The 52,613-nt window shown below is 43.1% G+C and overlaps 1 long non-coding RNA gene across 1 annotated transcript; it reads left to right on the top strand.

Moving 5' to 3' along the window:
* The first annotated feature begins 24,968 nt into the window (after nt 1-24,968).
* LOC130832083 (uncharacterized) lies at nt 24,969-38,960 on the top strand. Its single transcript, XR_009048185.1, has 2 exons — nt 24,969-25,860; nt 37,098-38,960. It is a non-coding gene; the product is annotated as an uncharacterized LOC130832083 (long non-coding RNA).
* The last annotated feature ends 13,653 nt before the right edge of the window (nt 38,961-52,613 follow it).

Here is a 52,613-nt window from a genome sequence, read left to right as displayed (position 1 = left end):
TCTTCCAATACAGATCACAGCATCATCTGAAATAAGGAAGAGGGGACAGACCAGGTGTGGGGGAGATAATCAAAGGGGATTTCATAATTATTGGTAATTTTTATTTTTGTAAAGAAAATTATATTCATGAACCGCTCCAATGGTTCAAAATTATTTTTATAAAGAATATAACACAAAGTCCTTGCTGAATGGCAGGGAGACAGAATCATGATCAGATTCGTTTACTGCATTGTAGTCATCTTATGATTAAGACTTCACTTGTGTTTTATTTTTTGCACTTTAACAAGAGGTTTCCAGAAATTAACCCCATCTACCCTTGAGCAAAGAGCCTATAATGGATATTTATAATTCTTTTTGGCAACCTAGCTATCAAAACTATCCTGAAAGCACCCCAGTTTTCTTATGGGTAGATGTGCCTCTTTGCTCTTGACTAAAAGAACCGTAACGATACACAGGACTTTGATTTCTGTGCTCTAGGAACTTCCTGGTAGGCAATCAAGCTCTATGGTTAAAGAAATGAAGTAGAATGAGCCATTTCATGCTCCAAGGCCTGAAAGGAAAATCTGCAGAACCCCACAGGTAGTGGCTTTGCACCATGGAAGTTTGGGGAGCCTTAAATACTCCACCCTCTGAGCTCCATCCACCCTAACACTCTCAAACACACACACATATCTGAGTTTGTCAGGCAAGCACAACCTTCAGACAAGCCCCCTCCACCAACCCTTGCATCTAACCATACTCCAAAGTCCCTGGGGTACAGAAATTCTAAAGAAATCTTGAGCTCAGGTCTCTGAAGGCGGCCTAGGCGTGGTTCCCCTGCCACCCCAAGGCAGGTAGCCATGCTCACCGCCAGACGTTGACCCTCTTCCATAAGAAGCTATTTTTATAAGAGCTTGTGAATTCTTGACACACACAAAAAATGCTTATAAAGCAAACTCAAGAAGGTCAAGGGGGGAGTCATTTTCTGACCCCTCTCCCTTGGATTTCAACACCACTCTGAATTCCTGGGAACTATCAGCTTTGGGAACTGGGGAGGGGTGGTATGCAAATGCATGTCTAACCTCCAGTTATAGGAAGCGTCATGACCAAAGGCCTAGCTGCTCTTTTCTGAAATTCCTCTCCACATTTGCACTGGGGCCACACTTCTTCAGACTCTGACTGATATATAAGCGATGAGAGATAGCTAAGTTCCCACACAAGCAAAGACAGAGTTACAAGTCATGAAAAGGTGGTGCCACTGTAAGTGTGACCTCATGACTGTGGTGGTGCCTGGCAACATTTGGGTTGTACCTGTCATTCCCAGACTAGCCTTCGTTAAAGAAAAAATTGATATATTCCCCTCTGTACCCTCGAAATATTTTGTACGGTACCTTACATAGAGTAGGCGCACAATTACATGGAAAGGAATGCCTGGGAATACATTTGAGGAAAAACATTCTGGAATGGATGAAGGCTACCAAAGTCAAAAGTAGGTTTTTTTTTTTGTTTAATTTTTTAATAAATTTATTTATTTATTTATTTTTGGCTGCGTTGCGTCTTCATTGCTGCACACGGGCTTTCTCTAGCTGCTGCAAGCAGGGGCTACTCTTTGTTGCAGTGTGTGGGCTTCTCATTGCGGTGGCTTCTCTTGTTGTGGAGCACAGGCTCTAAGCGTGCAGGCTTCAGTAGTTGCGGCACATGGCTCAGTAGTTGTGGCTCTCAGGCTTAGTTGCTTTGTGGTATGTGGTATCTTCCCAGACCAGGGATCTTCCACTGCACTGGCAAGTGGATTCTTAACCATTGCGCCACCAAGGAAGTCCCAAAAAGCAGGTTTTAAATGGAAAACCAGCATGTTCAATGCATTTTTTTCTTTTTTTCTTTTTTTTTTTTTTGCTTTCTCTTTATCAAACTTGTTTTATCATACCCTCTTCAACTTACACGCATATTTCTTATAGAAAGTGAACCTGCAACAAGACAGTCGGATGACCCTTCCACGTAAGTAAGCACTTCACTGGGTGAGTGGGGCTCTGGGGTAAGCTGTGTTCTCATTCTCCTGATGCACCGCTTGTGTGACTAGCCCTGGAGCTATGGCCCAGCTACACCCTTCAATCACCTTTTCCGTGTGGGCAGAATTCTCCCCAGGTGAGGTGAGACAGGTGAATTCCCCTTTCACCTGTCTAGGACTGACCCAACTCCTGCTCCTTCCTTTTCCTCAGGTCTTCCTTGCCTTCCTTTTTCACAAAGAAACAGAGCTAAAGGAACTGTATTCTCTCTGGTTCAATACCATACCCCTGCTTACATTTGGATCCAAAGGACAAAGAGTATAATAGGAAAATGAGACTGGACTCAGATTTGGAGAAGAAATGAATCCGTTCCACTAGAGGGTCAAAGCTATGGGTAAAATATTTGCTTTATAGTTTCTTTAGGTAAATCTTTTTCCAACTAAAGGAAAATTACTGAAAAGCAGTCTATCATTATTGCCTCTGACTGGAGTCAGTTTTGCTTATTAGTTAATTATTTTGATAACAATGACCCCCCACTTATCTGGAATCCAAACTGTGGTGCCTTCTGTCACCCTGATGAGAGTCCTGAAAACCAACGAGGAGGCCCTGGGTGGCACAGGTGAGAATAGCTTATGAAGTCCCTACACGTGGGAGTAACATTGAACTGCAGGTAGTTTCCTCATTTGGATGAGCAGAGTTGACTGGCTCCTCTAGCATCATATAGCCTGGGAGCCTACGGGGCTATATGCTCAATCATCCTGAGGGCATCATTGGATCACAACACTCAGCATAGCTAGGTTCATACCAATGACACAAGGTAATGAGAAAGCAGTGAATTCGAGTTCATATCTAACTTGTAGGGGGACCAACCATCTCAGTGTGCCTATGACTAGGAGCTTTCCAAGGTCGTGGGACTTTCAGTGTAAAACAGGGAAAGTCCTGGGAAAATCAGGAAGACTCATCACCCTACACTTTAGACAGCTCCTAGTACAGAAAGAGTCAACATTTTCTAAACCGCTTTGGCACTCAAAGGGGATAGATTTCATTCAGTTGCTTATAAAATTCACTTATATGTGGAGTAACTCAATTCCTGCCATGTCAGATAAAATACTTATTGCAATATCCAATGTTTTCCAGACCACAGAAACATCTTTTTCTTTGAATTTGGAGCATTTGTGAGAAATGTGGGCGAAACAGCATATGTCAGTTTCTGAATTACATACAGTACAGCATCTTCTCCCTGGGTTCAGCAAAATTTAAAATAAATCATACCAGCAGGGAGCAACAACACAAAAGCAATTAATTCTTTTCTAGTTTGATACCATGTTACTATCTGAATCAGGAGCCCAACTGAGATGTCTGAAGTATATCTCACTCTTTGTTTTAAAATGATGAGTGACATGGAAGTCACACATTTCTGCAGCCTAGTAGAATGCTTGCTTTAGCCGCAGAATGTAATGATACTGTCAAATTCTCCATCTTAGAAAGGTAAATCTTCAAAGTTCTCATCACAAGAACAAGAAGTTGTAATTTTGTGTGGTAACAGCTGGTAACTAGACTTGTTGTAGGGATCACTTTGCAATGTATATAAATGTCAAATCATTATGTTGTATGCCTGAAACTAATATAATGTTGTATGTCAAATATACTTCAATTTAAAAAATTAAAATAAAATATTGAATTAAAAAATATTCTGTATCTTAGAGAAAATTGGTTTTTTTATAAATTTATTTTTTTTAATTTATTTATTTTATTGGCCGTGTTGGGTCTTTTTTGCTGTGCACGGGCTTTCTTTTTAGTTGCGGTGAGTGGGGGCTACTCTTAGTTGTGGTGCACAGGCTCCTCATTGCCGTGGCTTCTCTTGTTGCGGAGCACGGGCTCTAGGCACGTGGGCCTCAGTAGTTGCAGTACATGGGCTCAATAGTTGTGACTCACGGGCTCTAAAGCGCAGGCTCAGTAGTTGTGGTGCACGGGCTTAGCTGCTCCGCGGCATGTGGGGTCTTCCTGGAGCAGGGATCGAATCCGTGTCCCCTGCGTTGACAGGCGGATTCTCAACCACTGTGCCACCTAGGAAGACCAAAAATTGTTTTTAAAATGGAAGAAACGTTTTCCCCTTCTCTGGCAAATATTGCACAGCTGATAAAATAGCAGAGATTCCAATACCTGATATGAGGGACAACATGAGCGATGAAAATGAGGGGACTCCAAAAATCTAGAAGTAAGATTGCCTTCAGAATTAAACAATGAAAATGACAAGTAATGGATCAAATTGCTCGGTAAGACTTAAAGCTATTACTCTATCTAAGGAAAACCATTCAGATGCCTATTTGTGAAGATGGATAGTGTGCCAGTGTTTTTAAAAATGGTAACAAAAAAATAGTAATAAGTTCTTTGTCAATGATCTCATTGGAAGGAGGTGTATGTCTCTCCTCTTGAAACGGGGTAGACTTGTGGCTCACTTATAACCAATAGAAATCATTGGAGATGACGCTGCCTGACTCCGGAGGTTAAGTCAGAAAACAATGCAATTTTGCCATGTGGGCTGTCACATTTACTCTTGGAGCTCTGAGCCAATCTCTGAAAATTCCGACTATGTGGGACCACTATGCCAGGAGGAAGCCTCCGGTAAATCTTACTACAATCATATGGGCTATTGTACCCATTTTCATTTGTCAAGCAGCTCTTCTGAAGTCACAGCTGACTAATGTGGAGTCATGTCTAGAAATCAAATCCCTGGATCACAGACCCACATGTGCTTTCCTGGCTGTAACTGGTATACACATTCTGCTGCATGGACAGAATAGGTACAAAGGCCATAAGGGATGCTCAGGGCTGGCAGCGAGAAGTGAGAGGCACTTAGAAAGAAACCTCTCCCTCTGCCCCCATGAGCTGAAATATTACCATTTTCTATGTGTGCCTAGAAGTGAAAAAATGGGGAAAGCTCCCCATCTGTGAGATGGAAGTTCTTATACTCCCACTCTAGGGGGAGGTCGTGAGGATGAGAAGAGAGAACCAGGCATCTTGGAGTCGGATAATGCAGTCATCCTTGGTGTTACCACCAGAAGACTCCAGGGGGCGCTGCTGCTGGGGAAAGTCTGAACTGATATGGGGTCCTGAGGTCTTATCCAAATGCTCATTTCTTTCTTCCTTCTTGTTAAAAGGAAGCAAGAAAGAGTCTGCCAAGTGTGATGCAGCTTTGATTATTCTCTCTGAGGCCTTCATGTATTTTTCACAGGAAGCTGGAAGTGGGAGGATTGAGGAGAGGTGAGGGAAGAAGTATGAAAGCAGGATCTCTCCCTAACACTGTCCTGCACAATGTTTTTGTAAGTGAGCTGTGTCCATCTCAGAAACTTGATGGCGCTGGACATGCCTTATTTATAGACAACAACTGCTGCAGAACTTCAAAGGGGGCACACAGCCAAGCCAGAGACGTGGAGGGAACACTCAGAGGAAAGGACGGGACACAACAGCTTCTGGGAGCCAGCTCTGAACCCCGCCAGAAATGCCCGATTGTCCACCAGTGCAGTAAATGGCCAAAGCCCTTTGTGTCCATCCCAGAACTGCAGCTTTCAGCCAAGGCAGGTGATCCAAGTGGGCTTTATTTGATTTTCTGGCACAATCTGACAAACTCTGATATTTATCTGATTAATCCATGGCCTTTAGAGACCGTGATTTCCAGAAAATGAACACCTAATTCTCACTTTAAATTCTTAAAAACAAAACAATAAAAGAAGAAGAAGGAGAAGAAGGAGAGGAGGAGAGGCCAGTATGTACGGTGGAAAAGAATAATGGCCCTTCTAAAGTTATCCACATCCTAATCCCCAGAACCTGTGAATATGTGACCTTACATGGTAAAAGGGACTTTGTAGGTGTGGTTAAGTGATGGGTCCTGAGATGGGAAGACTATCCTGGGTTATCCAGGTGGGCACAGTGTAATCACAAAAGTCCTTATAGGAGGGAAGCAGGAGGCTCAGAGTCAGTAGTAGGAGATGTGATGAAGGAAGCCAGAGTTTGATGTGATAGGAGAAAGGGGCCATGAGCCGAGGAATGCAGGGGTCCTCAAGAAGCTGAAAAAAAAAAGTCAAGGAAACAGATTTTTCCCACAGAACCTGCAGAAGGAACCAACCCTGCTAACACCTTGACTTTAGCCCTGTGAGACTGATTTTGACTTCTGATCCCCAGACCATAAGATAAGAAATCCATGTCGTTTAAGCCACTGGGTTTGTGGTACTGTGTTATAGCAGCCATAGGAAATTAACACAGCCAGGAAGGTTGTCACTTGGTGCCATTAAAGTGTAACTGTCCTTCTTGGAAGATACTGGTGCAATTACCCATGAAACATAGTGGGTTACTTAGCCCCTAAATTACCCCTTGAATGCTTCACCCTCTCTCTCTTCCTGCCTCCTCCAAAAGGACCAAAAAACTCAAGAAGCAGGTTCTTAATTGAAGTTCAAATAAAATGGGCATGAAAGAAAAAGGCTGGAAAAAATTTTTTTTTAGTTTAGGAGCAGCGGAAGCATGAATTTTTATTATGTACATGTAGATAAAAAAGACTGAAAGAACATACATGTTGGAATGGTAACGGTGAACCATTGAGGTAAAATTGTAGGTTATTTTTATTTTCTTCATTTTGCTCACCTTTATTTTCTCATTCTAAAACAAACACCAATTATTGTTCATAAAGTTTTTTAAGTGATATCAGGTATGATAACAGTAGTACCTTTTTGTGGCTAAATTTTTTTTTTTTTTTAATTAAACTGCCAAGTTTAGGACAATTGCACACAATATTTAGTATCTGACTGGACCCACTAGGGGGCAATATTGAGCCCTTGAAGATGAACAGACACAGACTGCGGTAAGCAAATAAATAACTAATTCAGAAAAGACAGTCATCCAAAACACAAACTTTCAGGCACCTCAGCACCCATTCTGGCCCAGAATATCTGCCCATAAATCAACTTCACAGAGTGACATTAGAGCCATTTCTTTCATTTGAAGGAGACTTTAAAAGTATATTCTGTGCAACTTAATAATTTAGAAAGACAATTCGTGAGAAAAGTTCTGTGGTCAATTAGGGTGGAAAATGCTATGTGCTATACCCTTCTTTAAAGACTCACAAAGAATATTGGTTTATTAAAGCCTCTGAGAGGTCCTGCAGAAATTAATCTTATTTAGGTTCATTGAAATATTTCCCAAATACTTACTTCAACATAGATCCACCATTTTCATTGGAACGAAGGTTTCTGAACATTCTTTGGAAAATTCTGCTGTAATTATGTGGTTTGTAATAAGAAATATATATTTGGTCTTTGTCTTGTGTCTGGCATGGAGCTCCTAAAACCCTTGGAATTTCCTAAGTGACAAGAAGAGTAAAGGTGACTTTTGATATTCATCACAAACCTCTTTCAACTACACCTGAGTTTATGTTAGTAAGATGACTTTTGAAAAGTATCTAAGGGTGGGGGCTAGTTGCCAGGGACCAGCCCTGTGATTAGGGGGTTGGAATTTTTTCAGCACCAGCCTTGCAACATTTAGGGAGAAGAGTGGGGCTGGAGATTGAGTTCAGTCACCAGTGGCCAATAATTTAATCAATCGTGCCCATGTAATGTAATGAAGTCTCTACAAAAACCCAGAAGAACTGGGTCCAGAGAGCTGCCGGGTTGGTGGACATATGGAGATGTGGGGAAAGTGGCGTACCCAGAGACGACATGGAAGCCTCGTGCCTCTTCCTGCATACCTTACTGTGTGTGTCTCTTCCATTTGGCTGTTCCTGAATTATAGTCTTTAAAAATAAACCAGTTGCCTGGTAAGTAAAATGTTTTCCTGAGTTCTGTGAGCTGCTATAGCAAATTAATCAAACCTGAGGTGAAGTTCATGGGAACCTCCAATTTATAGGCAGTTGGTTCAGAACTACAGGTTACCTTGTCATTGGCATCTGACCTGGGGCCAGTCTTCTGGGACTGAGACCTAAACCTGTGGTATCTGACACTACCTCCAGGTAGATAGCATCAGAATTGAGTTAACTAGTAGGACATTCAGCAGGTGTCGCAGAATTGCTTAATGTGTGGAAAACCCACACATCTGATGTCAAAACTGAACAAATATCATATGATATCACTTATATGTGGAATCTGAAAAAAAATGACACAAATGAACTTATTTACAAAATAGAAATAGACTCTCAGACGTAGAAAGCAAACTTATGGTTACCAAAGGGGAAAGGAGGGGAGAGACAAATTAGGAGTCTGGGATTAAGAAATGCAACTACAATGTATAAAAAAAATAGATAAACAACAAGGGCTTATAGCACCCAGAACTATATTCAGTATTTTGTAATAACCTATAATGGAAAAGAATGTGAAAAAGAATAGAGATATATATGTATGTATAACTGAATCACTTTGCTGTACACCTGAAACTAACACAACATTGTAAGTCAACTATACGTCAACAAAATAAATACATAAATAATTTTTTTTTAAATTTTAAAAAAGTGAAGTAGTGTTGTAGTGACGTGTTGAGAGCAGAGGTGACACTCAGGAGAGTGTTTTTTGGTCACACCTGATTTAGACAGTTGGATGCAAAAAGCCCCCGATATGTTACCCGAGGGAAACAACATATTCCACACATGCCAGATAGGGCCTCAGAAACTGATTTTTCTGTCGTTAGGTAAAGTTCAACCATTTCCAGAAGGACTAGCTACCTGGTCCATGCTGTTTCCCCGTTTGACTGTTACTGTATCTTCTATTCGCCAAAGAACTTACGACGTGGACTAGAAGCAGAGAGACTTAATCTTAAAATGTCTCTAAGCCCTGCCATTGGTCTGGCATGTAGGACCAATGGCATGTAGGGCCAATGGCATGTAGGACCAATGGAAGGGCTTAGAGGTATCCTGGGAAGCAGGAAGTGGCGTCATTGTTTCCTGCACATAGGACTCGTCTCATGGAACCCTGAGCTGGGGAGACCCCGCATGTTTAAGGACATGTCAGCATGTTTATGCAGATGAAATATGGATAAAATAAGTTCCAAGTACTGGCTTAAATAACTCCAAGCCACATGAAAACAGCACGCGAGGGGATGGGTGGAAATGGAGAGGAGCCACCTCACCGGGTTGTTTGGCCCTAATGATGGTGGGCTGCACGCAGGGGGAGGCGGAGGTGGGGAGGGAGGGAGGGAGAGCGGTGGGCATGGGATATACACACCATTCTCCAGGGTCTGTTGTTTGTGCTTCATTATTTAACGCTGGAGGCCTGCCTCCTTGAACCCCTGTCCATACCCTTGGTCGCCAAATCAGTGTACCCTCCCTCAACAGGTATAGGATCTAGAAGTCACCTGACTTGGGGGGGGGATGAGGGTAACAAAGGGGTGGGACCAAGGTCAGGGGCCGCTCAGAGCCTCCTGGGCAGTGATTTAAGGTCATTGAAGTAAATTACGAACTAGACCAGGTTTGCTTTCTGACCTCCCACCTCCAGGCAGCCACCTTCCCCCTCTTCCTCCATCTCTCGTGCGCACACTTGCTCTAGAAAAGCCTGCCACCCAGGGCTGTTCTCCCAGAGTCTTTCAAAAGGTATGCAGATTTGGGCCTTAAGTGGAGAACACCTTCTAGTGAAAATCAGGTGAGAGAATAATTGTGAATACACTTTGTAAACTGTAAAGTGCCTCCACATGCGAAGGATGGGTGTTGTTTGAATGTTTTAGTAAGATGTATTTGTACATAACTTGTGTGATTTAGAAAAATATCTGAGGTGGCTTGTGCTGGGAATGAAGGTACTGAAGATATGTTTCAGAGTCAAATGACATCAGGAGAGAAAATAAGTAAAACAACAGGATTATGTGTCCCATGAATTTTAATAAATTATTGAAGATAAATCAATTTCACAATGCTATATTTCAAACTGGATTGGAAACTGAATTAAAATGAAAAAAATATCAAAGGAAAAGCAAAGCAAGATTAAATAAAACATAAGAGGATATACGTATACATACAGCTGATTCACTTTGTTGTACAGCAGAAACGAACACACAATGTAAAGCAATTATACTCCAAGTAAAGATGTATGAAAAAAATCATATGTTCTTAAGACATTTTATTGCACATGTATTTAAATTCCTATAAGGGGTTTAGCCATTAAAAAAAAAAAGGGAATCTTCAAAGTGTGAGTTAGTTTGACCACTCCCTTCCATGAAAAGTCGAAGAGAAGAAAAAAAAAAGTTGAAGGGAAAGCTGGAGGCATCTGGCCACCCTCCACCCCCACCCCTCCAGAAGCCGCCCCTTTCACCCCAGTGCCTTGTGACTCATCACCTCTCTTTGGAGCTTTCTTATCCCCTATGCATACTTGACAGCCATCCACACGGCTTCTCAAGGGCAACACGAGATTCCTGAAATGTGATCCCAGCTTGCTGTCCTGGGACAGTTGTTCACAGTGGAAAAAATCTCCCTGTGGTATTCAGCCCAGTTGGCAGCCTCTGCTGAGGAAGGAGGAAAATTTGCAAGGGATTTGGTGGCAAGTGGCCCTCCTGCCCCACCTGCTCCCTCTCCTCCCCCCAGGGAGGCAGCTGCCTGTCCTCAGAGCACGCCATCTCCTGCCCAAGAATGAAAAGATCTGACTGTTCCCCCAGGTGCTTCGCAGTCACAAGCTGCCTGGAGAAGCCACATAGACGACCCCAGCACAAGCAAGATATTCATTCACGGCAAACAGCTGCCAACAAAGAAACCGGAGAGTGAAACACACTAAGTTGCTGAACCCAATCAAATTTGAATTTAAAACAAAATGTAACAGGATAAGCAATAGAACCAGTTTTGGTTTTTGTATGTGTTTTTTAAGTGTAGAGGAGGAAAAGAATTTGTATTTTTCACTTATACTCTTCTACGCTGAACTTTTTGACATAAATATGTAATTTTAAAAAACATTTTAGGACTTCCCTGGTTCCCTAGTGGTTAGGACTGCCAGGCTTTCACTGCAGTGGCCCAGGTTCAATCCCTGGTCAGGGAAGATCTTGTAAGCTACTGGATGAAATAATTAAATACAAATTTTAAATTTATTTAAATTTTTTAAATGTAAAATAATTTTTTTTAATTCTTAAAAAATTGTTTAAATATTTTAAATAGGAAAGGGGGAAAAAACAAGCCTAAAATGAATGCATGGCTTCCTACAACTACCATTTCAGATATAAAGATATCAAAATGCTCACGAAACTACCCCAAGATCTTCATTCAATTTAAAGCCCTTCCATTAGTCCTGAGCTCCTCATTTCTTGAACCGTCTGTCTCCCTCCCCCCATGTAACACTGAATGTTGGTGGTCTGAGCACTGGTCCAAAAGCTTCAGGAAAAAAAAACTGTCCCCGTGAACAGTTGGGTTAGGTGACTGTCACCATCCCCTCACCAGTTTGGTTGTTGGCGAAGACTCAGAGCTGATGCAGAAGGGAAACTTGAAAACAGAACTAAGTCTAAAGAGAGAGGTGCAGTCTTGTCCAGAGTAACCCTGATGGGAGGGTCACAGCTAGGACCAACAGAAAGTTCTGGTTCTAGTTGGAGATTGTGAGTACTCTGACACCATATAGGAGTAACCTCGCAAACCAGCCTTCCCAGAGAAAAACAGCTGTGGGTGAAAAATGTCACCTGCCACTTCAGTAAACAAAGGATGTTGAGGCCATCAAGCCATCAGCCACTGCAGCTGCTCCCCCATGGTGCACCCTGAGGGGATTCAGGATGGAGAAAAGCAGGATACTGGCCCTAGAGTGTTAAGGTGCTTACCAAAGGAATGGTTTCAATGAGCCCAGACTCTTGCATCTTCCCATAAACAATAAAGCCCTAAATTCATTAACTTGAGATGTCTGGTTTTCTTTAATTAACAACACTCTTTTGATGTTCTGACTACCTGGGTTTTGTTGCAAAAACCCCTGTATGTTCAGGCTCCTCCCTTCCCTTTTCAGAGCAGTCCCTGAGAGCTGTTTGAGAGGCTGCCTCCCAAGCTGCAGTCCTCAAAAAAGCTCACAGAATAGAACACAATTCTCACCTTTTAGGTTGTGCATTTTTTTCGGTTGATACAACCATGCTGGAACCATTAAAATGTCTCATGAATTTTGATCTCACAGATGCAACCTGATGCCGGTTTTTGTTTATCATCCATTTCCATGGCTTCATGTACTATCTATATGCCGATGACTCGAATCTTCTGAGCTCCCGACCTGAGTATCCAACTGCCAACACGGTATTTCCACTCCGTTCTCTCTCAGATGCTCGAAACTCAGCAAGTCCAGAGACGTTAAGCCCTTGATCTTCTGCCTGAAATCTCTTCCTCCTCCAGTGTTTTCTGTCTCTTGGAATAGAACAACCAGCCATTCACTCACACAGGGAAACCTTAGATTCATTGCTGAAGCAGCTTAGCTTCCCATTTCTTTTTTTGTCCGTGGTTGTTCCGCAGCTAGTTGTGGTTTCAGTGTTTTCACGAGAGGAGGTGAGCGCAAGTCCTTCTACTCTGTCATCTTGTCTCCAACCATAGCTTCCCACAAGATCCCACAAGCCCAGCAGCATAGCCAAAAATAAATAAGTAAATATTTTTAAAAATTAAAAATAAATTAAAATACTCTCCAGTAACAGGTAGTAATCTAACATGCTTGTTAAAATTCAAATTTAATCATAAGCCACTCCTTCTCACATACATAAAAACACACAACTTGTATGTGGTGTATGACCGTCTCTTGGAGACAGGCATGGGACCTCATTTGATTACCAAGGTCTTTATTTGAAATTTGCAAGGGAAGAAAATGAAGTGGCGACAAACTCACAGAATTGCTTTCTCTCTTCTGTGAGAAAGAACATGTACAATGCCGTAAAGACCAATATGAGAAGAAGCCCTAGAAGACCTAGAGAAGGGGATGCCTTGTTATCCACCTCACAAGTGGGAAGCCCTCCAGTGCTCTCTTGGGAATGGGAACCACACACAAGGGTGGTGGAGCTTGCCTGCCCTACCCTGACTAAGGAAATTCAAAGGAAAATACAGCTGATGTATTTCTGTCTCCAAAAAAGAACCTGGAATCCCACAGCTCTGATCTGGATGGAGAAACCAAAGGGAAATGGATCCTAACTGTAGCTGCTCCCCCGCCCCTCAGACAGCCACTGGGGCTGCTTTTACAAACAATTTATGGCTTATGCAGCTGCTTTGACAACAGGTTTGAGGCTTCTTTTGTTTCAGCCATCAGCTCAGCCCTGTGCAGCCCTCCTGTATCTGTGGGGGCTCAGGAGATGTGCTCCCAGCCATCCCTGTTATAAGGGTGGCAGACATTCTGCATGTGGGGAGGGGTGAGAGGAATGGCTTTCTCCCTCTCTGCTCTGGCCATCCAAACAGCACAGAGTATCCACTCTGGCTTTCTGCAGGTATGGTCAGAAATAAACTAAGAAGAAGTTGTATGTTAATAGTTGCAACACTAAAACTGAGCTAGAAAGAAAACTATAAACAAGATGAAAAGACAACCCTCAGAAGGGGAGAAAATATTTGCAAACAAATCAACAAGGGATTAATCTCCAAAATATAGAAACAGTTCATGTAGCTCAATATCAAAAAAACAAAGAACCCAAAGAATCAAAAATGGGCAGAAGACCTAAATAGGCATTTCTCCAAAGAAGACATACAGATGGACAAGAGGCACATGAAAAGCTGCTCAACATCACTAATTATTAGAGAAATGCAACTCAAAACTACAATGATATATCACCTCACACCGATTACAATGGGCATCATCAGAAAATCTTCAAACAATAAATGCTGGAGAGGGTATAGAAAAGGGAACGCTCTTGCTCTGTTGGTGGGAATGTAAATTGATACAGCCACCATGGAGAACAGTATGGAGGTTCCTTAAAAAACTAAAAATAGAGTTACCATATGACCCAGCAATCCCACTACTGGGCATATACCCAGAGAAAACCATAATTCAAAAAGACATGTGCACTCCAATGTTCATTGCAACACTATTTACAATAGCCAGGACACGGAAGCAACTTAAATGTCCATCAACAGGTTAATGGATAAAGAAGATGTGGTGCATATATGCAATGGAATATTACTCAGCCATAAAAAGGAACGAAATTGGGTCATTTGTAGAGACACGGATGGACCTAGAGTCTGCCATACAAAGTGAAGTAAGTCAGAAACAGAAAAACAAACATCATATATTAACGCATATATGTAGAATCTAGAAAAATTGTACAGATCAACTGGTTTGCAAGGCAGAAATAGGGACACAGATGTAGAGAACAAACATACAGATACCAAGGGGGGAAAGTGGGGGGGAATGAATAGGGAGATTGGGATTGATATATATATGTTAATATGTATATAATAGATGACTAATAAGAAAAAAATACCAAATTGCATACTTTTAAAAAAATTAAATAAAATGAAAAAAAAAAACTGAGCTAAAAAGATACCCTGACGTACTGCAAGCTTTTCTTAGAGAATTTCATTATATATCATTCTTAATTCTTTTCCTGGGGTCCAGTTAGAGCTCTCCTAGAGTTAATATAGCCTTGATTACATCGGACTAATTTAGCATCAAAGTGCTCCCAGCCTGCTATTTTTAGATTCCTTTGGAAGAATTCATAGATTGCCATAGGCCTCCTAGCTGTCTATTACTCCTTTCTTTAGTTGTCCACTGGCCTAGGTAGAAAAGTCCTAATGTCCAGGAAAAACTTTAAGCTCCAGAAAGATAGGGATCTCATCTCTAGTTTACCACTGTATCCTGGCTTCTAGCAACAGTGCCTAGCAGCAGTCAGGGTGCGATAGATACTTGCTGAAGCAGCAAGTGAATGACAAAGGAGAAGAAACTGCATTTCCTCTTTGCTTTCCTGCCCCTCAATCCTGTGCCATCATGAGATACACCATGACACATCCACCTGGCCATTGCTGGCCCAAGTATTTATCTCTTATGGAATGAAGCGTTATCATTTCTTCTATCCTATAAAATATCCTGTAAATAGCACATATGTTCCCTAAGAATTTTTAGAAATGCAATGCAGGGTGGAAGCACACCGAGGAGACAGTCAGACTTTATATGCAGATCACTTATTTGCCCTGTAGCCAATATGATAGACTATAAAATTGTGGGTTTCGTCTCCTTTCATTCATCTGAAAACTATACAAGGTACCTTCCCTTTGGAGAGGGTATATGTAGGGATTAGGGCAGCTACCCTAAGACAGGAAGCAGAAATGCTAACAGTTGGGAAAAGGGATAGAATCAACTTTTCGTTGATTTTTAGTGTGAGAAGCCTAAGAGGAAGGGCAAGAGAGACATGGCCTAGAGGGGGCAGGAACAGGGCCCCAGGAAAGCCAAGACAGAGAGAAGCACCCACGTGTCCAGAGGCCGTGCTGGCCTTAGCAGTTTGTCCATCCCATCGTGTGAGCAGAGCCATTCACATAACAAACACTGGTCTGATCCCTTAGGATACATCCACGGACAAACGTTGAATTTATATGTTAGCCAGCATCCTTTCTCTGCGCAGAAACCTCACCCATCCACTCTCCAGATACTGCCTCTGTGGGAACACGACCCTGCGGGTGAAATTCCTCCCGTAACTGTCCACCTGTGAGTTCAACCCTTGCTATGCCCCAGACATTTATAAACCCTAAGGGGACCACCTCTACCTCTCAGCCGCATAGGGAAGGGAGGGTGCCCGAGGGGTCTGCTAGGGCGCCCCACGCTGAGGATGAAGGGGTGCAGACACTCCCATCACATGTTCTTTCGTTATTATCAAACAATTCTAGATAAAATACCCTTTATTTCAGAAGAATCCACCATTGCCTCCACTCCTCCAGATCACAGGCCGAATGTCAAATATTTACTTAGCTCTTCTCTCTCGCTGCCCACATAAACCATGTTCAATAAAAATTCCAAACCATTCTTCCAGTGTCGTTAGAGCAGGTTAATGATTGCCTCATCACCAAAGGGCTGACAGGACAGCCTTTCTCAGAAACCGCTCTCACTGACACGGGCTGGTCTATGAACCCAACTCATGGCCATTCTTAGGGCTGTTTTGTGTTCAAAGGACACAAGACCCTATTTGGACACGCTGCCATTTGGGGCCCGTTAATATTCTCAGTGCCCCCTCCTTGCCCTAAAATTCTAGGCTCTTCCTCGGAAGTTTATCTTTCCTGACCTAAATGCCAATAATACTCTTCCCTGAGAAGCTGAATGCCTTTTCACCCAGCATTCCTGGAGATAATGTGTCTAGTGTTCTCCACCCAGGAGAGATTTAGGAGGGGTTTTCAGTGTGAAGGCCTTTGTGCTTTGAAGGAACTTCTTTCTGTTCAACAGGTTTTTGTTTTAAACATTAACTAGGCAACCTGCCAGCCTTGGGCCCTGAGGACTGGGCCAAGCTGAGAACAGGTGGGATTGCTGGTTTCTGTCCATGGAGAGAAACCATCATTTTCTGTGCTTATCATGCTCCCACCCCCACGGTGAGGACCACCTCATTCCTCCTTCAAATCCCGGGAGGCCTGGAGCTCTGTCTCAATGAGGCCATCAAAGGGCTTAGAGGGAACATTCCAGTGTTTGGAAAAAAACAAAAAGAAAAAGGCTTGATTTACCCCAAATCATTGCAAAAATAATAGATTCCAGCCCTAGCCTCGTATGGAATGAAGGAGGGCATGGGGGGAGGTAATTTAAGAGGTAGCTCATAGGGAAGAAGGAATGGGTTTCACCAGTTGCTGCTCAAAAGAACTAAGGTCTTTATATACAACCTAAGTTGTCCCTAGACCCCCTCATACATTGGGATGTGGTGACAAATGGGGTCTTAACTCAAATGTCGTGGTGCTAGCCCTTACCCCCCTGCTGGCAAAACTTTCACTTCCTGCAACTCTCCCGCCATTACATCAAAACTTCCGAGACTCCTTAGGGAGGGTTTCATTTATCACAGGTAAGTGTGCAGCCTTCCTAAGGTCTCTGCTAGTACTACTGACGTTTCCTGGGGTGCCAGAGGCCGGAACGTGCGTGCCATTCTGCTTTGTGTACAGTAGAATTAAATGTGCCCTCTGACTGCACCATTCTCCAAATTTAATTTTTATCCATCTTACATGCGTTCATTATTAATAAAATACTAACATACATAGATAGAAATGTGGCTTATTTATACCCATGTGACGTCTCCCAGATGAAATTAGGGATATGTGAATCTCTCGCTCCATTACTTAATGAAGAAGTCTAATTCAAAACAGGGAAATCCAGTCTGATGTTTTGAATAAAGCAGAGTTTCCATCCTGATTGAAAAAGGTAAAAGGCAGTTACCTAGACTCTCCCTCCAGTTTAGATGTCTGTTTGCATACTTCTGTGCCCTTAGACACAAGAATAAAGACAGATAAATGACATTGAATAAGTTTACAATGGCTGATTGGTTTGACTATAAGGACTGGCTTTGCCAATCAAGTTACAAGGGCAGACACCTCCCAAATTGAATGAACTAAACCTATAGCTCCAAATTTTTGATGAATATATGTTCAAAGCATGTGGTAAGATTTGTCAGTGTTTTTCAAAAACATATTAACAAGGGTGCATCAAAGTTAACAATATTTAGATTTTTCTAACACTTTGATTAGATTACAGTAAACAGGGTGCCCCCACATGAAAGAGTGACCACTACAATTAACAGTCATTCAGTGAGCCATGGTAACACTTTCTTGGTATTCTTCCCAGAAATTACAAACATAATATGTCAGGGCCTGTGAAGGATCTGGAATTTTACTCTACTAAAAAGCCAATAAACTAGTTTATTAAAGGTTCCATGGATGCTGGCAAAAGACATGAAACTCATGGGTCAGAGACTGTGACCTTCATTGGTCTTGGCACAGCAAGAAGCATGAGCGTGGTGTTGGTTTGCATTGGTTTCCTACGTGCTCCAGCTCCCCTGGGGGCAGTGCAAGTAGATGGATGGACTTAGATGGATGCTGTATACACTGTGGGTGTGCATCACCCTTAGCTTGGCGGTTTGACACTTTTATAGCAAGTAAAAGCAAGCTCGCTCTTTGTCTGCGTAGAGAGATTACCTCAACTCAAGGTTGCTCACTGCCCTGAGAAACGGTCTGGATAAAAAGCATGGACCTAGAGTCTGTGATACAGAGTGAAGTAAATCAGAAAGAGAAAACCAAAAACCATATGTTAACACATATATATGGAATCTAGAAAAATGGTACTGATGAACCTAGCGGCAGGGTGGGAATAGAGATGCGGACGTAGAGAACAGACTTGAGGACACCGGGGGTGGGGAGGAGTGGGGGGATGAAGCTGGAATGTACTGAGAGAGTAGCATTGACATATACACACTACCAAATGTAAAATAGATGGCTAGTGGGAAGCTACTACAGAGCACAGAGAGATCAGCTTGATGCTTTGTGACGACCTAAAGGGGTGGAATAGGGAGATTGGGAGGGAGGCTCAAGAGGGACGGGATATGGGGACATATGTATACATGTGGCTGATTCACTTTGTTGTACAGCAGAAACTGACACAATACATAAAACAATTATACTCCAATAAAGATAAAAATAAATAAATAAATAAATAAATAAATAAATAATTTCAGCCCAAAAAAAACACAAAAAAGCAGGCAGAGCCTCACATTCTTGGCACGCTCAGCAAGAATGTGCAGACACTCATGGCCTCTCCCAACAACACACTCTCATAACCAAGTAACAAGTTCTCCTGCAAGTCATGAAGTTCCCATTTTGCAGCTTTCGGCAAAACTAAAAAAGAACTTCAACAAGCTGTGACTGATGGATCTTTAATAATAATTTTGATAACAGGATACTATACAATTTCTCACATAAAACTCAGATGTGGATCAAAGAATTTTGAGAAATCACCACCATAAAATTCCTTCCATTCCCATCTTCTTATTTATGTGAACAAATGCTCTGTGTTCATATCTATAAATGGAAAAGAAAAAAAGAGTTGATGCTAAACCTCCACCCTAACAATTGGTAATATCCACCCATAAATGTATGAGCCAAAGGAAAAATTTTAAAAGTCTTATCAATTTCATGAGAGATATATTTCCAATAAATATTAATTTATACATTTAGTAATTATTATTTGCAATATATTTATGGTATTTTGAGTCACTCTGTACTAGCAATAATTGTAATGGTAATTCAATCTAAAAGAAAAATTCTCAGCTCCGTAAGTCACAGGAAATTAATTTTTATTTTAATTTTTAATTAGAAATTTCTTAAATTTACTTTCAATCTTTGTACATTCATTTGCTGTAGCAAAATCTGATAAGGTAATAAATAAAATACTTGCAAACAATGCACTCATTAGGACAACATTTTAAAACAGAGTAATACAAGTTTCAGGGAAAAAAAAGGAACATTACAAAATTCCAGCTGTTTAGAAAGGCTTGCTTTCATATTCCTTTAAAGAAAGATGACTAATGTCAAATTGATACGGTTTCGGTTTCACTGGATACATTCAAAAGAATGATATAATATTTGAGCTTAAACTGTCAATATTTATAATATACCAGAAATTATCTTTCAAATAATTACAAACTCTATTAAACCCTAAATATAACTTTTTCAATCTGTTAGAGAATATGTCCCTTTCAAAATTAAGTGGAATACAGACAAAAAAGACATAGGTTACTTTTTTTTAAATAATAATCTGAATGCAGAAAGCCATGATAAAATACAAAAGACAGAGAAGACAAAACCCTGCCATTGAAGAGTTTAGCATCTATTGGGGGTACATGTAGTTTTGTGAGGATTAAATGAAAAAACACATGTGAAAGCATGGAGCTGACCCAGGCCAGGGGCCTGGTAAAACTTCATTTCTCTTTCATTTAACTAATAGTTTTTTCTTTTTCCTGCATTGAAATTAAGGAAATTTCAATGAATTACATAACAGGGGGGAAAAAAAAATCACATGACTGGTAATCAATGTTCATTTAATATCTCTTCAGAAAGAGTTAAATCACATTTCTAATTTCTTTTAAATTCTAAGCCTCAAGTGTAAATTTGAAAAAAGAACAAAGAACAAGAAAGGAGGGAGGGCGGGATAAAGAGAGAAAGAAGAAGGAGAAGGAGGAGGAGGAGGAAGTAAAAAGGAGGAGGAGGAGATGGTGAAGGTGAAGAAGAAGAAGGAGAAAGAGAAAAAGGGGGGAAATGGGAAGAAGGAGGAGGGGGAGGAGAGGGGAGGGAGGAGGGGAAGAAGAGGAAGGGAAGGGAAGAAAAAAGATAATTAAAGGAAAGGAAAAGAAAGAAAAGAGAAGGAAAGGGGAGGAAAAGGGAGGGGAGGGGGAAAGAAAAGAGGAAAGAAAGGAAAGGAAAGGAAAAGAGAGGAGAGGAGAGGAAAGGAACAGAAAGAGGGAGGGAGCCTGGGAGGAAGAAAGGAAGGAAGGAAAGCTTTTAAACACTGCATGGACTGTCTTCCCAAACCAAGCAACTGGGATAACTTCTGTGTTGATTTAAGCACACAATTAACCAAATGAATTTTTCATTGTTCCCACCCGTGTGCTAAATAGCTTCAACTGTTCTGCGTTTGACCTGCTCTGGCTGATCCGGTAAGGAATCTGCGCTCTTGGAATACCCACCGCGGGGCTCCCCCGCCGCAGAGCCGGCCTGAGCAGCAGCTGGGAAAGCTTCTGGGGAGCAGCTGGTGTCCAAGGCCTCACACCGCTGCCATCACCCAGGATGAAGTGTCATTTTCTGCAATCACGGTATTTCGGGGACACATTTCAGTAAAATAACAATGCACACTTACGTCGTATTATTCCGTTGACAGATAATTCTCACAATCATGATCTCATTGGGTCTGGCTTGGCCTTCAGCACAAGCCTGGCTGACTCTGTAACATTAGCAATCTGGGCCTGGGTTCTGACCCCAGCTCTGAAGACTATCCCACGAATGCCATTGAGGGGGTAAAGATCACTTTAAGCTCTCAGGACTCCATTTCCGTACTATGAAATGAGAAGACTGGACTAGATGATCTCCCCTTGAAATGAACATTTATGGGCAAATGCCTCAGAGCAAACATCCCCCAGTCAACTCCATGAAATTCAAACCAGTCCGCCACCTTTTAGCCCACTGCTCACTGTTCACCTACTCAAATGTGACTAAAACAAACAAAGATCCACCGCGGGATATCCCATAGCAAATAATCTACCTCATTTAATCCACCCAACACACCCAATAGGGGAGGTAGTTCACTGAGTACTGCTACTCGTGTGCAGATGAGGAAACTGAGGTGAGAATCAGTGATTCCTGGCAATCACGAAGAAGGCAGCAAAGTCCTGCCTTCCAGTCCTGAAGACACCAAGCCACGCTGGAAACGAGACAGTTAGCAGAACTTTATTCCTCACACTACCTTCAGGTGTGTCCAGCTCCACAATGCTGGCAGCTGTCAACCGTTTGGTTGAAATCAGGATAACCAACTAGGGCACATGATATTTGATCTCTGGTTCACGCAAGCCAGCCCACGGAGCCACAAGTGCCTCTAAGTCAGATTTGACAGTTTGCACGCATTTTCAAATAACAAATTCCTCAAGGGCAGAAATGGTGTCTAAATTGAAGGCTTCACCTCCAAGTGGCTCTGCCCTGTGTGTGCCCTGCACATCCTTGTTGATTTGTTTCTCCCGTATCGGGGTGGGTCTCTGCTTGACAACTGGGGGCCACATTTAGCCAAGCAGCTGCCCATAGGCGTCTAAAGCCTCCGATTCATAGTTCTGGCAGCATCTCAAAGGATTTATTCTTATCATCTCATGATTTCATTATTATTATTATCGCCCTTATGAAATGCAGGAGCTGAGCCCGCTACAAAGCGTGAAGCCCACGCTGAACATGCAGCAGTCTGTTTTCTGCACGCCCCCCCACCACTGAGGGATTTTCTCCCAGTTTCTGCTCGCTGTTGGAGGGCTCTAAGAGGTGGCCTGCAGCCGTGAAGAAGTCAGCCTGAAGAGTCCCTCCACCACCTCTGCTGTGTCCCAGGGTCGCCTCGGTGGGAAAAAGGCCCTTCAAGGGGCTCTTTACCAACAGGAGCCAATTTACAATAGGATACGAAGAGCACAGAGCTGATCAGAGGATGCCAGTTTTGTGAATGAGGGCAAATCTCTGGGATTCCCCGTATTTCCTTTTTTTTTTTTAGTTGAATCATAGTTAACTTACGATGTTGTTTTACTTTCAAGCATACAACAAAGTGATTCAGATAAATATATATACATACACACACACATATTGGGTTGGCCAAAAAAGTTCATTCGAGTTTTTCCATACCATCTTACCCCGAAAGAACTTTTTGGCCAACTCAGTGTGTGTGTGTGTGTGTGTGTGTGTGTGTGTGTGTGTGTGTGTGTGTGTGTGTGTAGTCTTTTTCAGATTCTTTTCCAATATAGGTTATCACAAGATGTTGAGTATATTTCCCTGTGCTATAGGATTCCTCATATATTAAATGAAATAACCAACTGAGATTATTCTGAAGATTTATCTTGAGGATAATTTTGCTCAGACCAGCTCTGGTTTTATCCTTTTCCTGGATTCTGAAGATTTCCACAGGGAAGAGCACTCACCAGGAAAGATCTCAGAAAAAGAGCCTCCTCATCCTCACTCCCATCAGTTTGCCTTGTTAAAAACCAACCTGGGGGCTTCCTAGGTGGCACAGTGATTAAGAATCCACCTGCCAATACAGGGGACACGGGTTGGGTCCCTGCTCCGGGAAGATCCCACATGCCACGAAGCAACTAAGCCCGTGTGCCACAACTACTGAGCCTGCACTTTAGAGCTCTTGAGCCACAACTACTGAGCCCGTGTGCCACAACTACTGAAGCCCACATGCCTAGAGCCTGTGCTCTGCAGCAAGAGAAGCCACGGCAATGAGGAGCCTGCACACCAAAACAAAGAGTAGAGAAGGCCCGTGTGCAGTAATGAAGACCCAACACAGCCAATGAATAAATAAACAAATAAATAAATAAATATATTAAAAAAAAAAAAAAACAACCTGGTTTATATAACTGAATCGCCGGGCTGTACACCAGAAATTAACATAACATTGTAAATCAACTATACTTCAATAATTAGTAAGTAAATAAATAAATTTTTAAAACCAAGCTGGTTTAAACAAGACTTTAGGGAAGACAAAAGCAGCTCTTTACCACAGAAATCAGAATTCCTCATCTAAAATGTGCTAAGTTTTAAAAAATAAAAATAAATTTATCAGGAGCCCTAAGATTAGCCCTCAGACAGGCCCCTCTTTGCTCTGCAGCTCTGATGGCTCATCTTCCATATTCAAATCTCTATACCTCTCTGACTTACCTACTCCAAATAGCCTTAAGGCTCACAAGAAAATGTGGCTTGAAAATGTGAAGTATAACCCTTTATCCAGATGGGTCATTAAATTAACATCACTTCCCTCTGCTGAGCCTAGATACATCTCAGAAGAGCTGAAAGATTGATACAATGTTAAAAAGATGCTTACCCCTCATCCCTAGTGTGGCTGGAGGGTTTATATTTTGTTGTAGAGTTTTAGCAAACCTCTATATCCAGCTTGACTTACAAACATTTTTAGGAGCCCATGGTATGCTTTACACGGTGCTGGAGACAAGAGAAGAAGTCAAGATGAGTATCAACTTGACCTCGAGGAGTTTACAGCCTTGTAAGTTCAAGAACTTGCACACATACAAATAAAAAATTGTGAAACAAATTTTCAAACAGTCTAATGACACATTAAAGTGTATGTAGGCGTGTAGTTATGCCTATAACAAATGCATGATCCAGCTGAGTTGGGATCTGAGCCTTCAGCAAGGGGAAAGATTGGTGTTAACTAGAGTTTGGGGCAGGCCCATGAAGGAGACAGAACTGGAGACAGACTGAAAATGAGTGATACGAGCAGTTTCCTACATTTATAACAGCAGATCGTCAATATCAAATGCCAAAATTAAATAAGAAACAGAATTTTAATATTTTGGATTTGGAGAGAAGTTATTTCTCTCTGTATTCAATAGCAACAGATTTCAGAAAGTGATTTTTCCAGGTGATCGTTCTAAAGAATCCATATATATTTAAGTTGTAGAAATCATAACACTATAGCATTTATTATTTTTTTTTTGTTACCTATAAAGGTGTGGGCTAAAGGTACTCTTTTTTTAAAAATTGAGTCTTCTTATATTTGCTCTGTGTCCAAGGATGCCCCCAGGCTGACCCCTTACAAAGCCCTGGATCTGACCACTGGTTAAGTAGGACTTTCTGAGTGCACTCTATGCATTCCCACTTCCATGCCTTTGCTCAAGCCTTCGCCCATCTGGGAAAGCCCTTCCCTCACCTCTCCAGGTATGTCAGCCCTCCCTACCTTCAGGACACACGTGAAACCCAACATCCTGCAGGAAGCATTCACAACCTGGTCCCTCACGCATCAATCCCTGTTTCTGAATGCCAAAAGCCCTTATTTTCTGTCCTATCAGTTTGCAGTTATCATATTCTTTTGTGTGTATGTATATTTTTCCAGATTCAGGTCCTATCCCCCAAAGAACCTTGGGTCTCTCAAGTCAGGGAACATAGATGCTTGTTTGTAATTCCAGCTCCTTCTGTTGAATATGTTACACCGCGATTTGGAAAGCACTACTACTGAATATACGTGAATGAGCATCTCAAGTCCTCAGCCAGCCGCATTTTCCCTAAGTCCACTACTAACACCCTCCCATTTGAAAAGTGGCCAAAATCAGTTAGAGGCAAGCTAAAAGGACTGTATCTGAGGTGGTATATATGGACATCACTTAAAAGAAACCTAGCGTCGAGAGATGGGGATTCACTCACTTGAAAAAATTTCTACTCTTGCACTTTAAAATAATAGGTGCATCATTTCAGTGTATTCCATAAACGGAAGCATGACTATAGATTGGTCTATCTGAGAAAGGATTTAGCAAAGGGCATTTCTCCTTGCGAGGGGACAGCTGAAGAGGTGTCATTTAACAGCTTTCAGAGGCCCGTCACTGCGGTGATTGAGGTGGACAGAAGGCATGGACATGACCAAAGCCCTTAAAAGACACAAACAGGTGGGAGAGCGTGCTAGGGGTGGGCGGAGGGCTGGAGGGTACAAAAGGAGGAGGCTGGCCTTCCGAGAGCAGAGACAGAGAAGGCCAGGGCGAGCCTGCCCCCGGGAACAGGAGGAGAGGGGGCAGCGGAGGAGGTCCCACCTAGGCGGGACACAATGAGAGGTAAAGCTAGAAAAAAGGACAGAACTAAAGGGATGAAGGACAAATGAGCGGAGCAGACACAAATAGGGATAAAAGACGGATGGTCAGGAAGGGATGCACCTAAAGGAAAGACAAAGAGGATTTCTCTGTGTGTGACTATGAGGGTAGTGATTAAGAAGACACCAGTGAAAAGAAAGGGAAGAAACAGGAAAGGGGAACAAGTGAGGAGACAAAAATAAGTCATAAGTGCGCAGGACAGGCTAAATACTCAGCAAGTCACCAGGCTGTTAGGCTGACTGGGAGAAGCACCATAGCCAGACCCCAAAAGGAACCATCAGAAGGACAGAGGCAGGCAATTTTAGTAGCTAGCTCCTGAGATAAAAATGAGAAGAAAAAAAAAAAATAGAAGATGGAAAAGGTGAGAAGCAGGAGAGGGAAAACCCAGAGGAGACACTGGCCCAGAAACCTTTTTAACTTTCTGTAAGAATCTTCAAGGCCCCAAACTAGGCCAAGATGCTGACTGACATTTCTGAGCTCACCAGCTGCTGTTTCCTTGAGAGAATTCTGACAGGAAGGCATAGAAATGCAAGCCAACACTGCGAGCTCTGGAAAAAAAAAAAAAATCCATGCTCTAAACACCTCCACGGGGCCGAAGCCTGCCAGAGAAGAAGGCACACAGGGGATGGACCCGCCGGCAACTTTTCCCCAGGTATGTACTGAGCTGCTCCCGCGTGGGGCTTTCTCCTCTAACTGTCCTCTGGTCGTTCCTGCCTTGCCCATCTGTCTTTCTCTCTTTGTGCATTTTGGGGAAGCCCTGAGGGCAGCCTGCTTCTGTCATCTGAAGCCAGCTTGGCAGTGTCTACAGAAGCAGGTGAAGCTTCACATCTGCATCCCAAACGGGTGGGGGAGCATCGCTGGAATGCAGCTCCATCAGGCAGAGCTAGGTGAGGGGAAGTGGATGTGAGGAATCGCCTCAGACTGCATGACTGGTGGGTGGGAATGACTTGTCGGGTGGGAATGACTTGTCGGCTGGTCTTGACAGTGAACTTGATTCCGTGCGCTGGGGCTTGAAGCAAAGCAGAGGGGAAGGCGGGTGGGTATAAAAGACAGAGGGGCAATGAAGGGGGTATAGATTTCACAGTCGCCTAGGGGCTGGTCCACAACCTAAAGAAGAACTAGGGTTTGAGGAGTGATGGATGAGACTTGGGCCGCATGTGACCTTGAACTTTCTGCTTGCCCTTTCAGTGCCTTGGTTAAATATTTTGAACGTATGTTGAAATTTCCTTCAAAACAATGCAAGGGAATTTATTTCTGATCTGTCATTTATCTCAAATAATTAGTGAATGGGAGTAGTTTCTTCCGATGACCCCCACAGACATCCCCACTAAGACAATGTGAAGTGTTACATCTTTTTTAAAAACTAAAAAGAAGTCCCTGAGCAATGTATTTCTTTGGTAAACTAGGACAGGAACCAGATTCTCTAATGTGTTCCCTGGATCTTAAAGCAGTTCTTAATCCTCATTCAATTTAATAGGTGCACTTAAAAAAAAAAGAAGAGACTTTGGAGCTAAAGAGTTTTACCAATATTCTGTATGATTGTGTTATATTATCATTATGATCCCCCTGCAAATATGATACAAGGTCATGTGAGTCAGTGGACCCTCAGCTGAGCTATCTTCTTAAGAAAAACATTCACCTCATTTTATATCCCTTCTTCCCCAAACCCCATTTGAAGTTTATTGGTAAGATTGGGAGCCAAAGGAATGTCCTCAGTTGTATACAACACCGCAAGCTGAAAACTCTTAGTAACGTAGTAACTTCACAGACCGTGCTCCTCTCTTTGGAGTGTTGCCTGCCTGTGTGCACCCTCACTGGTGAAAGTTCCTACAACCCCACCCCTGAACAGAGCTCACACCTTCCTGGCTTCTGTGTGGCTTTACACCTCTTCCTCACCTCCTCATTTTTAGGAAGCTCAGAGTGTAAGGGCTGATTCCTTGCCCTTGAATGGTTCAGCATCAGAAACCTTGAACTACAGCAATTGTTCTCCAAGTGTGGTCCCCAGACCATCAGCATGAGAATCACTTAGCAACCTGTTAGAAATGCCAAGTCTTGGATCCCACTCCCAGACCTACTGAATCAGACGCTCTGGGGGTAGAGCTGGCGTTCTGTGCTTTAGCCAGGCCTCCAGGGGACTCTGATACACCAAATTAGAAGGTTAAGGTTTTTTTAAGTTCTTTTTTCTTTAACACAGAGCTCAGCTCTCCTTACAGGTGGGACTCTGGTCGCCTACAGGGCTATCACTTCTAAAAGAGACCCCCTCCACAGACAACCACCTCTGGGTCAGTGCTTTGTGTCCTTCGTCTGCAAAAGAGGAATATTTAATAGAAGTTGCTTGTTACAGTACTGAGAACAGGGCCTGCACACAGTAAGTGTAGCCACAGTGGTGGTTTTATCTGCTCTACCCTTACGGTGCAAAAGGCCTTCACCGAGTGGTGTGGGAAATCAAAAACAAAGCAGGCAGGTCCCAGCCCTCTTTGCAAGGAAATGTGTGCATTACAGGTACCCAAGGAATCCAACAGCAGGGTAAGATGCGATATGTGCCCAAGGACAGAACAAACAATAGAAACAAAGAAGAGGAAGAGGGCAACTGGGAGAAAACTTTGTGGAGAAAGTGTCTTTTGAACTGAGACTTAAGGAGAGAACTTTTAACTAGTGAAGATGGGCAAAGGGAAAAGAACATTCCAGGTGGACGTGGAGAATAGGGACCATGGGAAAGATAAGACATCAGTGGCTGGGTGTGGACCACAATGCCTGCTCCCCTTTCTGTTACTAATATATTAACTGTTCATGTGGTGGAAAGGGATCACCCATTTGTCATCATGTTTGCAGAAATTCTTCCTTTAATCCAAACTAAATAATTTTCTTTGGACTGCTGTAAAACGAGTCCTTTCCAGTATTAATGATTTCCTTACTTTAGTATCCACATCTCTCTTTCTTGTTTACTATCAGGTCAATGTTTTCTAAATTCCTCTGCCTACTTGCCATGGGATAAATTGGCAACAGTTGCAAAAATGCAGATTCCTGAGCCCTGGCCCACATGGCTTCTCTCAGCAGCTTTGAGGGCAAGTCAGAAGAATCTGCATTTTAACAAGCTCCCTTGAGATTCTAACACTCACTCGAGTTTGAAAGCAGTTCTCCCAGATCTGTTCTTTCCCAAATTTGCTGAGCATAGAAATCATCTAAGAGTGCTTGTTAAGAATGTGGATACCTGGCCATTCCCGTGGAGATTCTGATTCCGTGGCTCTGGGATGTAGGGAACAGGGGTTTTAATAAGCACCACTATGGCACTAGGATCAGGTAAGATTGGGATATACAGCGTATTAAATGAATATGTGCTTTGAGTTAGAGCGGTCCTTCAAGTCCTAGGTTAGCCATTTATCAGCTGTGTGATTTGGGTGACTTTCTTAACCACTCTATGCCTCCAAATTATCTAACCAGCTGGAGACAGTTTCATCCTGTGTAATAAAAGGTACTTCACAGGATGGCTGGAAGCATGAATAAGTAAATCGCTTAGTATTATGTTGGCTCTCTCATCCCCTTGCTCCAGCCTCCCAAGTCAGAGCTCAGCTCTCCAGTTCTGATAAGAAACAGGGCAAGGATAAGAGTGATGGTAAATGCCACCAAAACTCACCTCTTCCGAGATAGGTGGCAGGGTGCCCGCAGGGAGAGATGATGGGCTTTTGGAGCTGGCCTTGCTCTTGGCTGCCCCTGGGAAGTTAAAATGGGACTCATGCCCATACTGGAATCAACCTTCAGAACTGACCAGTCCTCTAAAAATAGCAATCTGGCTGAGCCTTTGGAAAAATAAGGTTCTATGCCAACATGTTACCCAGGCTTGCCTTAAAAGGAGGGGCCACTGCTTTATTTCCTACCTCCTCAGCCAGGTGATGGTAAGCCCCAAATAACTCAGCTTGTGCCTCGGTGAACTCCAGAACTGCTTCTGTTCCATAGACAGCCACCGAGAACACCAGCAGTCACACCGGTACAGAAGGTCACAAGTGCTAAGATTTCGGGGTGGATGCGTCTGTGCGGACTGCTCCTCCTGCAGACACTAGAAGGCTCCTAATCCCCGTAAAAGCATGCAATGTTGGTTACATTTTAAGAAACTATTATCAGGCCTTTCTATGGGGCAGAGAAGGGATAGGGAAAATTAAGATGCCTATATTCGATATTCAGAGAGTGAGATGGGGTGATTTTCCTGCAGAGTCCTGCTTTCCTCTCCTCATCCAGCAAAGGGCTGACTAACTAAGGTCAGCTCTGTTGTCAGAGTGCAAGGCCTTGTGGTCAATAAGGGGACAGTCTGAGCATCTCACCATTTATATCTTTTCCTAAAGGTCCTGAAAATGAGCAGAGCCCTGGATATTCAGAACTTCTATCAATTCTTGTCAGAAATGATACTGATGAATCTCTTTCCTTAACAAATCTTTTTTAAACATATGAGAATATTAAAAATTGGGTTTTTAAAAAAAAGGGAAACCAAAACTGTGAAAGAAACATTTTTGACAATATTTAAGCTTTCCCAAGTATCTTCGAACCACCGCTTGTACAACTTTCATGTGAATGAAACTCTTTAAGTCAAATATAAGGATTTCCATGCAGTGGGTAGCTTCGGTTGCCATATTAATATTAATATTAAGTACACATTAAATAACAGTAATAATAGTAACAGAGACCATTTATTAGACTTCTAATACTGTGTCCATGGCACTTTACATGAATCTATCTCATTGAAGCCTCCTGTTGAATAAGTATTATTATTTTTTTCTCAAGTTTTTTTTTAATTGGAGTATAATTGCTTCACAATGTTGTGTTAGTTTCTGCTGTACAACAAAGTGATTCAGCTGTATGTATACATATATCCCCTCCCTCTTGGACCTCCCTCCCACCCACCCCCCTAAATGATCACAGAGCACCAAGCTGAGCTCCCTGTGCTATAGCACAAGTTCCCATTAGCTATCTTGTTTTACACATGATAGTGTGTTTATTATTATAGTCACTTTACAGATGAGGAAACATTCTCAGAGAGGTTCAGTAACTTGCTCAGGGTCACAGAGCTAGAATGCACAGATACCCAAGCCATGCTCTTCCTCCCTACACCTTTCTGCCACCAATAAGCTTGAAGATTGCATTGTCTATCATTCAGACTTCTCCCTATCTTAACCCCTCCTTGATTTTTCCCAAATCCAAAAATATTTCTGAGGACAATTCATGGGAAATCACCATCCTCACTTCTCTGTCATGTTGTGTCTGAGACACTTATGTTCAAATACTGCTTGGTGAAAGAAATAGGAAAGAACTGCAATTTCTGCTTATGCTTTTGATGCTAACTTAAATGTTACTTAAGTTCTGAGTGCTTTTCAGTGGAACTTACTTCTCAAGAACAAATTTAAGTCTTTTGATCAACTGTCTGACTACAAGGCAGAAGGAGGGAAAAATAAATCTTGTTTTCAATAACATGGTGAGTGACATTTTTATGGCCATCAGCCCGTTCTCCTTGGAAACTCAAGATCCTCCACATGTGTTATCTCATTAATCTTTAACCCACCCTGTGGTGGGCAGATGGGGTTACACAACCACTACAGGAATGAGGGAGAGAAGAGAAGTGATTTCACCAACATCACAGAGCACACCTGTGGCCAGGTGACACACCATACCTCCCCATCCTTCCTGCTAACACCACCAGCCACCCTCAGAAGATTTGGGCAGATGAGGAACTAAATAAATAATCTGGGGAAAAAAACATACAGCCAACTGCTGTATCAATGTCCCTTGCCCTGTGCAAAACTCAGAGAAATATGTCTTTATATTCCCATCCTAGATTTTTTTCCTCCCATTTATGCCTGGTCTGAAACTTTTTGATTTTATTGAAGTTGTTTGTTTTGTTTTGTTTTGTTTTTCCAGCCTACCTTTTGCTTCATTTCCTCATCTGTTCCATGAAGTTCCTTCCTGGCATCTTAAGTTAGATGACGTGGGAAAGTAAGATGAGACTCAAAACAATCAAGTAGTTGGTTATTAAAAGTTTACTGTTGGTTTTCTTCCTGCAAATTTTGAAGTGAATTTTACATAATCTCTTGACCAAAATAATTCACACCCAATTCCTGGGACAGTCTCACGGGATGGTTAGCACCGTCTCAGTTATCTCACATCATTTCTTGGGAAATTGATTTCTTTTGTATCCTTACATGAATTAATCACCTTCTGGACCTCAGCTGGCTTATGAATGGCAGGTCCCTTAAAGCTTGCTCTTTCTAGTTCTGGGGACCAGAAAACTCGATCTCTCTTATCTATGCAAACCCTCACTCCTGAAACTCACACCCACTTTGGAGATCTTGATGTGACAGATTAAACCAGTTAAAATGAACCTGTACTCAGCTCTAAGTTCTCTGGCTCACTGGGAGAGATGAGACATTTTAATCTTCTCAAAAGCACAGTTACATCTTCTCCTTGGCCCCTCTGCCTCTCCTCCCCACCAACCCCTGTTTTTGACTGACCACTGTCCCAAACTTGGGGGAGGAAGAGCAGCCCCCATTCTCACTCATACGAAGCTTGTACTTGACCATGTGGGAGACCTGGGTTTTCACAGCAGAAGCTAATACATAGCTCTTGGATTGGATTAAACGAGTTATTGGATGATTCCCGAGATCAGCCAGAAAGATTTTGACTGGAGTGCCTAGGACATTTTCCCATTATCCTGAGAAAAAGTATGGTTCGTAAGTGACCACCATCAACAGCACCTCAAGGGCATAACCACAGAGGTGTAAAACCCATAGACATTTTCTTCCCTCAGTGCCCTCTGAACTCTCACCTTCCAAGCCTATCTCCATGGGTTGAACCAAGACTGCCCCTCCAACCTGATTAGTTTTTTTAAAGGATGACCATTTACACATACGTAAACCAATTCATTTCTACCACTCTGATCTGTAAAACCAGATAAGAATAATGGCTATTTTATAGAGCAGAGAGGATTCAAGGAACTTGTCAAAGCAGCAAAAATTATCCCTGTCATAGAGAACAGGCTTGAAAAAATTATCGTTCTTATTTTTATGACTTTTATTAGATTTCATTGACTGCCCTTGTCAGTGCTGTGAGTCCCAAACCTTCTTTGGGGTGCATTTCTTCCCTTGGCAACCTCCCTGTTTCCTGGCAGAGTATCAGATCCTCCGAAGCTGAAAACCCCGTCTCCCTCCAGCCGGGGTGGCCTGTCCAGACCCCGGGTGAGTCCACAGCTGCCAGCGTTCCTCACTTTTCCGCGGCTCGGGCCTCACAGATCACAAGGCAGGTGATGGGCGAGGGGGAGCAGAAGCCGACCAAAAAGAGCCTTCCCACAATGAACAGTGGTGCTTAGAATGCCGCGTGGCAGCTGCCGCCCCTCAACTGCGCCCAGCACGGACATACAGTACAAAGCGCAGGAGGGCCTGGCGTGTTCTGAGAGGGGGGTCACTCACTGCGCAATTGCAGAGCAATTCTCTGCCAGATATTCTCTCTCTTTGTCTTCTCTCTCTCTCTCTCTTAATTTTCCTTCATGGGAATCATACTGAGCTGTATAAAGCCAAGGCAAATTAGTGAACAATATTAATAACCAAAGTTTTGATACATTATAACTGCACCAACATAAGCCAGAGGAACTTGGGTGCCATCTGTTTCTAAACAAACAGTAGGGGAAGGACTGGACCACACCCCCTCCCAAAGCACTGCCATGGCTCCCAACAGGATGATTTGGGGGAATGACGAGATGGATGGCGTGAAGTCCCTGGAGCTCTGTCCTCCAAGCTTTCCCACCTAGAGGAGGAGGAGAGTGGGAGGAGCCCACATCTGAGATGCAGGGCTGCATCTGGACGATGGAGGAAGCCAGGCGGGGGCCAAGACTGCTTCCCGAGGCCACATGCTTCTTTATATCCCCATACGGATTACTTTGCTATGGAATGTAAGGAAGTGTGTGGTTTCGGGGAGCGCCTCTCCGCCACCCCACGGTCCCACCCAGAGCACCTGGGCCCCCTCTTCCTCATCCCGGCCTTGCGCCCATGGGCATCCCTCACCGAGGAAGGGAGAGGCTCCGAATCCCACCTGGGGTCCCCCCATACCCCTTCTCTCCCTTTTGAGGTTTCATCCTCTGCCCAGGGGTCAGGAACACTGATTGTGGTCCCCATGTGACCACTGTGGCCAGCCTCCCAGACCTGGCTCCTCACGCAGGGAGAGGCCACATCACCTGAAGGTTTGTCACAGGATCAGTCCTTGTCCTCCAGGCTCCTTCCTCCTGTCCTTTTGTTCCTGAAATGAGATGTTTCTACTAACCAAACTGAATCGTAGTTTCTTCAAACCCCGCCGTATGACTTTCCTTCATAATCATGGGCGTCTAGGGCAGTTCTTGCATCTCCAAGGGCTCTCGTTGTAGATGGGTAGGTGCTGTGAGGTTCAGGAGACTCCAGCCTCGTCACACAGCCAGTCCCCTGACCCTGCTCTGCTGTCTTCTCCTCTTCTTGTCACAACCCCATCACCAAGCAGTGCTGGATGAGGCAGTATGTGGGGAAGAATGAGTTGAGGTTCACTCATCCAATTGGCTCAGGTCCTTTCTCTCCCCTTCCCTGAACCCCTGTGTTCCCAGCGCTTACTCTAAAGGGCCTGAGCCCACACCAAGAAGGAGCTGGACGTACAGAAGGAAGCCACGAGCATTAGGGGAGACTGCAGTCCCCCAAGGCTCAGGTCATCAGCTACCCCAGCTCTGAGAAGGGTCTCCCTCCCTCACTGATGTCCAGCCCCAGGAGGGCTTCCTGCATCCCATAGCTGTTTCCTTCTTGTTAGGTGAGTGTGTGTGACATGGGACCACACTAAATTTACACTATGAGTTCTCAAGCAGAACCACAAAAGGAGACACCACAGGATTTGACAGATGTGTGCTGAGATGCACAGGATGGGGTTGTAAAATGGAACTGAGAAGCAGCAAAATGAGGACCTGGAATGAGGAGGAAAGGGAAGGACGAAGGGAGGGTCCATCATGTTTACACAGCAGACAGCAGGTGACAGCTGAGTGGCCAGAGATGAAGGATGCTGTGCCTGCAGGGCAACAGCACCCAGAGCACTAGGGGCCAAAACCCTCCCCAGGCTGCAGCAACGCAAGTGACAGCATCTACCTACCTCTTCCAGGCACCGGGCCATTGCCTACTGTCCTTCAAGGGCAGCCAAACTGGACTCCTTGAAAACTGGGGGAAACGAAGAAGGATGTGGGAGAATGATAAAGATAGGGCAACAACAGGATGGAACACAGAAACTTACAGCTTTAGATCAGCAATTCTCAACTGGAGGTGATTTTGCCCCTCTGGGCACATTTGGCAATGTCTGGGGACATTTCTGGTTGTCACAACTAGAGGGTTCTACTGAGCATGAAGTGGGCACAGACCGGAGATGCTGCCAAACACCCTACAATGCACAGGACAGCCCCCCCACAACACAGAGTATCTGAATGTCAGTATGCCAAGGTTGAGAAACCCTTGCTTTAGATAGTAGCGCTGTGAGTGAGTAAAGTCTCCGACACGGGCCTATTATGGTACATTATCTCCTAAAGAAGATTATTGCCCTTCTTTTACAAACACTGTTTTGCCTTTAAGCCTGTAAAATGGGCAAATGCCTCAAAGTGCTTGTTTCCAATGACAACCCTTCCCTTTTCTAAATCACACCCGCTCCAAAGATAGTCTTCCTTTTCCTTCCCTGAAATTGCTTTCATGTCATCTGCTCAGAAATTGGGGGTGGGATGTATGGGTGGGGCAGGACGTGAGTCAAGAAAATGGGAGAGATGGTGAAGACCAGTGTCCTGAGTGGAAGAAATTGCAGCACCAGGGGCTTGAACAATGAGCTGGACACATGTACTTTTTTCGCCTGGCTGACCTCTGCCCCTACGGCTGCCTTGCTCCCCAGAAGGAGCTGGAGGATGGTTGGGCTAGGACAAGGGCACCCAGAGGAAGACTGGTGAGCCATGAGGCTCGGCTACCTGTGTCACAGGTAGGAGGCGGAGGGTGAAGACGAGATACTTGACTGCAGAGTTGCAGGATGCCAGCCAAGGAAAAGGGGATTCAGAACGAGAAAGATGCTTCAACATCACTCTCCACAAACCATTCTAGAACCCAAACACAATCAGCCGAGGACCCTGCTTTCCCGCCACCACGATCACACCTGCCGCTTCTCTGGTGCCTTGTTGAGCACTTTGGTTTCTGGGGTGTCTTATTTATTCCAGGCAGTGCTCCCAAGCTGGGGTCTGCCTGGCAGAGGTCCCCTTGGCTGGATAAACCAGTTCTACTTTTCCCGATCCGTGCTTTCCACAACTTCAGAGACGAAATGAAAATACCTGCAGCCAAGGGAAGGGAAATATGTGAAGGACAAGCTGGAGTTGGGAGTGAAATTTTGGGCCTCAAGTGCAATAGGAATTGTCCTTAGGACTTTCGCACGACCCCTGACAGCGTCCCCTGGGCTCCTTTCCTTTGTTTCCACTAAGCCTTACAACAGGTAGGCATGGTAGGTACACTCCCCCACCACACAGAGGCAGAAAGTGAGGTTTCACTTCCAAAAGGCAAGAGAGCCAGGAAGCATCAGTGGGATCTGAGCCCAGGTAAGTGTGACTCCAAGGCCACACGCTTTCCAGCCCGTTACACTCTCTTCAGATTAGGGAGAGGAAATAAAAGGGCAGACAAAGCCCACCCCCAAGAGCAATTTCCCAGCATCATTTCTTCTTACCTCTTTCCCCCACCTGCTGAAGTGCATGATGAAGGTAGCCAAGCCACCTTCCTGGGGAAGATCTCCTTAATCAGCTCCTTGCCTCCTTGACCACACTTTCCCAGAAATACAAAGAAACCAGTGGGTACCTCTGCTCATCCAGTGGTTCTCGAACTTTAGCTGCATCAGAATCACCTGAAGAGCAGATTTTACCACCTCTCTGGGCCCACCCCCAGATGTTTGGGACAGGTAAATTTTGCTTTCCCTTTGCAAGGTCAACCTACAGGTTCTTACACACTGGAACCCAGACTTCTCCTTTAAAATCTACAAGAATCAAAGATTTCCCCACCTCCCTGGGGCAACCATTTAGTCGATTCTGGCCCTTTGTCCAAACCAAACAACCTCAACGTCTATCACCTAGAGAATAACTAAAGAAATTAAAGTATATTCACATAGAAAACTATAAAATAATGAAAATTAATAAATGACAGCTGCCGCAAAATATGGATGACTCTTACAAATATCATTTTAAGTGAAAATACCATCACAGAAGAATACCTATGTTATGATACTATGATGTTAAAAAAAACAAGAATACATTATTTAGGAATATATGCATAAATGGGAAAAGCTATAAAGAAGAACATTTAAACTGTAAGAAAAAAAGAGCTCAGGATAATAGTTACCTCTGAGGGGAAACTAAAGAGATAAATTGAGAAAAGCATTTGAGAAGCTTCAACAGTACAGGTTTCACCAATTCTTTTTATAAGTAAATGGTGGTTTGGGGATATTGATTTCATCTGTCAAAACTTACACTTATATTACATTTATTCTTTTATAAATATACAATATTTGAATTAAAAATTATAAAATTTAATTTATGTTAAAAATTTAATGGAAGATATTCAAAAAATATACACCAAAATGTTAAATTTATTTTGAAAGATGGAAGGAGGGAAAATTGTGGGAGATTTTTATTTTCCATATTCTATAATTCTATATCATGTTAGTTCTCCACAACGTTCACACTTGAAAAAAGAATAAGGATCAAAGAAAAAAAATAAAGTCGTGCAATGTAAAATACAAATTATTTATAGTTTTCACAAAACCTATGAGAGAACATCCTAGGAAAGGCAAGCTCCTGGAATCTGATTCATGCTAACACCAGCTCTCTCTTTGTCGCAGGCTTGGACCAGCAATGCTCGGGACGTACCAAGAATCCTCACCCTAGACGCTGCAGTCACCTCCCGCAGGAGCTGCCCCCTGCTCTGGCTGGTCAAACGGAACCAAGTCCGTCTTCCTGAGAGGTTTGGTCCCCTTCAACCAGCTACAGCAGGGCTGGCAAGGCCCAGTCCTTGGAGAAACAGAAGAGATTCACCTGTGGATGAAATTACCTACTACCTTTTCCCTTAAGAAAATGACTCATTTTGTTATCACACTCTCATGCTCCCGGGAAGGGAGAAACGGGGAGCCCTGGGTTCAAACATGAGCCAGATTTCCATGCTCTACACACAGAGCTCTGTGCCTGAACACCCACAACTAGACTCACTCACATGCTCTTGACACACAGTAAAGATTTTAGGATGGACTGTGTTTCAGCCCTGGGCCAGCCAGGGGAACAGCACGAGCCCCAGAAGATAGGGCTCCTGCTCAAAGGCGCTAAGAGTCTAAGTAAAGAAATTGGACGTGTGAATATGGCACAAGTCAGGGAATTGCAAGTCATGGCATGGCTCGTTCCAAGATGTAATTCTTTTACACAGCCCACCAAATATGCCTGACACACTGTATGCTACCAAGTCAGCCCAAAGAGAGCTATTCAATAAGAAATTCACATGTAGCTCAGTTTCCCATCTGCAGAATAGGGGTAGTCATAATTATAGCACCCACCACATATGGCTTTATGTGGAATGGAATGAGAATACACGGAAAGGAGTTACAAAGCTCTCAAAAATTTTTACCTGCTATTAAAGAGGAAATCCTGACCTGCCTTCCAATTTCTCTCTCAAAATTTCTATCTTAGACAGTGTTCCTTGGGATGCGCCCAGGACACAGCTAGGGTTACACATGCTGATGGAATTCCACAAGCCTGTGTTCACATGCTGCCCTCTGACACAAATGTGGTCTCATGACGTCCGGAGACCACCAAGTCTCCACACAGGGAAGCTTATTTGGTGCGTATCTGCACGTGTCCAGGGGGTCAGGGAGACCTGGGTTTGAATCCTGCACCTCTCGTTTATTATCTCTGATGTAGCCTCCCTGAGCCTCAGTTAACAATGTGTAAACCTTAGTTTCCTCGTCTGTAAAATGGGGGCAATACTTAAAGTTGATTTAAGGATTTTTAAAAGGTAATGTTTATCAAGAGCCACATACAGGCCCCCAGGAAATGGCAGCTGGTGTTGCTTGGCTGTTGTACGTACAGTTCAAAGAAAGTGTTGTGTCCACAGGCACTCGTAACTGAAAGGGAGAAACCAGATTTTTTTAAAAAAAGAAAGAAAAACTCAAAAAATCAATAAAACCTCATTACAGGGTAATTTTATATTCCAGCTGTTAATTCTACTATCATGTAACATGCCTTCATTCTGGTGTGTGTTACTAGTATGTAATAAGATTTACTAAAAAGTAAATGCTTCATACATGAGACTGATCATCTTGCCTTCAAGAAACATCCTACCTGGAAAGCTCTCATTTGTGAACACTGTCAAGATGCCAGTCTGAAACCACTGAGGGTATGAAGGCCCATAGTGTGTGAAGTTTAGACCATAGGCACTGAAGCCAGACTGCCTGGGCTTAGATCCCAGCACCCTCACCCCTCTGTGCCACTTTGGGCAAATTGTTTGACCTCTCTGGGCCTGGGTTTCCTCATGAAGAATGGGGATATTAATGATAATATCTACCTCATGGGGTTTGCATGAGAATGAAATGAAAATACTTGTAAAGGTATAAAACCAGTGCTGGGTGCATAATAAACTTTGAAGAGTCTTTATCTTTGACAATTACCTAAACTGTTCCTGAAACTGAGTTGGTGTTCAATAAAAATGTTCTTTATCATCTTCTTTATCGTTTATTCTAAACACAAAGCATGAAATCACGTAATCTCTGGTTTGACTATTTCTGCATATCTCTTTAAATACAGTGCACTGGTGCAAACCCAAAGGGGTGGGATGCCAGCCAGCGGGCTCTGCCTCCCAGGTCTGCAATGTGATGGAGGTTCCCCAAGAGCTAGATGTGCATCTCCAGGGGGGTCCTGAACCACAGTGGCAGAGTACTCAGACACCTGGGAGCACCGAGGGTTAAACGACGTGAGAACTTATGTAACAAGGAGGGACCTTTCCATCCAGGAGAGCAGAGGTTATTTAGGTAAAGGTTAAATGGACAATGACAGGTACAGGCAAGAACCCTTGCAGGTTTGGGATTTTAGGGCTAAAATACCTGGTGAAACTGGACAGGATGTATCAGTGTAAGACTAAATAATATCTTCTTCTATGTTAGGAATAAGGCAACCCACACACAGCTTGACTTGACTTGAAGGAGGCCTAGCTACTCCCACCTACTGGGTGGGTTTTAGAAGCATCTCCTTGTCCTTGGCAGGTCATAGGACTTCCGACAAGACTCAGAGAACACGGGGTAAACATTTTCATCTAAATCCACCCACCCTTGCCTTTGGTGAAGCCGAATCTGTCTCTGTACCCCGACACCACATTAAATCTTAGAGACAGAGTTTGGGGTAAAATAGAAAAGCTTTATTGCTTTGCCAGGCAAAGGGCGCCAGAGAGGGCTAATGCCCTCAAAACTGTGTGTCCCAACCTGGAGGGGGTGGTGAGAAGCTTTATAATGATGGTTCAGAGAGGGCGTGATCAGCTCATGGACATGCTTCTGGTGGGTGGGTGGTGAAGTCAATGGGAATCAGCACCATCAGCCTTCTGGTTCCAACCAGTCTGGGGTCTGCGTGCTCGTGGGCAGCGTACAGTTAACTTCTCCCACTTGGGGAGGGTTTCAGTATCTGCAAAACAGCTCAAAGACACTGTTCTGTCTATCCACTGAGGGGGAAGCAGGTCCCTGCCCCAAGGCTGTACTATTCTTTCTTGGCTGCTCCTCCCTTGTCTCTGCATCCCCTCCCTTCCCTAATTAGCAACTGCTGGAACCTGCCACTTGGAACTCAAGGAAGGTCTTGGAGGCCGAAGGAAGCCTATGTCCTGTCATCAAGAAATGGGGGGACACAGAAAGGCTTTTGCACCCAGGCGTCCCACAGGATCCTGCTCAGTTTCGTTGGCCACTCCCTCTTTTTGGAAACAGCTCTAGCCCCCGGCTGCATCCAAACTCAGGATACCATACTGGCCCGTCGTACTCAGCCCCTGAGAATACGACTGAAATTCACATTTCTGTCTGATTTTCATAAAACCATATGTGTAACAGGGAAGAGCCAATTCTGATTCCATGTTGAATCTGTTTCTTTGACTTTAACCTCTGCTTTCGGTTGTTTTTGTTATTATAATCATACACAACGGCCTGCCTGGGCGGAAGGGGGGAGGGGACCCTTCCCCTCTGCCTGAATGTTAAGCTAAAGTGCCTTTGTGCAGCTCATAGGGAGATGATGGAACCCTACCCACCTGCGAATGGCTGCAGAAAAGAGGAAATTAACACATCCTCTCTCTGATGCTGGCCAAGCCAGGCAAAACTAATGGCCTTTTTACTTTACTTCCTCAACACCTCCCCCTTTTTGTTCTATAAAAGAAACTGGCATCCAGACCCTGGTAGGATGGTTTTTGGGGACATTAGTCTGCCATCTTCTCAGTCTGCCAGCTTTCCGAATAAAGTCGCTGTTCCTTGCCTCAGCACCTCGCCTCCCGATTTATCGGCCTGTCGTGCAGCGAACAGAGCGAGCGTGGACTCCGTAGCATATGTTTTCTGGTAAGTTTGAATGGTCTTGACATCTTTGTCCAGAAGTCCCACAAGACCAGACTGCGTGTCAGTCAGGAATCAAGCTCGCTCAGAGCCGGGCATCGTGCCTGAGGGCTGTGAGGGCTGTGCTTGCTCATCCTGCCACAGCCCCTTTTCAGGGCGAAATCTAGGTTAAGCCACGCCACGGGGCATGTGGTTTTGCTCTTGCTGCTGTGTCCCTTTCGTGTGTTCCTGTACAATCATCATTCCTGTGCCAGGAAGAGACAGCACATGACAACGTCACAGTGGTCAAAACTGACAACTCTGGGTCACCTTCAAAATGGCCCCCACCCCCACATCCGGCAAGCGTTATCTCGACAAGGGAGACAATTATCACAGAGACTGCTGAAGGTGCTCTTCCCCAGGAGGAGCTGATGGGAAATAGTGCTGGGCCATCTCTCGTGCAGGAATTTGGAACAAACAGAAAAATCCCATTAGACGAAGCTCATGGAAGATTTTCTTTTTGATGACAATTCCCAGTGCTGCCAAGATCTTGGCCAACAGGCCACCTTGTATTGCTGCATGGAGTGAATATAGGTATATACTCACTAGACTATAGTTTATTCACACGTACCCAGGAAGGTTGCTGTAATTTTCTCTACTCTGAATCCTCCCTTCCTGTTAATAGCTGTCTCTCTTCCTTGGACATTCTTCTTAAAATTCCTCCTCCACTCAACTCACCAGGTTTCTATGAGAACGTTTCCTGATCACACACTGCTATCAGATCTAAGCAATCCTACTGCACACTTTTGTGGGACTTTGGACTTGAGGTCTATAAAAATCAGGGATACATTTCCTTGGAGAGCTAAAATGGAAAGATGTGAAGCTCCACAGCAGGTCCCAATATTTCCTGCTAGTGTTCAGTAAAAGAGAAGAATGAACCAATTACATAAAAAGAAACCAAAGAGAGAAGAGATACAGATTCCTGGAGGCATTTAAGCCCCGCACCTACTTATTCCCAAGGCCCAGTTCCTATAACCTGTATCCCTCTCTACCAAAGGCACTTAACACTGAAATTCTGTCTCTTGGAAACAAAAGGAGCCTAATTCATAGAGCACCAAATGCACACCTTTTGACTTAGGAGTTTATTCTAAAGCTATATTCTTAAGTGACAAAAACAAAATAATATGATTCACTTTTGTTTAAAAAAAATACATCTATGTATATGTTAAGAAAAATACGGAAGAATCTAGAAGGATGGTCTGTCATAAGTATTTCTAGATGGTGCAGATTGGGAGTGGTTCTCTGAATTTTCTAAAGTTTACCCAGTGAGTATGTATTACTTACATAACAAAACATAAGCAGCAGAGATTTTTAAAATTTTTTACATATTTTTCATTTTTCTCAAAGCTACCTATGGACAAAGTTCATGTTTTTAAAGTTTTTAATGAAAAATAAGTAGTCCTCTGCCCCATCCCCAATTTCTACTCCCCAGTTGCATCCACATTCATAACAGTAGAAATATTGAGGAGAGAATATAGGTCATGATTGGAAATGCAGTTTGGGGATCTACTGTAAGTCAGATCATCTAAGTATGACCATTACTTAGGGTAAAAGGCTGATGACTCTTTGACAGGCAGGGCCAAATTCAGTCACTGACTCCACCCCCATGGAGGGACCCCCCTGAGTCCCTGCAGGCAGAGGGGGCTGGGAGAAGGGGGGCTGGGGTCACTGCAGAGGCCACTCTGTCCGAGGCCCAGTGTGGACCCTGCTCTGACCATCCTCTGTCCCAAGGAGAGAAGCTTCATACACATCCTTGACAATCTTGCTACTGAAACCTCTCCTCAATGCTCCCCATAAATCCCTCTACTGCTATGAAAACCCATTTCCTCTTGAGTTTTTCTCTGGGGAAACCAACAGTAGCTGCATTTTCATCCATTCCCCAAAATCTTTCAGTTCTTTCTTCACAGAAGGTTAATACATGGGTCTCATCTACTTATAGATTTTCCACTGAAATGTCAGGAATTCTTGTTCTCATAATAGAAACATGTGACCATCCCTGATGACTCAGGATTCCCGCTCCTAGGTATACAGCCTAAAGACCTGCCCACCCAGGTCTGTAAAAGAGCAGGTACGAGGATATTCACTGCAGCCTTGCTTGGGGTAGAGGCAAAAGGCAGTTGGCTGCACCCTGGCATCCATCACAGAGGGAGGGGCCGGGTGAAGCGTGAGGCCTGGGCACCACAGGGTCAGAAGCAGTGGTCAACATGTGCTCGAAACTACTTAGATGGCCCTTGAACGGTGTCCTGAGTGAGAAGCAAAGCCATCTGTAACACAATACCACTTAGGTAAGTTAATACCTGTGCACAAAACAATATCCAGCCTGGACGGTCACAAACAAGTGAAAAGATACACAATAAGCTCGTTTTACTGTTGCCTGTAATGGAGGCAGGGTAGGGGGAGATGAGAGGGGGAAGTGGAAATAAAATGAAAGAGGGAAGGGAAAGGACCTTTGGCCAACCAATGACATTTAATACATCGAGAATGCCATGACCCAAAGAAGGAAGAAGAGAATATAGTCATGATGACGCATTAGTACATTCTTGAAAATGAAGCTGTCTTACAGTCTTCTGTGTGTGAAAAGACTATGGGCCCTGTCCCCTCCTCAGCTTCCACCTCCCCCTACCCATACCCTCAGCATCCAAGTGCAGTGGCAGGCGCTGGGACGAGAGCAAATTTAACATCCCTTAAAACGCAGCTGTGAAAGTAGGTCACCCAAGCCTGAATACTTAAAAGGAAACAAATACCGCATGGCGCATTGATCAATTGATAAATTGGCTTTCGGGGAACTGATTTTTGGAGAGCTGACATCAAGCCGTTAGGAAAACCTAGCCTCTGACTCTCTTTGACTGACTTTTCGTCACACATTGGAACCACATCATTTTCCTGGCCTCAGTTTCTGTAACTATAAGATGGGGGATACCAGTAAATGAAAAAAAAAAAAAAGCAATTTTATAAGCCAGTGAATATTTAGTAGGCCCAAAAGCCAAAGAACTAAATTGGGTAGTTTCCAATGTAGCATATTCCTTCATGCAAGGACAGTACTATTCCTTCAACAGTTACTGGATACCTACTATGCACTAGGCACTGGGCTGGAATGGGCACAGATTTCAACATTTGAGATAAAATCTATGACCCAGGACCAAAACGTCCAAACTGATGGGGACTGTATATCCTCATAAGCAACCAAAGTATAGCTTAATTAAGGTAATACAATATAAAGTAAAATGAGATATAAATATACCTATAATTATTAATGCATTTTTGGTAGGCAAAAAAATTGCTGGAAACATTAAAACTGATAGCGCACAATTTGCTTTGTTTCTGTTCTGCTTCTCTTGGATTAAACCCTGCTCTCCCAAAGAAAAAGCTTTAAAAGTTCTCAAAGTAAAGGTTTTTCCTTTAAATCTGCATTCTACTCCAAATATAAAACAGGCTTCCTCAGTACTGGTTTTTTTTTTTGGATTCCGTATGTATGCATTAGCATGTGGTATTTGTTTTTCTCTTTCTGACTTACTTCACTCTGTATGACAGACTCTAGGTCCATCCACCTCACTACAAATAACTCAATTTCTTTCCTTTTTATGGCTGAGTAATATTCCATTGTATATATGTGCCACATCTTCTCAATGATTGGTGATGACGTAGAGGGATGGGATCGGGAGGATGGGAGGGAGGCTCCAGAGGGAGGGGATATGGGAATATATGTATAAATACAGCTGATTCACTTTGTCGTACTGTGGAAACTGGCACAACGTTGTAAAGTAATTATACTCCAATAAAGATCTAAAAAAAAAAAAAAACAGGCTTCATCTTAGGTTCTCCCCATGGACAAAGAGCTCTGTTATTCTTGTAAGCATATTATAAGCATATATCCTAAATATTCTACAGACGGAACTGTATTTCGCAATGCTAGCCTGGAATAATCCATACAGGAATGGATTTCCTTTGCTTCCCTCCTGAAGATCAGTGGAACCGAGTCTCAGTGACTCTCAGCACCTGCAATTGTCTAAGGATGTACCTTCCATCAAGTATTTCTGGAGTCCCCAGAAGAGTTTGGCCCTCTTGTTTCTAAATTTTCTTTTAGGTATTAAAGCTTTGTAGAAGCAAAACGTTAATTAGGAGACTATCCTGTAAAAGAAGCGAAGGAAGTAGCAGGGGTAGGTGTGAGTGTCCCAATCCCACCAACCAAGCACCCCCTTCCCTTCATCTCGCTCTCTCTGGCCCCATCACATGTGGAACCACAAGCACATCTCAAATCCCACCTTGAAAATTAATGATCCTGTTTCATGGAAGAAAAAACCGGATCCAGAGGAGAGGAATAGGACCAAGGTCAGATCCTGCTAGTGCGAGTCTTTTTTGGGTTTTTTGTTTGTTTTATTGCAATATAGTTGATGTAAAATATTATATTAGTTACCGGTCTATCTTTTTTGGAACAAGCAATTGTTACTAATGAGGTGGTAGTGGAGCTGAAATTCACACCCAAGTCTCCCATCTCTAACTTGTTCTCCCTTGCTGGCCGTCTTAGCTTAAGTTTCCATTGTAAAGCAGTGGTTAAGAGTACGGGCGCAGGAATTAGATCTCTTGGATTACGGTTCTGGCTCTACCACTTCTCTGTGGTGTGATTTGGGTGAATTACTCAACCTGTCGTGTCCCAGTGGGTTAAGATGAAGACAATGATATCCACCTCCTAGAAGTCTTATAAATATTAAGATGATCCATGTAAAGCACTTAAAACAGGTCCTGGTCGTCAACACACTTTCAATAAATATTGGTTATTGTTATTATAACCTGAAGAAAGATGATCTGAGGTTTAGTTAGTAAGAAATGCTGACTTTGTCAAAAACCACTTAATTAGATTATATACGCTAGACAAACACAGTGCAAACAATCCGCATTACTGAATGTCAAAAGAGAAAATTCTTGTGGAGAGCGAAGGTTTCTGCTGTTTCTCAAGTGTGCCACCAGATGACAGCAGTTGACAGTAGGAAGGATAGTTTACCACCAGTTTAATGCTTCCTCTGTTTGAAACACCAATAAGAGCATCCCTCAATAGCCTTCATTAAGCACAGACCTTTGTGAAGCCCTGGTAAATAATAGGACAAGTTTCTTTTTTCTCTAGAACGTCTCCTCTAAAATGCATGCTGACAACAAGGCTTTAAACACAGAAGAACATACTCTAGCATTTCCAGGGACTAATGTTAATAAATATTCAGAAATGATAGGATGTACATTGAACCAGATTTTCACATGAATAAGCTATGTTCAAGCCAGCAGGAGAAGTTGTTCACAAATAAGATCCTCAGCATTTGGGGGAAAGTACATATTCCAGTCTCATTTGATTTTTAGTTGAAGCATCGAAGACTCGATGGTAGGGTTTATGCAGAACAGAGGGTGGTATGAGTCTAGTTAAACCCAAAGAACTAAATGAATCAGGATTCTTCCAGCCTAATTATGCTGCCAGCGGCTATTTGCAAACTTCAGGAGAGTAAAAGAGAAGGATTGCTTCAGAGAGTTGGTATGACTACATAAAAATTAGCCTCTTGAGTCGTTGGGCCAGAAATGAGGGATTCTAGCCCAACAGGCCAAGGTTCTGTTGGAGGGCACCATTCATGGGGTACCCATGCCAGACAATCCACTGAGAGTTTGAGCTCAGAGTCAGACAAGTTGGGTTCAAATCTGGCTCTGCCCTTTGCTATCTGGCTGTCTTTGTAAAATTTATTTCACCTCCCTAAGCCTTAGTCTCCTGATTTGTGAAATGGAAATAATAGTACCTTCCTCAAAAAATGTACAGCTGAGGATTATGTGAACTTTAATTAGTGAGTGCTCAATAAATGCTAGCTATGACAAATATTATTTTTATCGTTATACCCAATATTATATGTCAGGCTTGGAAGATACAGTGGAGAACAAAATAGAAATATATTTTCACAGGTCAGGTTCAGACAAGCAAATAAACACAGACCGTATGCTAAGGTTTATAAAAGGAGAGAGTGGGGTACTGTGGGAGCCCATAGGAGGGCACCTAAGCCAGTCTGAGAAGTAAGGGAAGGCTTCGCTTGCAGAAGTGAAACCTAACTAAAGGATGATACGCGTTATCCAAGTGGAGTGTCTGCAGCAGAGGGAACAGTACCCGCTGAGCCTGGTCTTCAGAAATTGCGTGAGCTTGTGGATAAAAGTAATAGCAATAGCTAACACTTTTCGAGAGCTTAGTGTGTGCCAAGCACACTTGTAAGTACTTTACACGTAGAAATGCATTTTCACCTTATAACCCCCATGAAGTACTATCTTGCAATCCCCATTTACAGATGAGAAGACTGAGGCATGAAGAGATTAGGTCATCTGCCCGAGGTCGTACACCCAACAAGTGGCCTCGCCGGGATTTGGCCTCTGAAACTGACTTTTAAGGAACGACTAGGCTCTACTGTCTGGAAAGAACAAACTCTCATGGAGTATTCTCTAAAGTAAGTTTGGGGAGATCTCAGAAGACCAACACAAACTAAAAAACAGATCTCCAAGCCCATCAAGCAGCACCCAAGAATGGATTTTTTTCCTCCCTTAAGTCCTTTGGTCTGATAATGAACGAGGGATTGCCTGGGACATCTACAAATAAGACCCACCCCAAAGGAAATGGCAAGAGTCATCACAAAGGAGATCGCCAAAGCTATGCCATCCAATACAGTGGCCACTAGCTACTCGTGGCTATTGAGCACTTGAAATGTGGCTGGTGGGACTAAGGAGCTGAATTTGAAATTTTATTTAATTTCAGTTAATTTAAATTTAAAATTGAAGCAGTGTAAAATATTTCTCTGTCAAACACTAATTTATTGTTTTGGTTGAACTGCATTTCCCTTTAACCGCTGCATCACAAAAGACATTGTATTGTAGTGTCTGTGTTGGCATATGTTGTCTTTTCGAGTATCTTATTAATGACTTGTTTATATTACTTCATGTTGAGATGATAATGTTTTCAATATATTGGATTAAATAGATATGTTATTAAAATTCATTTCACTGTTTCTTTTTACTTTGTAAAAGAATTTTACAATTCTGTATGTGGTTCACATGATTGCGCTGTGCTGGTCTAACAGGATCCTGGAGATTACATACAGAGTCCTCATCTCATCATCAGGGAAGAGTCTGAGATGAGGAATTGGTCCCTCATGTACACTCTCCAGTTCTTTGCCCTTGTGCTTTGTTTTTTGTGTTTTTTTTTAATTTATTTGTTGGCTGCATTGGGTCTTCGTTTTGGCACTTGGGTTTCCTCTAGTTGCTGTGAGCGGGGGCCACTCTTCGTTGAAGTGCTCTGGCTTCTCATTGCAATGGCTTCTCTTGTTGTGGAGCACAAGGCTCTAGCCGCACACGGGCTTCAGTAGTTGTGGTTTGCACTCAGTAGTTACGGCGCACGGGCTTAGTTGCTCTGCGCGGCATGTGGAATCTTCCCAGACCAGAGATCTAACCCATGTCCCCTGCATTGGCAGATGGATTTGTAACCACTACACCACCAGGGAAGTCCTGCTCTTGTGCTTTGAGTGTGTGAGTTGTTTGAACTTGAACTAGAACAAGACAAAAATTGGCTTAAATTTCTTAGCACATCTTAAAATTTCCAGAGCACTGAGTGTGGAGTCAGACAGCCAAAAGCTCATAAACTAGCCTTAGCCTTGATCAAATTCCTAATTTCCTCACACCTGCTTCCTCCCTTTAGGTGGGCTAGGGGCTTCCTAAGATCTGTTGATGGTATAAAGATTCATGACTAAACCAACTTATCTGGATCCATAATGCTCCAGGTCAGAGAAAAGCCAGTCCACGCTCACAGATTCAGCCAGATAACATCAAGGATATGCCCTTGGCCATGGATGAGGAGAGCGTGAACAAGTGTGGAAGAACCAGCCCAGGACCTTCACCCACTGGGAAGACAAGATCTGAACACCCACTCACTGCCTGCAGCCCATCCACTTGGTGCTCAACTACCCCTCCCCACACCTCATCTCCCATTATCTGACCACACACAGACATTGACCTGGCTCCCAGCCAAAAACCCGCTGGAGAAAAGACACTAATCTTAAGACCATTCATTCACTTAGTTAACAAATATTTAGCATGTACTGTCTACAGACACATGAGAGATGCTAGAGACAGGATATCAATGAGACTGAAAAAATGCCTGTCCTTAGGGGGTTTAAATTCTAGCAGAAGAGACCTTTAAGGAAGCACGGAACAGGTAATTATTTAATTTAGTACAAAGTGTGAAGAAGAAACACTGGATGTGAAGTGTTCATCCACCTCGTCTTAGTGATATTTCTGACACATAAGGTAGCTTGGTGGTAAAGAAGTCAGACTCAGCATGCAGACTGTTGTGTTCAGTGCCCAACCGTGCAGGCGACTAGTAGTGTGATTCTGGGCACATTCTTTAACCCTCTAGTCTTGATTTTTCTCACCGGCAAAATAAAGATGATAATAATAGTGTCTACCTCTGAGAGTGGTTGGAAGGAGTTAGTGGATCAATGCAGAACTCTAGTGGGTCAGCTAGAACATTCTTTGCAAATAGTAAGCGCTGTTTCCCAAGGGTTTGCTATCATCAGTGGAGACCCCAGTGGATTTGGGAGCCCTCTCTGGGATCCATTTGCAGGTGAGCCCATTTTAGAGGAAGATTCTCTTTGGGGCTTGAACCAGTCTCCCATGTACAGATTACAAATTCTAGCCAGCCTCTGAACAGTCCCAGGTGTCAGCATAGAAAAGTTTCCATGTATACCAGTCTTCAAGGATGTGAAAATTATAATAGCTAAATGCAAACCTTTGTGTATCAATTAGCAAGATATATATTATTACTGACGTTGTTTTTTCTAGTTTGGATTGTTTATGATAACAATGCCAGTAAGGATTCAATAAACAGTTATCATTCATTTCATTCAATAAATTTAATAACATTATTGACCTGAAACAAATAGACTGCCAGATATTTCTCCAGCAAAGATGAGTTTATTCAGCATTAGCAGAAAATTGCAATTCAGGGTCTGCAACCCTGAAGAGCCACAGGTAAGTCCCCCCAAGGCAAGGGGACAAGATGGCTTTTATACGTAAAAGAGAAAAAGAAGTCGGGAGGGCTGTAGCAAACAAAAAGTCTGCCGCTTTTCATTGGCTGAATTCTTGCCAGGAAAGAAGAGGAGTCTTTCTTCTTCCTGTTGGGTTCTGCTAAGGTCACAGGGCATGAGAGCAACCCCTTCTGGTCTCCCAACTCTATTTCTTTGGGTTTCAGTTTATTCATTTTTTACATGTATACTAGCCACTGCACTCTCCTTCTCTACGAGGAGTATAGATTGGAACCCTGGTTTTCAGAAAGTAACTTGACAGTATGTAACATGAGTCTCCAAAATGTTCATACCCTAAATATTTCATTTCTAGGGTCCTAAGGAAATAATCCAAAGTGGAGGCAGTTTTATGCACAGAGATGTTCATCACAGTATTATAGTAGAATATGAGAAATTGTAAACAAATGATGGTATAGACACAAAAAGAAAATGTAGGTACCCCTTAAAAAGCAAAAAGAATATGGAAATTGTAAACAAATGACGGTATAACCACAAAAAGAAAATTTAGGTACCCCTTAAAAATATTTACAAAGATTTTTAATCCTATAGAGAAATGTGTATCATACAATTTTAAATTTTTTTAATGTCAGATAAAAAATTGTATATCCAGGCTAATTTCAGCCAATAGACAAAGGAACCAAAATACTAACAGTGCTTATTGTGATGTTTTTATGAGGTGAGGGGGTGAGAGGTGATTTTTTTTTTTTATCATATGAACATTTCTCTACAGTTTCCAGCTTTTCAAAATGTGCAGAGAAGTGTTATTTGCTTTAATGTTCTTCTAAGCCAAAAACAATAGGCCTGGGCATGGGACTGAGGATTCCCAGTATTGCAGTTGGAACTGAATTTGAAAGAGGAGCTACAGGTCATGGGGTCCTTAATCAACCCCAGGGATTAGGAACATAGGACAGGTCTCTGAGCACATGATGAAGCAGGAAAATTGATCTCCTTTGCCCTGTCAACACTTCTCTCTTCACCTTTCCCCATCCCACTTTATCCCCAGGCTTCCTCTCCTCCCTTCCTAGGTGCCCGTGGAATATCAGGTGCCAGCTAAAAACTGTCGCTTGCCATCTGCCCCTACAAGGATAAAAAGCCACTAGCACTGCAGTCACTGACCTTCAACACACCCTGGAAAGAGTTCAGGGTGGAGATCAGGAATGAGGCACTCTGTGCTCTGGGAAAACTGGCAGAACAGACCCTCAGATAGTTAGATATTTTCAGGGAAAGATTTTATGAGCCCAATTTCTTTCATCTTCTCACACCTAGAAAAGCACTAAAATCATTAGCAAGAGACATCTGCTTCCCGTGACTAGCAGCATCCTTCCACCGAGATCTGTGCTTGATGGCATGTACCCCCATCACCAGATCATGCATGTACTGACCTCCCTCCCTACCTCTTTGGAGCCGTTCCTCAGAGCTACCTGAGAGGCTGTCTCCACGGCTATAGTCCTCATTTTGCCCCAAATAAAACTTAACTCACAACTCTCACACTGTGGGTTTTTTTTTCCAGTTGACACAGGAAAGACTTAGTAAGTAACCCACTCTACTATATGCTTGACTTAACATCATTTCTTTTACTAGAAAGAGAGTTCCGGAGAAGTTCCAAAGCTTGCCTGTAGGCAAAGAGATTTACCCCTAACAGGGGCATGTCAAGAACTACGGTGACTGCCTGGTGAGAGAAATGTGACCAACGCACCCTGTTTTGAAGGCGTTGCGCATTCAGCCTCCTTAAATGCAAATGCAGCCTGGGCTTTGACATCCGGAGCTTTAAATATTCTGTCTCCTTTTCCTGTGGGCACCAAGAAAGTTTTACTCCCCCACCCCCGTACAACCTATCAACCTCAAACCTGATCTTTAAGACTCATCCAAATGTGGAGTAGATCTTATTAAAGAAAAACAACTGTATTTGTTACCCTCAATCCCCACCCCACTTTCAGGCTCCTTCTTACAGCATCAGACCTAAGATCCGTGTACCGAATCAGGCATGTCCACAGCAAAGTGTTCTCTCACCTGTTGCTACAGGAGTGTAACAAAGATGGGTATGGCTTTCCAAGAAAATCCCCAACATCTCAGAAGATTGTTTGTATTATGGAAGCACACATTCGGATAACCAGGAATGCTACGGGTAAACCTTGCCTCTGGGGCCTGGTGGTCCTTGGCTCAGATGCCTGAAGGGCACCCAAGGGAGTCCCGGGCCTCCAATACAAGGAAGAGGATTGTTTCCTCCGAGTTGTGCTAAGATGCTGGTACTCTGCAAAATCCTACATCAAAGACAGCTGAAGAACAAAGCGCACAATTATATGCATTTTCATAAAAGATCCTTCACGTTTTGAAAAAATTTGTATTTTCTGACCATTTTTGCTTTCCATTTGTAGTCATTGATATTAAATAAATATTTTACTTTTTATTAAACATAAATAATAATAAAATCTTTCTTGTTCTAACACTGAAGATTTAATTACAGTTACAATTTCATTTCTTCTTATATTTCTAAACATTTATCTTTGATGCATTTTCCAGGCTGTCCTTTTAATTGCTACTTGATTTGAGGCCAATTCAGAATCATTAGGTTCTTACTGCTCAAAATATCTTTCCCAGTACATGCTGTTTTTCTTATAGTCACAAGTCTTGAAAGCTTCTAAACTGTTAACTTTTCATAGATATATATCTTTTT

This window comes from Hippopotamus amphibius, chromosome 11 (assembly GCF_030028045.1).
Source record: "Hippopotamus amphibius kiboko isolate mHipAmp2 chromosome 11, mHipAmp2.hap2, whole genome shotgun sequence".
NCBI classification, from domain to species: domain Eukaryota; kingdom Metazoa; phylum Chordata; class Mammalia; order Artiodactyla; family Hippopotamidae; genus Hippopotamus; species Hippopotamus amphibius.
This window is presented reverse-complemented; position numbering and strand designations above follow the sequence as displayed.